General features: G+C 39.5%; 2 protein-coding genes across 2 annotated transcripts; one reads left to right on the forward strand and one right to left on the reverse strand.

Moving 5' to 3' along the window:
• The first annotated feature begins 13473 nt into the window (after window positions 1–13473).
• Snrpf (small nuclear ribonucleoprotein polypeptide F) lies at window positions 13474–20107 on the forward strand. The gene is made up of 4 exons (XM_076853219.1): window positions 13474–13604; window positions 15191–15316; window positions 19336–19400; window positions 19978–20107. The coding sequence occupies exons 1-4, from the start codon at window positions 13602–13604 to the stop codon at window positions 20042–20044; spliced, it is 261 nt and encodes an 86-aa protein (XP_076709334.1). The 5' UTR covers window positions 13474–13601; the 3' UTR covers window positions 20045–20107.
• A 984-nt stretch (window positions 20108–21091) lies between these two features.
• Window positions 21092–59264, reverse strand: Ccdc38 (coiled-coil domain containing 38). The gene is made up of 14 exons (XM_076855416.1): window positions 59225–59264; window positions 52746–52846; window positions 51161–51326; window positions 45753–45817; window positions 42088–42251; window positions 41900–41980; window positions 39162–39307; window positions 37046–37166; window positions 31566–31635; window positions 29778–29929; window positions 28566–28701; window positions 23982–24187; window positions 21851–21944; window positions 21092–21205 (listed from the first exon to the last, which is right to left on the reverse strand). The coding sequence occupies exons 1-14, from the start codon at window positions 59262–59264 to the stop codon at window positions 21092–21094; spliced, it is 1656 nt and encodes a 551-aa protein (XP_076711531.1).
• Between the last annotated feature and the right edge of the window lie 1684 nt (window positions 59265–60948).

A 60948-nucleotide genomic window follows, 5' to 3' on the forward strand; every position in this document is an offset into this window, starting at 1 on the left:
GCCAACATTTACCAGTGAACACGGACTGAACTTTTATGCATCTTACATTTTAGGACCTGAGTGTAGATATCAAATACATGTAGTCATGTATTGCCACAAAGGATAGTATGTAGAAAATACTGCATGAGTGGTGCAAGTATTGCCATTAAAGACATCTTTTATGTCTTCCCTTGTTTGTAGACTCAGATTAAACATCACCTCTTCAGGAATCCTTCTCTGACTTCCGGAAGGGCACCAATTTACTGATCACACATTTGCTGAAGTTTGGATCTCCTTGGAAGTTTTCATTACATGGCAACTTCACCACAGAAATTTTGCTACAGCTGTTTTCCTGCAAGGATTTATCAGTTCAGCTAAGCTGAATAGCAACTTGGAGAGTATTTCATATTAGGATACCTAACACTCTTTGCTGGTAGGCTTTCCATTACAAGGGATTCATTATCCTCTCTGTCTGTGAAAATTAGAGCTGGCCTCTACCTTTGCTGCTGAGTGAAGTTACTGTGGTAAACAGCCCCCAAACCTGCTTTAGATATTGGCAGTTTTGGGTCTATTTGACATTTGGCAAATTGGTGGCAAATTTAGGTAAATTAGATCTCCCTGACATGAGTTAGTTTTGATCTTCACCCCTCCATCTCTCCTTACATTTGCCCAGTTCATTACCTTACAACACATCATAACTGAATATTTATTTGTTTCCTGAGATTTTTTCTACTAAATTATACCTTCCTTTTGGAAATTTTGTGTCCATGGCCCATAAAATCATGACTGACAGAGTAAAGCCAAAATCAAAAGGAAGCAAAGTGTTCATAGGTCTTACTTGAAAGAATAGAATAAACAAAGTATTGAAAATAGAATTATTTGCTTTTATGGGGCAGGGTGGTATAACAAAGTCTATAATTTTATCTATAATAAATTTACTAAGTATCTTGTATTTTATTAATGTGTCTTTTGAAACTTTTTTTTTTTTTAAGTTTTGTCTTGGTACCAGGGATTGAACCCGGGGCGCTTAACCACTGAGCCACAACCCCAAGCCCTTTTTGTTTTTTATTTTGAGACAGAGTCTTGCTAAGTTGCTTAGGTCCTCACTAAGTTGCTGGGTCTGGCTCTGAACTTGCAATCCTCCTGTCTTAGCCTCCCGAGTCTCTGGGATTACAGGCATGTGCCACCTCACCCAGCCTGTGTCTTTTGAAAGTTTTACTAGCTCTAACCATGTATATTCACAGCAATTTGAAATGAAATTGATAATTTCCATTTTATCTCTCATCTAGCTAACCAACCCCCTTGTTATTGAATTGGCCGCTTTATCTCAGTTTATTATTATTTTTTCTTATGGCAAGGGGATTCTGATTGCTTAAGTAGCATTTATTGTCTGCACCATTAATTTAGTTCTTAATATCTACAACTCTGAGGACTGATACCTTCGTTGTGAATATAATACTCCTCTGACTTTACCATAAGAATTCTGAAGGTGGTGAACATTTTCAGATATATCTGTACTTCTGTAGTAATCCAGCTATGGTCTTACACATTTGTTGCTTACTTATTTTGCTCTTTTACATTCTATCAGACTGTGGGGTAATATAAAGTCCCTATAGCTGTATACAAATAGACATTAATTGTTCACTTATAAAAGGTACAGAAAGAGTATTTCCATTCAGTTTGCAGCTCTCCTCCAAATGGTGACCTAAGGACAAAGTTTCCTTCTTCAGCATATAAGTTCTAGGCCGTCTTGCTCATCTGCATCAAGTTAGGAGGGAAAAGGGCACAGAGGGTCATTCATGGAAGCTTTTGATGGTTCAAGTCTAATAGAGAACACATCATTTTTCACATTCTATTATCTGGACTACAGTAGCAGTTGGGAAATATAGTCCAGCTGGGCCCAGCAAGAGAAGCAAGTGTGACCAGGGGTCTCTGCCACACTTGGAAAAAAATACTCTAATAATTAGGTTACTTTTTATTATTTTACTTGCACTCTTATATACTATTTTTACTCATTCTATTTTCGGCTATATGCTGCTACTGTCATTAACTTTTATTAATCATCTCTTTTCTTTATAATTTATAAGCCATACTATACTAATATAACCACTGTTAACATTTTTATCTCTACTTTTTGTGTGCATAAATTTATATGCATTTTACTATTCTTGAAATAGTATATAATATTATTGTATATAATATTGCTTACTTAATATTATAGCATAGACTATTGCTCAATCTTAGGAATGTTTCAGCAGTAATATTTTTAAAGGCTGCATCATCTAGCTATCTATATCATACACTTAGATATTATACCATGATTGTTGGACATTTAAATAGTTTTTTGATTTTTCACTATTTTAAATATCCATCTAGGAATATCATATATATATATATATATTTTTTTTCATGTTGGTGTGTATAAAATGTTCAAACTGCTACAAATTTATGAAGTCCAAGTCTATCAGTTCAATTATTTATTCATTAAAAAATTCACTAATATATTCTAGGAGTTCTGTTATGTGCTAGGGAACGACTAATAGTAGTAACACAGAAGTTAATGAGTTAAAACATGGTAGCTGGTGTAGTGCCTGTTGCCTGTGTGACAGAACAACTAATGACCTACAGAAGTCCCTAAAGCTTCAGACAGAAAATGCCCATTTGAGCTGGACCATGGAAGTAAGATGAGGAGGAATTTTTCAGGGAAAGTAAATAGGGGAAGAGATTTCTCCATAGAGAGAATATCTTTTCTAAGAACATGGAATTGTGAAAAGAGCACGGCCCATTGTTCAGGGCCAGGCTTTGTGTTCTATGGGACAATGTTATGGTTTAGATATGAAGTATCCCCCAAAAGCTCATGTGTGCAACAATGCAAGAAAGCTTAGAGGTGAAATGATTTGCTTATGAGAGCCTTAACTTAATCAGTGCATTAATGCTCTGATAGGGATCAACTCTATGCACACAGGGTGGCTGGAGGGGGCGGGTCACTGGGGGTGTGACCTTGGGTTTATATTTTATCCCTGATAAGCTCTGCTTCCTGATTGCCAGGTCCTGAGGGCTTTCCTCCTCTACACCTTTTGCTATGGTGTTCTGCCTCTTCTCAGACCCAAAGCCAGAGAGTCAGTGGTCTATGAACTGAGACTTCGGAAGCACAAGCCCCCAAATAAACTCTTCCTGCTCTAAAAATGTTCTTGTCAGATCTTTTGGTTACAGTGATAAAAAAGCTGATTAAATAGGACCAAGAGGGTGGTGTGTTACAGGCTGCTGGTAATGGCAACCAACAACTGTTGGTGAGCACCCACTAATACATCCAGATCCTATTTTGTTTTGCAGGAGGAGAAGTGGGAGATACCGCTGGCAACTGTAACATGAAGAAGTAGAATAATGAGTTTTATTTTATTTATTTATTTTTATATCTTTATTTTTATGTGGTGCTGAGGATCGAACTCAGGGCCTCACACGTGCAAGGCAGGCGCTCCACCACTGAGCTACAGCCCCAGCCCCATGAGTTTTATTTTTAAAAATCTGATTAGTTGGATACATTTGAGGGATGAGGGAAGTGGAGGTTATACTGCGTAGGTGACTATGGGAGAAAATCCATGGGGTTTGTTTTGTGTGTTAGATCAGTGCAGTCCTCAGTCATATCAATTAATTTTCAAGTGCTCATGTGTCAATCTGAAATTTTACTCAAAACTCACTACTGCCACCCTGTGGAAACATGGCAAAGTACTGAACCAAGTTTAAATTCAACAATGCTGGTCAGTAATGTTCTGTTGAGTGGTTCCCGACATTTTTACCCCAAAAGGCTTCTTTTATTATCTACCCTGTCACGAGCTGTGTGTGGGCTGTGTGGACTATGTGGTGCATAATAGGAACTCCCTGGGGCACTCCCCACAGGGACTGACTGCAATGAAGGTGAACTTTCCCCTTAAGCCCTGCCTAAGACCCCACAAAGCACCTGAGGTGGGTGTAACTTGCCAAGATATCAATCAACCTGCTGACTGCAAGACATCAGACTCCACCCTTGAAACCCTTGAAAACCCTATTCTTGCCTTTGATGTAAATAAATAAACCACCAGAGCTATTTTCTTTTTGTCTAGTTCAAGAATCCTTGTGGATTAGATCTATCAGGTGCTTTGCTGTTTGTAAATATATTTCTGAGTGTTTGTGTTTTATTATTTGTTAATTATTTGAGATATTAAGATTTTAGGGTGCCTTGGACTCCTCTGGGCAGAAGAACCCTCAATGAGATGCTGGCTGTCTTCGATCCCAAAACTACCCTTTTGAATCTATAATTTTAAAAAGTTAAATACAATTTATTAACAAGTTAATCTCTTAATTTTATAAATCATATACAAATGCTAATCAGAGTTTCAGATCCGATTCATGATAATCAACCAGTATTTGTAGTTTGAACTGATTTCATCTAATAAAAAGAAGCATGAAGTTTCAATTGAAGTTTTAATCAGTCTATACAATCTATATTAAAATAAATGTACAATTTGTTAGTTGTTTGTTTTTTAATAAAGTAACTTGCAAAGCCTCAATACCTGCTAAGTGAACCAGGTCTGCCGCAGTCTGGCTGGGCACAAATCACGAGCCACTGAAGCAGGAACAAACTTTATTTCTGAACTCCACCAGCACACTCCACACATGCTCCCCAGGAATTCTCCCGAAAGCCACAGGGCTCCTCCAGGAACCACACACCAACCGGAAAGTCCCTCCTCTGGCACTTCCCCAACCAATGGGAACTCTCCGGGAATCCTCGCGAGAACTCCAAAGTAGCGAGAACTCCAAAGCAGCAGGCCAAGGCGGACTGCAGAGGTCTAACATACACAGCTCAACATAACCATCATCATCCCAATGACCTGCTGGTGTCACCTCTCAACCACTCCGTACTGGCAAAAATGCCATGCGTCATTCGGACTCGGCTATGGCTCTCAGCATCTCCCCCCTTCTGTTTAATTAAACACCAAGCATGTGGCTTAGGGACCATGCCTGCCTTAGGCTGTCCAATACTATATATGGTTCTTACCCGTCATCAGATGAGCTGACCTCAAGGCGTCAGCCCCCTGTCTTAGGTTGGTACCACTGCAATTGGATCTTACCCGTCACTGACTACAGGTCCAGCATACAGCCATACTTGTGGATAGGCCTTTGCAACAGTGTGTGGGGGGGTGAGGTTCTTTGCCTCACCTCTGTTGGCCCCCAAATTTGGCCTTTGCACCAGTGGGGGGGTGAGGTTCTTTGCCTCACCTCTGTTGGCCCCCAAATTTTAGACCATCACTAGCAGAAGAGAGGAGGATACAAAATGCCATGACACCAAGCCAAATGGTGGCTCTTTTTAGAAAAATTGTACCACCGATGACACCATCTGCAAAGATACGCCAGCACTACCACAATTCGCTGTACCAACAGATAGTTCACAATGCATACAAATGATACATAGTCCAGGTAAGTTCTGCAAGCAGTTCAAAGCAGAGGAATCCATCAATATGTCCATTTCCTCCCAAAGTAAATCGACTCCTTGATTGAGCATCACTTGTTGAGTTATTATTCATTGATGCATCAGTTTATACAGTTTGTTGTGATAACTATCGAAGAAGCTGTAGTTTGGTTTTATCTTTGTCTTCACCGGCACTGGGATGAAGATAGGAATTCTGGCAACGATGGCTATAAAAAAAATTATGTAACATTCCAACAGGTACTAAGAAAACAATTTTCTGAACAATTTACATTATCCTGAACAGAATTATTAAATATAATGAAAAGGAAAGGTGAAAGTAAACAAACAGATCTGTTAACTTCTTTTTTTGTTCACATATTAAAACAATCCTCAACAGCTATTTACCCAATTTAAATTAAACCATTTAAATCACGTGAATTAAAAAAAAATTCGGATCCATTTTTTCATGAGCGCTCCTCATATATGATATATGGACATACGCACATACAGACAAACAACACAAAACACAAGTGTGCACACATAACATACAACACATAAGACAATAGTAAAGGCCTTGTAGCTTTACACAGGTGAAATCTCCATTGCAATGTTTAAAAACTCCACAGTCAAAAAATAAAACTGATCAGAAAAACATTAACCTAGGTCTGTATGAGCTCAAAAAATAAAATAGAACTTTATGATGTGGGAAAAGGCATGATAAAATAGATATTGAAAATATCATCCTGGTTTCATTAGCCTCCAGGTGTGGGAGAACCACTGTCACAGATATAAGGATAGCCAAACTGTAGCTCTGGATATCAGCTGTTATGGATTTGAGTCAAATCATCTTCTCTTTGGTCTGTAGAAATCGCTTTGGTTAGTCTCTCTGGAATCCAAATCGGCTGTTGTTCTCCCTGTGGAAACACACAAACAGAACCCCGACTCCAGACAATCACTGGGTCAGGACCTTTCCATTGTCCTGTTAGAATATCCTTCCAAAGTACCTTAGGCTTATGTACATTTTTTGGATACATATGCCTTTCCGCAGCACTAAGCCCTGATGAATCCAAATTTAAAAAGTTTAGAGTAAAAAGGGTTATTTTAAGTTTATCTTTGGGGGATATATACCCCTTTACAATTCCCTCTTTTTGCTTTAATAAGTACATTTTAATAGTTTGATGAGCTCTTTTAACTATGCCTTGTCCCTGTGGATTGTATGGAATTCCTGTTAAGTGAGTAATGCCAAATGATGAGCAAAATTGTTTAAAAGAGGTAGAAGTATAACCAGGACCATTATCTGTTTTTAACTGTTTTGAAATGCCCACAGTGGCAAAATTTTGTAAGCAATGAGCTATAATATCTTTAGTTTTTTCTCAGGCATGAAGGGAGACCATCAAAAATCCGGAAGAAGTATCAACTGTAATATGCAAATATTTTAATTTTCCAAATTCTGGCAAGTGTGTGATGTCCATCTGCCAAATATGGTTAGGTATCAGTCCTCTAGGATTGACTCCAAGATTAACTTGTGGTAAAAAGGTCACACAATTTTGACATTGTTTTATTATATGTCTGGCTTGTTCCTTAGTTATTTTAAAATGCTTTTGTAAAGTATTAGCATTGACATGGCACCTTTTATGAAAATTTGTAGCTTCTTCTAGTGTAGAGAAAATATGTATGTCATGTGTAGTTTTATCTGCTAAATCATTGCCCAAACTAAGGGCTCCAGGCAATCCTGTATGTGCCCTGGTATGTCCTATAAAGAATGGATCTTTTCTGTCCCAGATTAGACTTTGTATAGTGGTAAACAAAGAGAAAACAGTAGAGGAAGGGGAAATCCTACCAGCATCTTCAAGGGATGCTATAGTATTAACTATATACTGACTATCAGAAAATAAATTAAATACAGAATCTTTAAACATCACAAAAGCTTGCAATACTGCATTAAGCTCTACCTTTTGAGCTGATTGTTTAGGTACTGAAAATGTAAAAGTTTGATCAGGGGTAACTACTGCTGCTGTACCATTATTTGACCCATCAGTGAATATATCTGGAGCATTCATGATAGGTGTTTTTCTTGTCATTTTTGGAAAAACTACAGGATGTGAAGACCAAAAAGACAACAAAGTATTAGATGGTAAGTGATTATCAAATGAAACATTAGATTTACACATGATTATTGCCCAAGTATTTAACTCATTAGCTAACCCATCAATTTGATCCATAGTATATGGAGTAATAATTTTATTGGGAGAAATTCCAAACACTCCCTTTGCTGCTCTTATTCCTTTGAGTACTAATTGTCCTACAGCCTCAGGATACCTAGTAAGAGTAGTGTTAGGAGAATAAGATAAATGTATCCACAATAATGGACCTTCTTGCCAAAATACTCCTGTAGGAATATTATTTTTGTTGGTATTACAATAAATAATAAAGGCAAACTTATATCAATTCTATCCAAATGCATATGTTCCATATATATTTCAATAATTTTTAATGCCTTTCTTGCTTCAGGTGTTAACATGCGGGGTGAATTTGGATCTGATGGACCTTTTAGGATATCAAATAAAGGTCCCAACTCTCCTGTTGGTATGCCTAGATAAGGCCTTATCCAATTTATGTCTCCTAATAACTTTTGAAAGTCGTTAAACTGCCCACAACTGAACCAGTGGGGGCCAGGAGACAGGAGGGGTCTGACAGATAAATTCCCACTGCATGTCCCTCTCTGATGTTTTCCCCAAGCATATTTCTATCAATTCTGTCCAAAGAGTCCCACATGCCAAGCAAATGGCTTTGTCACTTTGAAGAAGCAGTGACCAGGCCAGAAATGTAAAACCTAGTATTTGCTTTATTCCTCCTGGTCTTACCTTTTGGCTTCACTCTCATGGCCCTGGGATTGTGCCTGCCATATAGCATTCACGTTTAAATTTTTCCTTAAGGTCCATTTTATAGAGATCACAGGGGTTCTGACACCAGAGGAATGATTTCTCTCAGATCAGAGGAATAGAAGCAACCATGTTTTCCCTGAATGATTGGAAGTGTAAAAACGTGAAAGAAATTGTGAATCACACAGCCAGTCAGACTTCAGAGACACAAATGTGCAATCTCTATCAAGTGTACAAGACACTCCATTTTTTGTGGGTGGGTTTCTGTACTGTAACTTTATATGTGGCTCTATTAATTTCCCTTCATTCTTCATTATTTCTTTTTTTTTAAAGAGAGAGTGGGAAAGAGAGAGAGAGAGAATATTTTTAATATTTATTTTTTAGTTTTCAGCAAACACAACATCTTTGTTTGTATGTGGTGCTGAGGATCGAACCCGGGCCGCACGCATACCAGGCGAGCGCGCTACCACTTGAGCCACATCCCCAGCCCCATTATTTCTTTTTAATGTTTTTTTTTCAATAAGTCACTTAAGATCTGTTATGGTTTAGATATGAGGTGTCCCCAAAAGCTCCTATTAATGCAGGAATGGTCAGAGATGAAATGATTATAACATAACAGTCCACCTTAATTTGAATGGACCACTTGGGTGCTAACTATAGGCAAGTGTGAATAGAGGAGGTGGTTCACTGGGGGCATGCCCTGGCAGGGTCCATCTTCTCTGTGGTTCCTTCTCTTCCCATCTCTCTCTGCTCACTTCCCCCATGATGTTTGGCCCAGAAGAATGGAGTCAGCCATCTAGGGACTGAGACCTCTGAAACCATGAACCCTCCTTTAAATTGTTCTTGTTGGAGTTTAAGCCACAGCAATGAAAAAGCTGACTAACAGCTTAGGAACTGACTTCCTCAACACTATTCCCAAAGCACAAGAAGTAAAATCAAGAATCAATAAATGGGATGGTATCAAACTAGAAAGTCTCTTCACAGCAAAGGAAACAATCAAGAATACGAAGAGAGAGCCTATAGAAAGGGCGAAAAACTTTGCCACCTGTACCTCAGATAAAGCATTCATCACTAGGAAATTTAAAGAACTCAAAAAATTTAACACCAACCTCCCCCCCCAAAAAACCCAAATAACCCAATCAATAAATGGGCAAAAGAACTGAAGAGGCATTTCACAGAAAATGAAATACTAATGGTCACAAATACATGAAAAAATGTTCCACATCTCTAGCAACCAGAGAAATGCATATTAAAACTACATTGAGATTCCATCTTACTCCAGTCAGAATAGAAATTATGAAGAACATAAGTTTCTAAATGTTGGCGAGGATGTGGGGAAAAAGGTACACTCATACATTGCTGGTGGGACTGCAAATTGGTGCAACCACTTTGAAAAGTAGTGTGGGAGATTCCTCAGAAAACCTGTAATGGAACCACAATTTGACCCAGTTATCCCACTCCTCAGTATATACCCAAAGGACTTAAAATCAGCATACTGCAGTGATGCAGCCACATCAATATTTATAGCGGCTCAATTCACAATAGCTAAGCTAAGGAACCAACCTAGGTGCCCTTCAACAGATGAATGGATAAACAAAATGTGATATGTATACACAATGAAATATTACTCAGCCACAAAAAAGAATGGCTTTATGATTTTGCTGGTAAATGGATGGATCTGGAGACTATTATACTAAATGAAATAAGCCAATCCCCAAAGGACAAATGTTCTCTCTAATATTCAGATGCTAACACAAAATAAGTTGGGCAGGGGTGGGGTAGAATAGAAATTAGAAAAAGGGGAATGAAGGGAATGGGAGATGGGAATAGGAAAGACAGTAGAATGAATTGGGCACAGCTTTCTCATGTTCATATATGAATACATGACCAGTGAAACTCCACATGATGTACGACCACAAGATTGGAATCCTAACTAGAGTAAGTTATATATGGAGTATGTATGCATAAAATATGTCAAAATGCACTCTACTATCATGTATATCTAAAAAGAACAACAACAAAAGAAAAAGCTGACTAAAAGAAACATTCATTGCAGTTTTGCTTAGCTGATTAAATCCTATATGACAATGTTTTATAAAATACATGATGTAATTTAAAAAAAGAAAAAACTGATTAAACAAAATCCTTTGTAGAATAAATTGGATGATAAAAAGGTAACTTGGTGTAATGAGAAACACATGAATTCTAGGACCTAGAAAGGTCCTAGGTCCTAATTCATGCTATTTCATTACCTACAAAACCAGACGTTTAAACTAGGTGTCTCTAGGTTCTAAGTTTAACATTCACTTAATTCAATGCTGACTTAATCACTGGAGCACACTTAAAGGCCAGGACTGACAATGGTTCTGTTTCCACGGAAAATTCTGGACTAAGGAGATTACTTTTTAATACTTTTCCTTTAGGTTCGTTTTATAGAGATCTTAAATAAATAAAGAAAGAAAGAAAGAAAGAAGGTGCTATTTTTATACAGGTTTCACATTACTTACACCAGAGTTTTTTTGGGGGGGGGTTGTGGTTAGATTCTGATTGATTATAAATGTAGAGGGGAACAAAGATTTATTAAACACCAACTCCAATCAGATAGTGTGCTAAATGCTTTGTATATATTATGTTTTTCATTTCATGTCAACCCTAGGAAAAAGAGCCAGGAACTTTAAGTGGCAAGGAATAAACCTCTCTACAGGTGCCAAAAATAGACACTGAGATTCACTGAGTCAGAGCAAGGCAGTTTATAACACATGGCACAAAAAAATGGCAGGGGCACTATCACCCTTGTGTTGGTTCTCCTGCCCCCAAGTACCCTGGGTAAAGTGATGAGCCCAGAAGGATATTACCCAGATAGAGGTTCTACCAGAGCTGGGAACCAGAGCTAAGGACCCAGAACTTTTTGAACAACAAACAGAAAATAAGCAGGTCCCTCTTCCTGTGGGAATGCAGCAGTCCCCCTGGTTAAGTGTGGTGGTCCATGAACCTGCTCGCTTGCCCATGCCTAATTACTGAAACTGCTCAGCATCAGGAGACACAGCACTACAAATACTGCATGCTACCCAGCAGCCCTGTAAGATAGGTGCCACCATTATTATGTCTACTAATGAGGAAACTGGAGCAGAGACAACTCACACATGGCCAGGATTTAATTTCAGACAGTCTTGGCTTCTAACCATAACACCAGGTTTCCTTTAAGGCATGATTTTCTCTGTATAGTGGTGCAGTGGGTTTTAAAACAGCAAAAAGACTTGAATTCTAATCTAGGGCTAGTGGCTATATGATCTGCAGAAGAAGAAAATGTATTTCTAAGTCTTATTTTTTTAAATAAAAAAATACTACCATCGTTCGGATTTGACATAATATGCACAAAACTTCTACCAGACAGAAAACACACAAATCTTGAGTTTCTCTCCCCTTAAACCTACTCTGATTAATTCTGACCATAATCATAGAACAATAGAATAAATAAAAGGAAGATGATGAATTTCAAAAAGAAAACTCTAAATTCTATCCTTACCATTCTATATTAATATTTGTATTTCTCTACATTTGTACTCAAACATCTTTTGGGGTGAGACAACATTGGTGTAAACAAAAGTTGTAGGTATTAGAGCTATTTTACCTTCTACATATCTTTCAGCAAAAATATGTAATCTCTCTAAACCTGTCTCACCTACAAAATGGGGATAATAATATCTACCTTGAAGTACTGTAAGCGTTTTTGTTGTTTTGTTTTCTTTTTAGTGGTGCAGGATTGAACCCAGGGCCTCATACACACTAGGCAAACACTCTACCACTGAACCACGTCACTGGTCCTTTTTGTTTTATTTTGAGACGGGGTCTTGCTAAGTAGTCCAGGTTGGCCTTGAACTCGCCATCCTCCTACCACAGCCCTCAACTTCTCAGATTGCTGGGATTATAGGCATGCATCACTGTGCCAGTCTACCATGAGGATTTAAATACGATAAATTACATGAAACATCCTAACAGAACATGGGAGGTACTCAATATGTTTTGTTTAGAGTAGGCACTAAAATCCATAAAAAGGTTGAAGATTAATGAATGATTGACACTAAGAGAAAAATCCACTGAACCTTAGGGTAAACATTTTCAAAAATTGGTGTAGACTAAAAATTACTGTGTCTTGTCAGTCTTCTCCAAAATTCATACGGACAATATTAAAATAACAACACCTACTGAGCCCTTAGAGGAGCAGTTTTAATCGCCTTTACATTATTTAATTTTCACAACACTTTGAGGATGGCGTTACTTTTTGGAGCCAGGATACAGCTGAGGAACAAAACCTCAGGGGGTTAGGACACTGCCCAAACACGTTGCCTCCAAACTCTTTCTGCTCTGTAATGCCTCCAGAAAAAAACACTGATGGCTCACAGCTAAATCTATCTCCTTAAAGGTGCAAAAAAGCGATAGTCCAACAAGGCAGCGTTCTCCAAGAATGGCACTGCATTTCAGATCAAGTGAGTCAATTGCCGGAAACCCTAAGATTATAGGAAAGACAAGCGTAATTGATACCTTACTCCTGGCAGTGCAATATTCCCCAAGTCCTTAATTACAAACGCAGGTCCACAGACCGCGCCGGCTCTCAGCTGGCGACGCAAAAGAACCGCCAGGAGCCCGTCACACCGCGTTCTAGACTCGTCTGCAACCAAGTCTGTGCCCGACCCTCCTCGGTGCATCTCACCTCCCCTTGTCTAGTCTTGCTCCTCCCACCTCAAAAATGGCCAAATGGGCATTCTAGTGTGGAGAACTTTCGGGGAGACGGAGGGCCGTGGCAGAGGCGCCCCCCAACACACGGATTCAGGGGGAGATGAAGTAGGAACTCGCGAGCCCGGAGCTAGCTCTCGGTGGTAAAAGGACAGAGTAAGCCGTCATTAGCTCAGCTGACGAGAGATCACGTCCGCTCCGCGGGGAGCACAGCACCTCCCAGCCGCCCACTCCAGGCAGGGTCGCCAACGCGAACGCCCAGCGGTCTCCCGGACCCAGCCCCGCAGAATGCCACTCGGCCCTCCGCCCGCCACAGACGCCTCGCCGCAGGTTGCTAGGAGACACGGCCCCGCCGCCTCCTCCAATCAGCACGCATTTCTTTTCGTCCAATCAGAGCAGCCGGGAGGACCGTGGTGAGAGGTGAAAGGTTGCGATGCTAATTGGCGGCCATTTCTCCCGGAGCTCCGCGGTTCGGGCCCTCGGTTAGCTGCTCCAGTCACGAGGGACGGGTTACAGCTGGGTCGGCGGCGAGTAGCCAGCAGCATTCGCCGGTATTCGCGATGGTAAGGAGCAAGAGAACTGCCCGAGAGGGAGGGCGATCAGCCTCGCCGGGCCTGGTGGTGCTTCGCGCGCTTTCCATTCATCCGCGTGAGGCACCGCGCACCGGGTTGCCCGCTTTTTCTCCCTGCTCTGTGGGGTGCAGATGCACGCCCTCCTTCCTACGCCCTTACCCCACGAGATCCCCTGCCTCCTCCTGCCCCTTGGCATCCCGGTGTGAGCTATTCTGGTTGGTTGGGATTACAGGGTCCCGGTAAAACGGAAGCGGGTTTTTACTTTTCACCTGCAGTACCCCGGAATCCGCTTTCATTCCTTGATACTGGGAATCCCAGTCTGTGCAGAAAAATATCGTTGCGATTAAAGTAAGCGCTAAGAAGGAAGCAGACAGAATGCTTTGAGTGGTTACATTGGCTGGTCAGGAGTGGCCTCCTTAGAAGGTGAAATTTAACCTGGAGAGCAGGAGGGAGAGTGTGCCAAGCACAGGGAAAAGGAGCATAGGCACTACGGCCTGAATGCGAGCTTGACCAAGTAGAAGAACTGACAGAAAGCTACCATTGCCTACAAGAATAAGGGTTATAAGGACCTCTTGGATCATATTAAGAGGTTTGATTCCACTCCGAGAGCAATTGGTAGTCGTTGAAGCATTTTAAACAGAGATACATTATTTGATATATACTTTTAAAATACTGGCTTCATGAATATTAAATTGGAGACCCTTTAGTAGGTTACTGCGCAGGTCCTCTGAGATCACGCTGAACATGAGGGTTTAGTAGCTAGTTTTTATGGAGATGATGGATAAAATGATGAGATGCTGTCTGAGTTCACTGGGAGTACTAGTGGTTTGTAGAATAAGTGAACTTTAAAGCGATTGCATTAAGAAACACTACTAAAGATAGAAAGTCAAATTAGCTCTCAGAGTTAAAATGAAAGGCTATCAAGCACAATCTGCCCCCTCGCTTTCTTCTGAAGTCTTGTATTGGGAGCTTTCACTGACAATACCATATTCTTATGTCTTCTTGAGATTAGCTTGTTTGACTTCCCTACTTTTACAAAGGTGGCCTTCCTTGTCTGGAACAGGACTTTTTCCCCCAGGAAGTAACCTCATAACTTATTCTTGGCACCCTTTACATTTCTTTTCATCCCTGGATTGGTTTGGTACCCTTGTGCACAACATTGCAGTATTGCAGTATATATATATATACCTATGATTTGTGTGTATGTAGGGCACATTGCAATATGCAATATAACTGTTTATCTTTACCACCCCCCCACCCCAAGAGGGCAGGGACTCTGTCTTTGTGTGTGTTTAGTGCTGTTACTTTGTTTCTTTAGAGCTTGGAACAGGAATATTGCAGGTATTCATTGTTTCTTAAGCACCTAATGAATATTTTTATTTGATGATTTGAAGGTGAAATTAGCTAACTGGATATTTAAATTTTCCTGATGCTTTTCAATAAATACAAATGAAAATAGGAATTCAAGAGTCTGCTTCATGTGGATATATGAAATATTGATAATTTGTAGAGTAGGTGATGGAAGCTGAGCTAAGGGAAAAGAATCAGTTAAATCTTTTTTTTTGTTCTTTGCACAGAGTTTACCCCTCAATCCCAAACCTTTCCTCAATGGATTAACAGGAAAGCCAGTGATGGTGAAACTCAAGTGGGGAATGGAATACAAGGGCTACCTGGTATCTGTAGATGGCTATATGAACATGCAGGTAAGCTAAAGAGTTATAAAGTTCATAAAATTTTATTTATAATTTTCTTTGCCTTATTTCTCAAGAAGTTTCTAAATTTCTTTGCCTTATTTCTGATGTGACTAATAAGAGTACTTACAATTAAATCGACAAACATAAGCAAAATTTAAGAATAAAGTAAAGGTTAGGGAGAATGTCTGTGATATACTAGGTGAAAGACATGGGATTAAATCCAAATTCAGCCACAGATTTTACTCTTAATAGTTACAAAGTGAGAAGCACTTTGACATTTGAATCAATACTGTTAGGGAAGCACACTAGTTTACTGAAGGAAGCAAAATTTCTCTTAGCTCCGAAATAAAATTTTAAAGTGAAATTCTTCGATCTTTTAATAAGGGCTAAAGGCATAACACCAAAGTAAACCAATAAAAGCACTTCTTCATGGAAAATATGGATCAGCCAGGGAAATTGATAACCTGAATACTTGTCTGTTAAATTATTTTCCATAAATGATTTAGCCAGGGTTATTTTTTATTTTATTTTATTTTTTTTTTTGTAATTTAACTTTTTTAAAATATTTTTTTAGATGTTGATGGACCATTATTTTATTCATTTATTTGTATGCGGTGCTGAGAATCTAACCTAGTGCTTCTCACATGCTAAGCAAGTACTCTACCACTGAGCCACAACCCCAATAATTTTTTAATTGCAGTAAAATGTATATTAAAAATTGGCCACTTTAGGCATTTTCAAATATATAATCAAGTGGCATTAAATACATTCATTGTTATTTAGCTATCACCATCATCTATATCTAGGACTTTTTCATCTATACCCGTTAAAAAATAACCCTTCATTCCTCTGTCCCCCTACCCAGCCCCTGCTAACCACTGTCTTTATACAATTTAGTCAGCCCTCTGTATCTCTGGGTTCCATATCTATGTTTGCAGATTCAGTCAACTGCAGATTGAAAATATTTTGGGGGAAAATTGAGTCGGTACTGATTATGTACAGACATTTTTCCTTGTCATTATTCCACAAACAACAGAGTATAATAACTATTTACATAGCATTTACATTGTGTGAGGTATTATAAGTAATCTAGAGGTGACTTAAGGTATATGTAAGATATGCAGAATATTTGGAGGATATGCATGTTATATGCAAATACTAAGCTTATATATGGGACTTAGGCATCCTCAGATCTGTGGCAGGTGGATTCTGGAACCACCTCTGTAGATTCCAAGGGACAAATGTATTTGTCATTTTCTGTTTGGCTTGTTTCATTTAGCAGGGTCCGTCCATTTTTTGTGACTAATAGTCCACTGTATGGATATATCACATTTTAATTCTCTGACCTATCGATGGATACCTTGGATATTTTCACCTTTGGCTGTTTTGAACTGTGAACTGAATGTATAAATATCTGTTCAAGTCTTGTTTTTTTGCATACACATCCAGAAGTGGAATTTATGTTTAATTTCTAGAGGAATTACCATATTGTTTTCCACAGCAGCTGCATGCATGGTTTTGCATTCTTATCAGCTCTGTATAGGGGTTTGAGTTTATCCATATCCTTGCCACCTGTTAATTTTATGAGGTTTATTTTGTGTGTGTGTGTGTGTGTGTGTGTACACTAATATGCATATCTGTATATGTACATTTATATGTATATATATATGTTCATCTATAGCTATCTTAATGGATATGAAATGATTTCTCATTATGATTTGCATTTCTTTTTGGGCACTTTTTCATGTGTTTATTGGCCATTTGTTTATCTTTGGAGAAATGCCTAATTGTGTCTTTTGCCCATCTTAATTATTTTTTATTTTTTGTCATGTTATTTAGCTGTAGTTTCCACCCAGGTTTTTGAATGTTTCTTAGATGTGGTGAGTCTAAGTACGAAGCCACACCCCCAACCCTAAGTATTCTATTCTTGTAAATAGTCCTAGCATGAGTACTTAGGTAGGCAGAGCTAAGGTTTTTCCTTAAACGTATACCATCTGAATAGGTGATGGTAAGAGCCTCAGAGTTCTTATAGAGCGTGATTTGGTCTGGAAAACTCTTGAAACGGGAGTCATTTACCAAAACTATAGAAAAGTCCAAAAAGCATACCCATTATGATGAAACATTCTGGAATTAGTGATGTTTGTTACACAACTTTGTGAATATACTGAAAACAACTGAGTTGTACAATTTAAAAGAGTGTTTTATGTTACGGAAACTATACTCATTAGAAAAGAAGAATAAATAATATCATCATTTAATATTTGGTCTTGGACTTAATGTAGCTTCCTAGTGAGCCTGCTAGAAAAATGAATCTGAACCATGTTGATATCAGTTTTTGAGTTTATTCACTCACTAAAAATTTTATTGAGTACCCATTATTTTTCTGATATTGTAAATGTACCAATAAATAAAACTAAGTCCCTATTCTCAAAAGTTTGTTTTAGTGGTGAGAGATGATAATGTAATATGATATAATATCAGGTATTATAGACACTGTAAAGAAAAAGCAGAAAAAGGGTGACAGAGCATGCAGTGTTAGATAGGATAGTGTCTCTGAGGAAGAGAATGAAGCCAAGATCAGAATTAGCAACTCAAATAGCTAGGGAAAGAGCATCCCAGTTTGAGCCAAGAGCAAATGTCCTGTAGGCAAGGGTGTGTTTAATTCAAAGTACAGTAATAATGTCAGAGCAGAGAAAGAAAGTTAGGTTGGAATAGTAGCAATGGAGAGCCTTGTAAGCAGCGGTAAGGGCTTTGAATTTACTAAATGATGGAAAGCCTTTGGAGCATTGTTGTGTAATACAGAAACTAAATGTTGGAGAATATGCTAAAAATAATCATCTTTTTTTAAAAATTGGTCTCAATATTTTGGGGGGAGGGTACCAGGGATTGAACTCAGGGACACTCGACCACTGAACCACATCTCCAACCCTATTTTATATTTTATTTAGAGACAGCATCTCACTAAGTTCCTTAGCACTGTGCTTTTGTTGAGGTTGGCTTTGAACTCACGATCCTCCTGCTTCCCCAGCCACTGGGATTACAGGCAGGTGCCACCATACCCAGAGCTCTTAATTATTTCTGATAACTGTTATGTATAAATGAATTGTCTCAACAGCCATATGGTTCAAATGAAACCATATTCTCTGAGTACAGGGGGTTATTTGTTGCTTTTTGTTTTCTACAAGAGAGGCAGTAATATCTAGCAATAGGATTAATTCATTAAAATGTCTTAAATCCCTTGTTACACATTCTCTTAAAACCCTATTTTTCTTTCCCTTGCCCACTTGTAGAGGAAACTTCTCTCTGTTCTTATTCCTTTTGTGAGCTTTAGTTGGCCCTGGTGGTGATTTTTTTTTTTTTTTTAATTACAAGTAAAGTATATAACCTATAAGTAGAAAAAAAAATCTAAAAATTTTGATTTAAAATTAGAAATAAGAGTTCCCTGAAATAACTGCAAAGGTCATTCCTAACTCAACTCTTTAATCTCAACAACTTGTTTTTCCCTGTTTACTAGTAAATAAAAATATTTTCAAAATTCTTACTCAATTCTTTGTTTCTATTAACCACAGCATTTGTATACCCATTTGAACATCTCAGTATGATTTATAATGTTATTATTCTGAGAAAAGTTAATGTCTGCTACTTTAGAACTGAATTTTCTGAAAACTTTTAAATTACAACTTATAAATTGGAGAGTGCCTTCTTTGATTATACTCTTTTGATATTTAATAGAAAGAAATAAATAGAAAGAAATACTACATAACTTGAAAGTTTTAACAACTTCTGTTGAAACAAGCTTTATTACATATTAGTTCCACATTCATGAATGTTAATTTTATTGACTGTTTATAGAGAAACCAAAAAGTACAGTAGTGATAAAAAGGTCATCTGCTAATTATTTAATTATAGGTAAATTTGAGTTGTTGGCATAGAAAGGTCTCAGTTAATAAGTTCTCTCACCAGTATTAGGTGTGTTACAGTGTTTTCCTCCTATGCAATTAAACTAATATATTTCTTTTTATTTAAAGCTTGCAAATACAGAAGAGTACATAGATGGAGCATTGTCTGGACATCTTGGTGAAGTTTTAATAAGGTAATAAACAGCAGTAGTATATGTAAGGAGTTAGTGGTGAGCATTAGAATTAGCACCTCAATTTGAATTACTTTGTTTTAATCACTTAATGTAACATAATATTCTACAACTAGACTTTGATATTGTTAAAATTTGTCAAAGGTAAGATTTAAATACTTCGGAGTTATTCATCCTTAAGTTTTTTTCTAGTGTTAATATTACATTTACTGACTCATAGATGTAATCTTTTTCATTGACTTTAGTTGCAGGAACTTAGTTTTGAATTTTAGTTAAGTCTGGTTGCTAAAAGATTTTTGGTGTACTCATTTTCTAGTACTAGCAAGCCTCCAAATTCTAGTAATTATTTTATGAAAATGTCATTAAGACAAACACATGGTAAAAAATATAAGTACCATAATTAAGCAGGCTTTTTAACAAATCTAAGTGAAGCTTTTTTTTTTTTTTTTTTTAAGAGCAAGAATCATAGTAAGTAAATTTAGCATGCAGTATTTTCATAATGAAAAAATCTAGCAACAGTATTTCAGATCATACAACTTTTGGTTGAAATGACGACTAAATGAACTGTTTCTATTTACAGGTGTAATAATGTCCTTTATATCAGAGGTGTTGAAGAAGAGGAAGAAGATGGGGAGATGAGAGAATAGCAACTTTAATGGGGATTTCTTTATATATATTTCTAGACAATAAAGACTTGTTTTTGTTTTTCACCTTGACTTGTGAACTATTTATATGCAGATATTTACATGCGAAGCTCAAATGTTGAAATAGTTGAAAGTTGATTCACAGAACTAATGCTTTAAAAAGCCACCAAACTTTATATTCCAAGTTGGTTTTCTTCTATAAGCCCAATACTATTTTTTTTCTATAAGGGATAATTATTTATATACTTCAGAATTTTTTATGAAAGTGAATTTCAGCCCTTTTCTTGTTATATATTAACAGACCTTTTAAAGCAAAGTTTTTGAGCCACTTAACATGTAAAGTTAAACATTTTCTTAATATAGACTATTATTTAATAAAACAGTATTAATTCTGTATCAATGTAAGCTAAATAATGCACGTATTATAGCTGAACTTGAAACATCATCTGAAAATTACAATGACTGGAGATAGGGCACAACAGAAATCGTGATCTGACATTTAGGTGGGAGGCATATGCTTTGTTCATTTAAGAGAATAAAGTTTTCTGAACAGAAATTCATATGAAACAAAAATCAGTCTCATGGTTATATTCTGAGACCATAATCTAGTAGATTTCTCTGAAGTTTTAGACCCCTCAAAACTTCTCATTTGTTTTAGTTTTACATTGTTAAATGTATATTCTGTAGTAATAACAGTATGCTATGTGCTTCCCTATAGATATGTTGAGAAAATACATCATTTAAATTCTCATTTTGTCAGAAACGAGCCATTATTATCCTTTAATAGTAATTCAGCTAACTAATTTGGAATATGTATCCTCAACTGAGACAACTCAAAATATAGATATAAATGTTTAGCTATATAAAACAATATGAATAATAAAAAGCTACAAAAACTCTCATTCCTACTACCATATCCTACAGAATATGACCCTACCTTCCTTGAATTGATTAGGACGTTATGTGGGACAAGATTTGCCATTAATGAAAGCCAAAATCTATAAAATTTATGTAAAACATACTGGTAATAAAATGTCTTACTGCTCCTATTCAACCAAAAAAATATTCTTCCTCCAGTGATTTTGTTCTTGTATCTTTGATGAAAATTAGATCATGTTTGCTACCAGATGGAGGTTGTGAACGAAAGGTAAGTCGTCTTCCCATCTGAAACAAAAGAAAAACTACTTACTGTTCTGTAGCATAACCATTTTCTGTTGAAATACGTAAAATGCTAATATTTATATTGGAATACTGTGGTTTAAAATGCTAAATGATCATAGTTAAAAGGCATTCATAACATAGTGGATGTTCAGCATGTTAGGCAAAGTTAGTAGCAGAATGCAGAAGTCAAAGTGATTTTATAGGGAAGTGGGGAGATTTGGGTAAAGCCATCAAACAGCATGTGGTTCCAATATGGCCATCCTAGAAAAAGTACCATGTTGGAGGCCAACATTTCATTTTTAACTAAGTGCCACAGCACTTCATGCTTCCTCCATGGTTAGACAAGATTGCTTTCTTGCCCATCATTTAGAAATCTTTTTGAACAAAAATTTCAGAAAACTGTATACTATTTTTTAAACACCAGTGTTATTGCTGGTTTTTGGAGATGTTACCACCAGGAGAGGTTTAGGGAAAATTTGAGTTCTAAAAAATAACAACCAGAGTGAGATGAATTGAAACTCAGAGCAAGAAAGGTAATTTCACTGGAATTCAGCCTGGATAAATTAGAAGAGTAAGGTATTTTATTTTTGTACCACAGAGGCATTCATGTATTGATACAGCTGGACCTGTTAACAGCAAAACACAAACCTTTTTCTTTGGTTGTGCTACAGCTCTTTCCAGAGCAGCTTTTAGCCTTTCTTCTTGGTACTTTTGTTTTTCTCTCATTTTCTCTTCACGCAACCTGTCACAGGAAGGGAAGAACATTCTTGTATAAAGTACTCTAAAGTCCACAGAAAGTAAAGATATATAATTACTATTTGGCAATGAATTGAATAAATCTGAGATTCCCATAACAATGACTTGGTGGGCTAGGGTTGTGGCTCAGTGGTAGAGCCCTTTCCTTGCACTCGTGAGACACTGGGTTCTGTTCTCAGCACCACATATAAATAAATGAATAAAATAAAGGTCCATCAACAATTACCAATTTAAAAAAAGGTAGCTTTTGAATGTTCAGGTAGATATGAAGAAGAAATCCTATTTACAAGTGGGAAGAAATTCCATTTCCTCATTATGGAACAAGTAAAATCTGCCTAGACCTTGGTCTAAAAGCCAAGCATTCTCAGCATTCCACTATTATTACAGCACTTTCTGAACCATAGCCACTTAAATTAACTTCCAGCTATCCCTTGTCTATCTTAAAACCTTTTTATTTAAGTATAACATCAAGAAGATTATATAGATCACAAGTGTATATAATTCGATGTACACCACAAAAGTGTGATATTCTTGAAATAAGACCAATAAATGTTACTTATCTTACTCTCTTTTAGGGTTTTTGTGAGGAAAAAGATTCAAATAGAAATAGTCTAGTACACAGCTTGGTGCAGAATAGGCACCAAGTGCTAGTTGCTTTATGAATTTGTATGATTGTATCCAAAGTGTAAGACGATATACTGATATATCTGTATATAAACTTGATATACAAAACACTTTTTAATCCAGAATTGGATATTATTCTAGGTACTTTGAAACCATGGAGAAAATCAAGTAAAATCATTATTAATACAAATGAAAATAATTGGAATTTGATTTGTGTATCACGGCTGCAAATAAGTTGTAATTGCACTTTAAAGAGAATACATTTACTACTGTAGAGAACATGCATAGTGAGGTCACCTTACAGAAAGTGATCCTCCATTTAGATTTTCATGTTTGCTTTATATTCAATAAGATCTCATTAGGTTCACCTTAATATATTCTAGACTTCACTTTTATATGGTAGAAACAATATGCCCCATACACCAGTAATGTAGTACATAATAGAAAAAAATCTAATATTAATGACTATATTAGAGAGCTTACTATGTGCCAAGCATGTTTGCTGCTTTTGTATGAATTGATTCTCACATCAACCCTCTAAGTACCATTATTACTGCCATTTGACAGATGAACAATCTAAACAGGATATACTGCCTACCTAATATTGCAACATTGTAAACAGTTGGATCTGAACTCAACCCAACAGCCAGGCTTCATGGCCATGCTTGGAGTGGTAGTACCATCCTGCCTCCTAGTGTGCTTTTTGCTACATGAACATTATCCCATTTATAAACATTCCTACATGCCACCGTACACAGGCAATAATGCTATAATAATCAATGCATCAACAGTATGTACTTAAAATTCTTATTTAACTTGGTGTAGAAATCTGTAAATTTGGATAGGGGGTCGGGGGTTTCAGGGACAGGCCTCATGAGGTTGTTTTGAGGAATAAATGAGTTACTGGGTAAGTGTTGGCAGTTATGCACTGAGGGAAACCCTCCTTGTGTGGCTGGCTCTGACTTTTTCAAGCAATTCTTTATCTTCCTATAGTTTTCCAATGAAAGGCTCCTAATTCTGTGCCTTGTGTCCTTTACCACAAGTACAGTTCTTCCACATGACAGCTCTAAAGAAATGTTTAGAGTACTTCCTGTGCAGATCTTCTGTGAAGATTCGTGTTTCCATGCTGAAAGGACCCACTTGCCCATCCCAAACTGTTCCCCTGGCTTCTTTCCTTCACAGTGCTCATTACCATTGGTAATAAGAACATCTATTTCCTAAGAATATGTGATGTAAGTGTCTCCCACACCAAATAATAGTTCTGTGAGACTGGTAAGGCTGGATTTGACCCCTCCAGTGCATCTCTGTGTGGCATCCTTGCCATCTGAGATTTGCTCAATGTGTGATCCAAGCAAAAGCAGTCTCTCATTAACAATATACTCCTAGACAGTGACTATACTTTTGTCGCCGCTCCTTCTGTTTTATCCTCTCGATTGCATCCACACTTTCTTTGGGGATGGATTCGATGAGGTCGCTCAATTCCACCAGTCGAGACTCTACTTTGACCAGCTTTTGAACTGCATTCAGGCTGCCAACCTCAGCATCTCCAATGCAGACTTTATATACTTGATTAATTTTTTTACTAAGTGAATCTATCAGTTTTTCCTGAGATTGAAAAGAAAAGAAAGCAGGAAACATCACATCACTATTTGGTTGCTCATTTGATAAAATCAAATTCCGTTTTACTATGTTACAATGAAAAATCCTTCATATACCAGTATGTATATACCAGTTTTATCTTTCTATTCTTTATTGGTGTTGGGGACTAAAAGGTATGTTCTACACACCCCAGTCCCTCAATGTTTCCTTTTCATAAAGGAAAATGTTAATATGACCTAGATCAGTGAGAAAAGGCAGCAAGGATATTTATATCACAATATATAGTCAGATCAACGTTGCAACACTTTGGATTTTCTCAAAATACAGTTAGATATAAAAATTGCTAAAACTATAATCATTCTGACAGTTTATTTGTATATACCTTATCTCCCCCTTCTAGACTGCAAGCATCTCAAAGGCAGGAGCAACTTGTATTTAAAACAGCACTGTGCACAGCACTATACACTTAATCTTCGCTGAGTAAATGAATGCATTCTCTCTTGCAAGCAAAACAGATTCCTAGGCTGCTGGCCTACCAGAGCTCTTTTAGGAGATTAATTTCTATGCTTGTCATTGGGAAGCTATTGCCATATTCCAGTCTAAATAAGCTTAGGCCAAACCTTGCTGATCCCTGTACTTCACCACTGTGCCATTTTAACTGTTGGTAGAGATAGATGCTTGAGTTGGTTGGTAACTTGTTTTAGGACCATAAGATAATTGTCCTTCTCCTTCTCCACCATTAACCTGGGATTTGCAGCTAAGAGGACCTCAAGAAACTGCTGGGCAAGGTAGACCACTCTCTAGGTAGCCTCCTGCCCCAAATCTCACTTCTGCTCAAGAAGATGAGAATCACCATAAAGCCAAAAACAAATGACACACTCAAGACAGACGTGGCTCCTAGAGCCCGGGAAAACCCCTCCTGGAAATGCAGGTTCCCTGCACAGCCACCAGCACTGAGGCAAAGACTGAACTAAACTGGACCTTAACAGCTTGTCTCTCCCACCTCCTAGTTCAGTGATCCCTTCCATAGTCCTGTTTATCATAAAGCTCCTTTTTCTCCCCCTCTCTAAATACTTACTTCTTATTTATATTAAAAATGATCTTTACAAAAAACTTGGAGAAATACAAAATGTAAAAGAAGCAAAAAAGTTCTGTTTTCCATAAAGTCCCCTTTTCCCCTCTCCCTAAAATAATGTTTCCTATTTATATAACAGCACATTCCATTTAGAAACTTTGGAGACATACAGAAAAATATAAAAGAAAAAAAACATTGCATATTGGGGCTGAAATACTAACCACTGCACATGAACAAACATTCTTGCTGGGGCTGGGGTTGTAGCTCAGTGGTAGAGCACTTGCCTAGCACGTGTGAGGCACTAGGTTCAATCCTCAGCACCACATAAAATAAAAAAGTATTGTGCCTATCTACAACTAAAAATGATATTTTAAAAAATTCTTTGAATATAAATCATTAAAACAAAAATACAAGGTATTTTAAAATATACATTGAATATTTGTTTTGAGAAAAAGCAACTTTCATAGGAGAATAATGGTTGATGGACATTTCTAAATGAGTCCCCCTACAAATTTAAGAAACAGATGGACAGTGACATTTCAGGGTATCTTTTTCCTCTCACTTTTTTTTTTTTTTTTTTAAGTTCTATTATCAAACAGAAAAAGAAAAGACAAGAAAAAAGTTCTTAAAATAACAAGAACAGCATTAAGAAATAAGAGGGAATGAGATTAAGGAAAATAAATTATATATGAAAAAGAGATTGAGGGCCTGGCCTTACAGATCCAAAGGGCAAAAGAAAGAATACAAGGCAGAAAGGCCAACGAGTGACAAAATGACATGTAAGCAGATTCCTGGAACTGCCACCAGATGGCAGGCCCAGCACAGAGTACCTTGGAGGAAGACATCGGGGATTGGGGGACAGGAGGTTCCTTGGAAAGCACACTAATGATTTGTGCACTTTTAAAATGTTATGTTGTGCTTAAATTTTCATTTTAAAAATAAAATGGAATCAAGGAAAAAATGTTCGTGGCTTGAGCACAGTTAATTTGGCAGTTTTGAAAGAATAAGATATTCATTTTACAGTTATAGCTTCAAAGTAATGTTAACTTATGGATATCAAAATTAGGTGTGTTGCTTATACCTGTTTCAGCTGGAAAGAAACTTTGTTTATGTTTGTGGTACTGGAGATTGAACCCAGGGCTGCACATACTAGGCAAGCACTTTACCACTGAGTACATCCTCAGCCCTTTTTATTTTTTATTTTGAGACATGGTCTCATTAAGTTGCTTAGGGCCTATGTTGCCTAGGCTGGCCTAGAACTTGTGATCAGGAGGCTGCCTCAGGCTCCTGAGTAGCTGGGATTACAGGCATGTTCCAGGACACCTGACTGGAAAAAATATTATGTGCTACTATATTTATTCATTGGTTTTGTACATTTTGAGATCTGACAGAATGGGGTTGGAGAAATAGTAGAATTCTAAGGGGAAGGAATTTCCCTTTCAACTTTCCTGTTCCTCCTCTTCCCCACCCCACACTTCTGTCTCTGGGAGACTAGGATTATTAGCCTCATAATAAAATTTGATATGGATGTCAAATTTATACTTGTGACCAAAATGTTATGGATAATCCTAAAGAGTAATTTTCAGACCAATTCTCCCTGGTCTTTTTAGGAATCTGGTTGCCTCAGTGTTGAGTATTGAAAATGCCTCTTTTTTCATAGTTGCCTTCAACTTTGATGGAAAGGGTTGCCTTGGGGTGGGGGTGGGGTAGATATCACATTTATCAAACTTTTTGTATGCCCCTCAGCTTTAGAATTACTTAACACAGTTGAAGAGTGGAAGGGACCCAAGCGTCCATCAAACGATGAATGGGAAACAAAATATGTAGACACAATGGATTATTTTTCAGGTTTAAAAGGAAATGTACATGCTACATGAATGAGCCTAGAATACATAACACAGTGAGAAATAAGCTCACACCAAAGGACAGACATTGTGCCTTTCCATTTTATGAGGTCCCTAGAAGTGTCAATTTATAGAGACAAAAGAGAATGGTATTGCCAGGGTCTGGGGAGGGGAGGAATGGAAAGTCAGTGGTTAATGAGTAAAGCGTTTCACTTTTGCAAGATGAAAGAGTTCTGGAGATGGGTTGTAAAACAGTGGGGATATACTAAACACTACCGAACTATACATTTAAAAAAATTTTTTTTGTAGTTGTAAATGGACAGAATGCCTTTATTTTATTTATTTATTTTTATATGATGCTGAGGATCAAACCCAGTGCCTCACACATGCTAGGTGAGTGCTCTGCTACCGAGCTACAGCCCCAGCCCGAATTATACATTTTAAAATGGTTAAGATGTTAAATTTTCATCATTGAAATGATGAAAAATTTCTGAAAATAGTGGTGATAGCTACACAATGAGGATATACTTAATGCCATTTGTGTTCACACTTAAAAAGGTTAAATGGTGGAGTTTATGTTTATTTTACCACCATAAAAAATGGCTAATAAAAAACAACATTAAGGAACTGGAAGGTAGCATCACTACAGCTCTTGCTCTAGCCATGATGACCTCATCTCCCCTTAACTCATGACACCGTAACACCCTCGGGAATGTATGTGTGAAGAAGCCATGAACAGTTTTCACTTCTGTAAGCCTGCCCACCTGTAGGTTGGGAAGGATAGTCACCTATTTCTGATGCAGTTTCCCCAAATTTACCTGTCTGAAAAGTTGATTCATAGCCATAGACGTGTCATTAGTCCCACGTGCTAGCTTTGACTTATTTTTTTTTTTAATTTCACTTGAGGTTTTTACAAGGAAACCAATGTGAGATGGAATTTGCTGTGGGTTTAAAAACTAACTGAATTACTCATTCAACAGACATTTATTGAGCATCGACTTTATGGGGACACGGTTCTGAGCTAAGGAGAATAAGAGGATCCTTGCTTGAGGGACTTGCAGCCAGTTAGGAGAGATGAACCTGTCAATAAATAAGTGTACGAGTATGTGTCACGGGTGCTGTGATGATGTGCTGTGATGATGAGCTTTTCTATTCAACACCAGAGAGGCTGAATTCTGTTACAGGCTCAGTGTTGGGCCAATTTTCTATTCCTCTATTAGACACGTTTGCTCCTTGAATTGCCACCAAAATGATCACAGGCAGTGAACTACTTTGTTACGTATATGCTCTGACATAAAGAAATGTTATCTGTAGGGGAAACCTCGATGTCATATTTTGTAATAATTAGAGCAATGTTTTAAGGGAAATTCAATGCCAATTGGAATGATTCCTACCTAGTAAATTGGCTATCATACACTGGCAAGATAATTACAAAATAAAATGACCATAGGGTAAGAACGATTACCTGAGCTTCCGAGTTAAATTCTCCAAAACTAAAGAGCCTGGACCTCAGTTCCAATTCTGCTGCTTTTTCCTCTTCTCTCACACAGTTAGCCTTAAGCATTTCCTTGTGCTCCACCAGGAAGTCGATGTTGCTATTTCTATTGCAAAAGAAGAAAGAGCCTGGTCTGTAACTTGCGGGTTGGTGAGATAACCAACAGGGGCTTTGACACTTATTCTGAATCATGTGTCAATATCCTGTGCCTAGCAAGCCAAACTGAAGACTTTGCTGAAGTACACCCAGCAAGGTACAATGAGGAAAAGAAATGCTCATTTAATTGCTGCTTTCCAGAAAGGCATTTTCTCCCCCTCACCTACATTTGTGGTTTTCCTCTGGTCCTACAAATAGAGGGTGGCAGAGCCCAAGCTGTGGTGTCACCTGCTGTGCAAGGGTCTTCAAACCCGAGAACTTCAGCACAGCTGGGGAGACATGGGAAGAGCAACTCCTGGCTCACCTGTTCTTAGCTTCTTACTTCTGAACAAATGCACTTGTTCTGAAGCTAAATGCAGTGTGACCTGTCATTTAAAAAGATTTTCATCTTCAGGCCCAGAAAACTGTTCCAAGAAGGTTTCACATATTTTTATAATAGGTAGATATCAAAGCCTATTCTCTCTGACCTGAAGCTCTTTTTCAAAACTATAATAATATAAAATACTAGGGTAGGAAAGAATTTTGTGAGTTATTACATCTATCTCCCTCTCCTGACATAAATACCTCTAGAACAGCCCTGATGTATGGATAATATACTACGAAATGATACAATATTAAATATTAAATTATTATTAAATTATGTTGAATCACAGTCAGAGAAAATGCATTGATTAGCATCCAAAACATGATTTGATTAAGGAAATGACGGCTGGCCAGATGATAAGGTGAAAACTATACTGGGCAAAATAAGGCAGCAGGTACCATTTTAATTGTTTTTGGTGCCCTAAACTATTTTTATTATTAGAAGGAAAAGTACTTTGACAGATGAAAGGAAGTAGGGACAAAATTTTGCAAAAGCCAGTCTGCTCTGTGTAAGCACAGCTTCTGCTTTTTATGCCCACAAGGAGAGCTACTATGAATGATCCAGCCTAAATCCCAGGAGCCGTGAGGTGAGGACCAGCCGCATGAAGCCTCTGGTCGGAGAGTCTAACAGGAATCCAGACCTGCTTGTCTTGAGTGACTTACACCTTATCATGTATGACTTTCTCTCTTTTTTTCACATCTTCGAGATTTTCATCTACATCTTGGGAATATTGGACCAAAGTGAGATTCTGCTCTTCCAGTTCTGTGAGGACTTGAAGTAACTCTTCCGGTTCCTTGAAATAAAGCTCTGGCTCCTGACCAAGCAACAACAGATAATAGAATTCACTTACAAAAGTGGCCCCCTCTCCCCTGGCCCCACCACACCCCGCTGCTCCCCAGGCCAGAGACCAGTCCTCAACACAGGGCCTCTAGGGGACGGTCGGGAGCCCGACTGTGGCGACTGTTCTGATTGTGAGGGAGACACGGGTAGAGAATAGTAGGTGCCTCATGTTATCTCCAAGTGAGAGCTGGGTCTCAGGAAGAGGCCATTTGGGTGTTGCGGGAGAGATGAGAGCCATTAGGGAAAGGGCAAGAGGAGGAGGGTCAAGGAAAAAAAGAAGGAGGCCAAGGCCAGGCAAGGGAGAGGGAATAGAGGAGAGCAAATGGAGGCTAAGTGAAGGTCACTTTCTTCCCACATTATAATTGTTTCATATTTTCCAAAATTTTAGGAATAAGTATATATTACTTTAAGTAAATATTAATTTTTTAAAGAATAAGTATATATATTACTTTTTTTACACAAATGACTTGGGTATCTGCACATCCATGTTCAACATTATTTACAACAGCTAAGAGGCGGAAATGCCCATGGATGAATGAATGGACAAGGGAAATGTATATATATATATATATACAAAGGAAAATTATTCAGCCTTTAAAAAGAGGGAAAGCCTGTCCTATGCTACAACATGGATGGATGTTGGGGACATTTTGCTAAGTGAAATGGGCCAGTCACAGAACAACAAACACCATATGATTCCACTTTTATGAGGTATCTAAAGCAGCCAATCTCTCAGGAAGAATGATGGTTGCCAGGGGTTGGGGGAGAGTGGAAAGGGAGGTGGTTCAATGGGTTTGGAGTTTCAGTTCTGCAAGATGAAAGAGTTCTAGAGGTTTGTTGTACAATGCACATGTAGCTAGCACAACACCACTGTGCACTTTAAAGGGGTCCAGATGCTAAATTCCACGTCATGTGTTTTTAAACACAGTTTTTAAAACTGATGGAGGATTGCAGGTTCAAAGTCAGCCTCAGTAACTTAGTGAGGCCCTGAGCAACTTAAGGAGAGCCTGTCTCAAAACAAAAAAAAATGAAAAGGGCTGAGGATGTGGTTCACTGGTTAAGTGCACCCTTGGATTCAATCCCTGGTACCCACCTCCAACATAGAAAGGAGGACAGGTGTGTTAGGTATAACAAAGAATGGTGATTTTTATTTCAATTCCTTTTGAGTTTCTGTGGTTCTATTTTAGGTGAAGTAAGCTCAAAATCAATTTTGCAGAAGTATTTTGTTGAAAGCCTATTTATTTTGTGGTTTAGCTACCCAATATAGCTGAAGCCCGAATAAAATGATAAATGATCAGAAAGAATCTGTTTACAGAAAGGTTGTAAATTATATATCTCCCCCTAAATTATTACCTTCTTCTTTTTTTTTTTTTTTTTTTTTTTGTGGTGCTGGGGATTGAACCCAGGGCCTGGTGCATACCTTCTGATGCACATTTTATTTCTCTTAGATGGTCTGATGTCAAGGATAGACCATATATTCAATTGAAGAATGGTTTCAATATTCTATTTCCTTCTGGAAAATGTTATGGAATAGTAATTCCAAAAGAAGAAATGGGCGTCTATATGTTTTACAAGACATGACCCATAAATCAAGAAATGTCATCTGTTACCAGATCCAAGTCAATGTCTTCATCTAGAAAGAACTCCAGACTGTCTTCGGAGCTGATACTGTCAGGCCGGCTGCCAAAGATAAAAAGAAGAAAATGTCTGATTTCTGAGCCTTTTTTTTTTTTTTATCAACGGCTTTGCTTTCATTTCTCAATTGTCTTTGAAACCTAACTGTAACATAGTTCTTTTCAATAGCCTGTTTAGCCTTTTTTTTTTAATTGTACATAACACAATACCTTTATTTTTTTGTATTTATGTGGTGCTTCACACATGCAAGGCAAGCGCCCCGCAGAGCCACAACCCCAGCCCCCTCTTTAGCCTTGGAGGGAACTGATTATTGCAGGAATCAGTGGATTCTAGGAGTATGCAAAGAACGTTGGACTCAGTCCCAGACAGGCTCACAAATGCAGGGAGGCCACGTACTATAGGGTACCAATCATTTGAGTTGCAGCTATGACGTAACTTCTAAAAAAGAAACACATGACCACCTACACTGCCAGATCTCTTCTGTTATATCCAATAGGACCAACATAGGATTTTGAAATATAGTTTTGAAACATGTGCTCTGGTACTCAAAACAAAACTTGTATCACATTTTGTTGAGTAGCCCAAAGACAACTATCTTTTTAAGAGTAGATTTTTTAAAAAATAGAGCTTTATAGTGATATGTAGTAGTTGGGTTCATCCCAATAAACTCCTACATGCATGGAATTCCATTTCATTTCATGATTTCCCCTTAACTCTTCCCCCGTCCTCCCTTCACTCCTCTGTTCTTCTTTCTCCACTAGATTTCTTTTTGCTCATCTATTTATTTATATTTGCTTTTTTTATTTATGCATAAAGGTGAAATCCCCTGGGGTATATTTAGATGCACATAACATGACTTTTAAAGAATTCATTCTGCATTGTCTTCTCTTACCCATTCCTTCACTCTGCTTGAAGAGCAGATTTTACTTTTTAAAATATTTTCTGATCACCAGGTATGGTGGCACATGCCTGTAATCCCAAGGACTTGGAAGGCTGAGCAATAGGATTGCAAGTTGTAGACCAGCCTCAACAACTTAGCAAAGCCCTAAGCAAATTAGTGAGACACTGTCTCAAAATAAACAATAAGTGGTACATATACACAATGGAATATTACTCAGCCATAAAGAAGATTGAAATTATGGCATTTGCTGGCTAATGAATGGAATTGAAGACTATTATGCTAAGTGAAATAAGCCAATCCCAAAAAACCAAAGGCCGAATGTTCTCTTCGATATGCGAATGCTGACTCAAAATAAGCAGGTTGGGGTGTGGGGTGGAGAGGTGGATGTTCACCAGATTGGAGGGGGAGGGAATGAGAGAAAGAGAGAGAAGATGGGAATTAAAAAGACAGTAGGATGAATCAGACCTAACTTTCCTATATTCATATATGAATACACGACCAGTGTAACTCCACATCCTGTACAACCATAAGAATGGGAAGTTATATGCCATGTATGTATGATAAGTCAAAATACATTCTGCTGTCATGTATAACAGAAAAGAATAAATAAAAACTTTTTAAAATGAAAAATAGAAAGGCCTGGGGATGTGGCTCAGTGGTTAAGCACCCCTGGGTTCAATCCCTAATAACCCCCGCACCAAAATATATATTTCTTCTGATCAGGGTGAGAAATACTGGTTAGGGGGATGGGCAGTGAGATACATCCTTAGAGAATAATTATGTGATTTAGAAAAGGGGAAAAAATCCTCCAAGAAAAATGAATTGAAAATGACAGGAATATTAACGTGACAGGATTGGGGAGGGGTCAGGTGGCTGCGATCTAGGTAGTTCACATTGGTGGAAGCTGTGGTGGTGGAAAAGATAAATGAGTGCACAGCAGCAGCTTAGGGAACGTGTAAGAATGAAATGACTGGAAGCAAGGGCAGGAAGAGCCGTGGGAGCCAACAGACACGAGAAGAGACCCCTGACATCTGTAGCCTGGGAACCCAGAATCATGGAGGCAGCCCACAGAAAGAAAATGATTGAAGGATGAGACAAGAAAAAAATTAATAATGTACTTTGCTCATGCTGCGTCTGAGGGGACAGCAAACCCACCTGGAACTGCCTCTCCCTGCCCCCCCATTTTTTTTGTAGTTGTGTATGGACAGTTTTTTTTTTACACCTCTATTTTGTTTGTTTATTTTCACGTGGTGCTAAGGATCGAACCCAGCGCCTCACACATGTTAGGCAAGTGCTCTGCCACTGAGCCGCAGCCCCAGCCCTGGAGCCGTCCTTTGAGAGGTGTGAGGAAACAGAGGAAGGTCCCTGGTAGTGAGGTGACTATTTAGGAAATGTCCTTGGCAAAACCATTCCATAGACTGTCCCCTTCTCCTTTTTTTTTTTTTATTTTCCCCCTGGGTTCAGAAACACCACTTTCTAATCAATCTCTTCTCACTTCTCAGAAGCGTGTGACCTTTTGGGGTTCCTCTCCTACATAAATAAATATCTGTTGCTCCTCGGCTTTCTTCCCCTCTTAGTGAACCCAGGAGGGGTGACCTCATTCTCTGCCATGGATCCAACTATTGCTAATGCTCTAACGACTCCCTCATCTCAAGGTCTTTTTCTTGAGCTCTCGGCTTCAATGTCTGTCCTCCAATTGGACATCAATATCCACCTGACTGTCCCCAAAGGAGCTAGAACCAACACATTCAAAAATCCCACCCTCCTCTTCCTCTCCAGGCCTGTGGCTCCTCCTGTGCTCCCAGTATCACTGAATGGCAGGCCGTGTGCCCGGTGACCATGCTGGAAACCTGAGAGTTATCGTTAGTCGTTCTCTTCCACACACTTCTTCAATCTTTATGCACCTCTCAAGAGTCCTGCCAATGTCTGTCCCAGCCTGTCCTTCATTCCCACTGCCATGTCTGGCTTAGACAGCTCCTCTTCTCTTATCTGAATTGTGACAACAGGCTTCCCACGGCCCCTGCTACCTCTATCTCTGCCCCCACCATTTCTTGCTCCATGATACCACCACATCCATCTCTCTAAAACGCAAATCTGGTTGAATCTGTGCCACACTCTTGCTTCAAACTCTCAGTGGCTCCCCAGGGCCCGTGGGACAAAGGCCGACTCCTGAGGATGGCATCCCCACTGCTCACGGTGCGGTGCCCATCTATCCCTCCACTCTCTCTGCCTTTCACCCTGGGGCTCAGCCATTCTGTCACCTGGGCTGGAAAGGCCTGCCCTCCGGGAGCTTGACTTCATCAACTCCTCTTCCTCCTCTCAGGGACTCAGCTGCCGCCATTCTGGAGGGCACTCACTGGCCCCGCCCCTGCCCCAGCCTCTCACCTGTCCCCTGCTCCAGTGCTCCCTTGGCACGCCTGTGGCACTCTGCCTCCCTGTCCAGTGGCACTGTCACATGCCCCGAAAGTGACAGTCAAGCTCTGGTCTGTCTTCCTCCCTAGATGGGAACTCTTCCTCGAGGGAAGAGGTTGTCTTTTATTTATTGTTGGGGCCCCAGGTCGCTCAATAACTGTGTCATACATGGTCTCTGTGTTGGGGGAAGGCTAAATGGTTATTTTCAAAAACAATGCACCGTTTCCAAGAAAGTTAATCAAGTAGGTACTGTACTTTGTCCAGGGTGATTTCTTAGGTTCTGAGTTGAGGGTGGACTTCTTGCGTGGCTTTCCTGTCCGGAATGGTTAGGTGAAGTCCGTGCCATTGGAGGTAGAGAGAAAAGAAATAACATGGAATTAGAAATGAGTTTTTTCACGTGGTGGAAGGTCTCCATTTTCTGCACAGATATGCCCATTACTTCTTTTTTTAAAAAACATGATTTTATTATCAGAATGATCATCATATAGAACATGGAGCTCTTTTATTCTACTGAAATGGGCCTCCAAGCCTAAGTATTAGATCAAAGGCCCAGTGGCTGGGATGGAGGGGAAGTGGGTTGTCAGAAGTACAGTTCAACTACAGAAAGCCACAGCTCGGGGCAGAAATTATGAAATGTTCATCATGCTTCTATTTTTATATAAAAGTGATGTGTGCTTCATAATATCCTGTGGAGGGACACCCCCTCCCCACAGTCACAGACAAGGCACCTGTGTACACTTGTTCCCCCATATCAAGGTTTGGGCCCAACCCTGGTTTCAAATTAAGAAGTGGCCAAAATGGGTCTTGAGTCTCTTCATTCACTAGCACCAAATCTCTCTGCCCCTTAATCAGTCTTTCTGCTGTTCTCCCTTGAAGTCATGAAAGGCCTCTCTTTTCCCACCTGGCAAGCTCCTATTCATTCTTCAAAACCCAGTTCAAATGTGACCTTCCCTATAAAGACTCTCCCAAATGTCTTTAAAGTATGTTACACGTTGGACTTTTGCCCCATTTGTCACACTCATCTTCTTGTCAGGTCTTAAAAAGTTTTTGCCTCCATGGTGAGTAAAGGAAAGAATAAAAAAAGGTGGGTTGGGGGAGTGGCAGAAGGATCCCACCACCATTATAAATTAATGCCTTAGCTTTTAAGGTAATACCTGAACATATATTACTAAAAATATTAAAACTGTTAAGTGGTGTTATTTAAACTTGGTGACATCTATAGTCAGGATTTCGAAGGGCGGAGAACATTGATACCATCACCTACTTCTCCCCGACCCCAAGGCCCTTCTCCACATTCCCCAACAGGCCAAGTAACATGTCTTAAATAATGTAGGTCCAAACTGGCCTCCTGAGCCAAAAGAATTGCCTTTTCCAATCAGCAGACTGAATGCACAAGGCATCCGGCTCAAACCAGGGTCATTTCTAGGCAGGCAAATCGACTTGACCCTGACCACTAAACATACCTGCTGGTTGGGACCAGTATAAAGGAGAAAAGGAGTGAGCAAGAGTCAGTCAGTACTGAAGGATCACACACCGCAGGGGCAGGTACCGGAGGGAAGAGGGTCTGGTGGGGACTAAGGCCTCCCGAGACGGAGAACCCCTGTCATGGGGAATTTCCCAACTTGACTCTGGACTTGTGGGTTTTCTAGAGAATCTAGAAATCCAGATGTTTTCATTGTATCTGCTGATTTTCAAATGTTGGCCACCACGTCGTTAAACAATCTTAAAACCCTGGAGCCAAATTTCTGGCCTGCAGCTATGGTGGAGTAAAGAGAGAGGAAATCCCTTCCCCAGAAGGGGACTGCAAGAGTTCTTGGAGATAACTATGACATGGTAGCATCGAGTGACTTCCCCCAAGTCACTGGCCAAAGGAAGTCACTTGGTTGAAACCAGCTTGGTTTTCTGTGCCCCGGGAAGGGGCCTATTATTATCAAAAGGCAGACCTGCACCAGAGGAATGAGGGGCCCACCTAGGAAGATCTCGTGTGGGGGTCAGGCAGCGGGTGAATGGTTCACTTGGGCACCTTTCTGAGTTTTGTGATAACCTCAGACAGAACAGAACTCCTGGCCCCCAGGATAAGAGGTGATGGAGACAACACCCTCCACTTTCCATTTCGAGGGGGACACATTCTCTGGTTTTTACTTTTGGGAGTGAAGCTGCACATCTTGACTTTTACCTAGGCTCCCTCTTCCCATGGAATAGTCATCTGAAGTCATCGTCTCCATATCAAAGCTGTCTCTTTTACTGGAACTGATGGAGGATTCTAGATATGGAAAGTAAAGAGGAGGAAGAAGGGGAGAGACATTTCTGTGAATGAGAGCTTTGTCTCAGTGTGAAGTTACAGTTATTGTCAACATTTCCAGGGACAGACATATTATATGGTGACATTATAACTGGTAAACATATTCTGCAAATGGTAAGTAGACAAAGGGGTGAGGACAGACCTTTGGGACACTAGAAGATCGCCATTTCCAATGTCAGTCTATAAACCCTGAAATCCCAGGGTTAGCTAACAGACACCTCTGGACAGAGAGACCCACAGGGCTCTGAGCACCCTCTATTGAGATAAGTCTAAAGGGTTACACCCCAAGCTGTTGAATGCAAATAATTCTCATTTTCTTTTCTGTCTGTCGTCTGTCTTGGTCAAAGCCTTACCTCCGCATCATCACCTGGCTCAGCACTACACAAACCATCTCACTTACTCACACTTGGCCCAGTGAGGGACTTGGGAACTGAGCAGAGCGAGCTCCAGTGCTGGGAAGTGTTTAACAATCGGCTCTCAGCACAAGGAATTCTCCCTGGAGTGTAGCTTTGCTCCAGCTGATCTCCACCCCTTTCCTTGTGTGGCCACCTGGATGGCCACACAGGGAGCCCTCTGCTTTGCTGCTTGATAGCCAGTGTCTGAAAACGCTGATTTCTGATGTTTATCCAGTTTCTGAAACCTTTTTTCAGGTGGGAGGGTAAGTCTGGTCCTGATTACTACAAGGTTGCAAGTCTTCCATTGGGATCAGTGGTTCCACTTTGGTCACCTATTAAATTCCTCTATATTATGGGGTCTATTTCTGGCCCGTTGAAGCTGACCTCCTAATACTAACCGCATGCTATTCAATTATTGACTCTGTGGCTATCATGGTCCCCCCACCCCCACCCCACTGTGTACTGGGGGGACCCAGGGGCACTTTACCACTGAAATACGTCCCTTTTTACTTGAAACAGGGTCTCGCTAAGTTGCCCAGGTTAAATGTGAAATTGCCATCCTCCTGCCTCAGGCTCCCGAGTCACTGGGATTACAGGCATGCACCACTTCTCCTGGCTTCGTTATCTTCTTAACTCAAAACTTTTTTTTTTTCTAGATGAACCTCAGAATTATTGTGCAAAGCTCTCCCTGCCCCCAAACCCAAGTCTCTGGGTTAAATCTGTGGTAACATTTTAATTATAATTCCATGAAATGTATACATTTGTTTCAGAAAAATCTATGACTCTAGAATATTAGTCTTCCTGTCCAAAAATATGACATAGTTTTCTATTTATCAAATCTCCAGGTCACACACATTGAATTTATAGTTGTTTTCTTGGATTTAATTTTCTTGTATAGTTTCTAATCATTCAAGTTAGTCTATTTAAAATAATATGTATAATTGACTTTATATTCACCTACTTTATAGAATTCTTTTAGTCATAAACAGTTTTTGAAAAATTTGGGGAGGTTTTCTATGTTATCATATCATCTGCAAATAATATATTTTCTCTTTTTTCCATGTATCTATTTTTTATTGCTTTATATCTGAAATTAACCTGTCTCCTCTACAACTAAAAAAAAATATTTTTTTAAAAAAGGGAAAAAACAAGTTTTAGTGTTACTTGATTCTCAAACCATAGTGTCTCCTGGATAATAAATTAACAATATATAGTAGCAAAGATAATGGGAATCCTTGTCCAGATTTTGTTTCTAAAATCCCAACTATTTAAACAAACACAAACATTGAAGCAGAATATTTTAGAATAAAAAATACTGACTTAATTAAAATAAGAATATGTGACAGGTGCGGTGGCACACACCTGTAATCCCAGTGGCTTGGGAGGCTGAAGCAAGAGGATTTGAAGTTCAGAACCAGTCTCAACAACTTAGCAAGGCCTTAAGCAACTCAGCAAGACCTTGTCTCAAAATAAAATACAAAAAGGGCTGGGGATATGGCTCGTGGTTAGGTGCCTCTGGGTTCAATCCCTGGTACCAAAAAAAAAAAAAAAAGTAACTTACTTTTTATTGATTTTGGAATGATGTTATTATTTTTTGATGAACTTTTTAGGGCTTGCTGAATTTGCCACTGTTTTGGAGACAATTTCAGTAGAAAGAATCCGTATTTCATGTACTCTCTAAGGAGGAATTCTGTTTTTGCTATTTCACTAACTCAAAAGAAAACAAAGATATGGTTATGTGTATCTGTGTCAAAGCATATACATTAAAAATATTTCATAAAATTCATTATCTTGATTATGTAGCTGACTAATAATGTACTTGTCAAAAACTGTACATTTGGCCATAAAAATATAAGCTTCAATAAGATATGAGAAGAAAGAAACTGGTGGGAATGTCACCTGAATGGAATGTGCCCAGAGATTCTCTCTAAGCTGATGACAATTTTTCTCTGTTGTGGGAAACACTCTATTATATTAAGTTTTAGACAGAAGTTAACAACAACAACAACAACAACAACAAAAGGCACTTACATAAGGGAAAGAAAGTGTATTTACACTTTAAGAGGCAACTCATGGGATGCACTACAGACAAAATTTCACCCTCCAGTAAGTTCTTAGGGGTAGATATTATTATCACCAACTTTCTAAAGGAGAAATGGATGACTTGCAACGTCATCTAGTGCTCAAACCTGGGTCTATCTGACTCCAATGCCCAACAATACCTAGACACCTGGACTGCAAGCTCCAGCTTCACACTGCTTTACACCAACATGGGACAAGCAGAAAATACTTAAAATAAGGAAGGACAGCCTGCGTGAAGAGAGAGAATCTTTCTGCACCTTCCTTATTCAGACCCCCATGGGCACCCTTATTGATATTGCATCTTATCAATATCCTTAGCTTCCATTTTTTATCTGTCAGAGAGAGACATCCTTCAGCTCTGGTGTGAGAGTGGTATTCAAGGATGAGTAAATGGCTAGCTTATGTTTCAGCAGTTGGAAGATGATGGGATCCCTTTACTTGACCACTCTTTGGATAGAAATCCTCCCAGATGTGCCCAAAAGAACACAGTGTGGAAACTGGCTGACACGTAAACAATTGTAAACATGTCCCAGCCCAGCTTGGTGGAAGACCTCCTCAGGCCATCTTGCCCACAAAAGAGAAGATGGCCTGCATCCCTGGCTCTGTTCTTGTGCACCTTTCTAGAATGAAGAGACACAGAAGCAATAAGGAAGTGCTTTGGCAGAGTGTTTGGAGAGTGTCACTGGGTGGCCACTTGCATAAATGCAAACATAGCGGCTGGCTGCTGCTCTGCTTCTACAAACATCCTTGAAATGTGCAGAAATTTCTAATTACCCTGCAGGGTAAAGGAGGGAAGGGAATTCTCCATCCTGGAGCACCTTCAACTTTCTAAAATGGAAGAGGCTGTTGTAACAAGAATGTGTTTGAAACACATATTTTGTTGTGCACTTGGTCTCAAAGAAGCTACCATCCAGTTCATTTGAGGCACTTTAAATAGTTATTGCCCTCCTCCCAAGAACTTCTAGGATGTTACAAGTCTAGGATGAGGTCTCAGAGGAGATAGAAACATCCAGTTATCAAAAAGAAAAAAAAGCAGGGACCAGGGTTGTAGCTCAGTGGTAGAGCACTTGCCTGGCATGCATGAGGCACTGGGTTCGATCCTCAGCACCACGTAGAAATAACAAATAAAATAAAGGTATTGTGTCCATCTACAACTAAAAAATATATTTTTTAAAAAAGGAAAAAAACAAGTTTTAGTGTTACTTGATTCTCAAACCATAGTGTCTCCTGGATCACGAAATTAGTGTCCCAGGATGGTGTCAGAAATATTTTTGATGTTTAAAATTAGTTTAAGCAAGTTTCTTCACTATACAAGGAAACATACAGATTCAAAGAAAGAGTGGTAGATGGGTAATCCCAGCAGTTTAGGAAGCTTAGGCAGGAGGATTACAAATTCAAAGCCAGCCTCAGTAATTTAGTGAGCCCCTGAGCAGCTTAGCAAGACCCTGGCTCAAAATAAAAAATAAAATAGGCTGGGGATGCGGTTCAATAGTAAAGCACTGGTGGGTTCAACCCCTGATACGAAAAAAAAAAAAAGTATGTATAATATGTCAAAATACATTCTACAGTCATGTATAACTAAAAAGAAAAAAAGTAAAAAGTGGACTGTGCAATAATATTAATTAATCCCAACTCCTGCTTTTGTATTTTTTTTCTTTATTACAGATATTGACTTTTAACAGCAATACTAGATTCTATAGGAGGATTGCAAGTTCAAAGCCAGCCTCAGCAACAGCAAGGTGCTAAGCAACTCAGTGAGACCCTGTCTCTAAATAAAACACAAAATAAGGCTGGGGATGTGGCTCAGTGGCCAAGTGCCCTGAGTTTAATCCTCAGTACTCAAAAAAAAAAAAAAAATACAAATATAAAAAAATACTACCAATTATAATTATAGGGCAATTGTAAAACGAATCCTAATTTTGGAGGTATTAAAATGTCGGAAAAGGGCACTTAGAAGATGATTTATTGTTTACTTCTAACATCGGTTTGCTTCTTTTCAACTAATTTCTTTATTTCTATGTCTACAAGTTAGAGAACCTTTTCAGAGAGTGGCCAAGTACTGATGCCCAGGCAGAGACAGGTTACTGATTTTAAACCTGTTCACACTTATAACATCATCAGCAGACAAGGGTTGCTTCCACTCAGGTCCAGCCAGACATGAGCAGGTTCCAGTGGGAGGAGGGAATTGGATAATGAGAAGCTGGAGCCTGCCCTCACCTCTTCACGGCCTGCACCTCCATGCTGGCTTTCTTTAGCTCTGCTGTCATTTGAAGTTTGTTTATAGTTTCTTGTGCTGCTCTGAAAAGTAACAGAGAGTTGTTGGTTTGTTTGGGGTCGTGCTGTATTCTGAGAAACTAAGACCAACAAAGTGGGGAGAGGCATTTGGCCAGAGTGAAGACACTAACATTTTAAGAGCATCTACAGATCTCTGATCATTTTCTCGAAGGAACTCTTCAAAGGCCATCGCGTCATGTTCGAGCTTTATCTCTGCCGTTCTAAGTTGTCTTTCCCTCGTTGCTATGTGTTTTTCAAACTTATTAATTGTGCTTCTTTTGGCTGACAGAGAATACTAGGAATATGGAAAACACAAAGTTCGTCAAGAACATTAGCACACATTTCAAATACATTTCGACAGTCTCACGATAAAGGGGGGGATAAGTTATACAGTAAGTGGGCATTTGTATTAGAAATAATATTGTGCCCAAATCTTGGGACAAGAGCTTTTATCTCATGAAGGGTAATCCCAGCAGGTCAGGAAGCTTAGGCCAGAGGATTACAAATTCAAAGCCATGAACTTTGAGGAAACAAGGGAGAAAAATTCTTTTCACTTTTATGAAGGGACTGCAATGTGCCAAAATAGCTATGCACCGCAAATCAAAAATAGCTGCCTCTCTCTCCAAAGAGCAGTGCCATCTATTATTCTTAGCATATTATCCTCCAATTCTTACTGGACATCAGGAAAGTGGTCTGTCTGAATCCACAAGGCTACCAGCTTCTCCACCAATAGGAAGGACCTGTGGGGAAGCACTGTCAACCCTACCATGCCAGACATGCCTTTCTCCATGCTGTTTAACCAGACCCAAGGGGCCTGCTTGGATCCCCAAGTACGATTTGACATCTACTTTTTTTTTTTTTTTTTTTTGGTACAGAGTATAATAATACACTTGGGTTTCTAATCCATACATGAAAAATAGATTATAAAACAAAGCCACCTATGTGATAATATACATGAACTTCAAATACAGAAATGAATTAATTTGTCGGGTACGGTGGTGCACGCTTATAATCCCAGTGGCTTGGGAGGCTGAGTCAGGAGGATCTAGAGTTCAAAGCCAGACTCAGCAATCTAGCGAGGCACTTAGCAACTGAGTGAGACCCTATCTCTAATAAAATATATTAAAAAAAGGGATGGGAATGTGGCTCAGTGTTAAGCACCCCTGGGTTCAATCCCCAGTACCAAAAAAAAAAAAAAAAAAAAACTTAAAAGAAAAGAAAAAAAGAAAGAAATGAGTTAATTTTGAGAAGTCACAACCAAAATAAGACCCTCCAGGTTTATAACAAAAAGATTTCATCCATTAATTTACTCTTCAAAGATTTATAGAGTGCCTGCCTATTGTGTGCCAGAACTGTTTCAAGTGGTGCACATTGAGTGGTGAACAAAATAGACACAATGGCTTTAGTGGAACGTCTATTCTAAGAGGGAAGAGTTGATATAGGAGAATGGAGTGCCAGAGGGCAAGGGCATAGAAAGGGTATCTGAGGGAGAAATGGTCCCCCTAGAAGGAAGAGCCCCCAATGGAAAGGCCTTGAGGCAAGGTGCATCTCAGGAGCAGCAAGTAGACCACTGTGGCTGGAGTGAGCCAGCAAGAGGTCAGTGGTGGGAGCAAGCTCAGAGAGAGGCAGGAACCCGTCAGGGCATTCCAGGTCTTGAGCCACGAGGGACATGATCCTCCTACCAGGGAGAAGAGACTGTAGGAAGCAAAAGTAGGAGTGGGCCAGTGTTCAGAAGCTTTAACAACAATCCATGCAGACTTAGTGGTGGCTGGGACTACAGTGGTGGTGGAAGAGTCTAATTGTGGTTAGATCTTGAACAAAGATGTAGTTTGTGAGAAGAGTCAAGGAGAACAACAGCGTTTGGATCTGAGCAACTGGAAAAATGGAATGGACGTCTACTGAGTAGAGAACATGAGATGAGGTTGCCAGGGTGGGAAGATGATCGCAGGAGCAAAGCTTTGAAAATGTTGGGCTTGAAAAGCTTATGGCAAATATCTTTACCTAAGCTTTGGTAGTGTGCGTCTTTTAAGGAATCTGTCTATTTCATCCATGTTCTCAAATTTATTGCCATAAAGTTGCCCATCAGATTACATTCATGATACGTTAACATTCACATGTCTTTTAGATGGGTATTTCAGCTCCCAATTCTGCCACAAACAGAAAAAGGAATGAAGAAAAGATGGAAGAAAGAAAGGAAGGAAGGAAGGAAGGAAGGAAGGAAGGAAGGAAGGAAGGAAGGAAGGAAGGAAGGAAGAAAGGAAGAAAGGAAGGAATAAAGAAACCATGAAACCAATCTGGTTTTTGAAAATTATTATAAGTGACCCAGAGGTAGTTGGACTTCCAAACTCAAGGGCATAACCCGAGATTGCCCCCACTGCTGACACCAACTGCAAGTTCAAGGAGTTCCTCAAAACACCCTCCGTCCTGGCAATTTTCCAGAGGAATTCACTAAACTCATGGGTTCCGTTTGTAACAAGGAAATAACACAGATAAGAGTCAGCTACAGGCAGAGGCCCCTCGGGTAGGGTCTGGGAGGTTCTAACTGCAAAGCTTCCCGGGTTCCCTCTCCATGGACAGGATGTGTTACCCTCTCGGCAGCTGCACAGAGACACAGTGTTGCTTGTGAGGGAAGCTCGACTGAGCTTCACTGTCCAGAGTTTTCACTGGGGCTTCATGAGGTAGACGTGACTCATTGATAGACCACAGGGTTGATCAGTCTTTGGTCCCTAATCCTGAGTAGGAGCCAGAGTTCTGGCTCTAAGTCACATTGTTGGTTTTCCTGTCATAGTCATCTTAAGACGGTCAGATGTGGCCTGCGCATCACCCTTATAACCACTGGAAGTCAAGAGCAAAGCCAGACTTTCTTTGGGCAAAGCCATTTTTTTTTTTTTTTAACTATATACAAGTCTTTTTGATAAGGGGACTCTACAAGTCACTTTGGGACACTTCACCAAACTGGTTGGGAGGAAGGAAGGAGATGATAGAGAAACAGAATGAGGCACATTTAATACAAATGACCTGTGATTCTAGCAAATCTATCAACCTTAAACTGCTTTGGATGTCAGTTATGTCACTAGGATTTTGTGATAAAGGTCCAAATCGCACCCAGAAAATAATATTTAACAAACAAAGGCATCAGGTTATATTTATAACTTCAAGGGAGACCTTCCATGTGGACTGCAGCTGGCAGCCAAGTGACTTCAGTTCCAGAATGTGTGATGTGACACTATGAAAAGTCAAACATTTTTTTCATTCACTCATTCACATCAAAGACTTTGAAAGAGGCAGATGATCTTCTCTAGATGATTAGACACTTGACAGCTGCAGAGTAAACAACATTCAATGAATTTCTTTTGTAATTATTCTCCCTTTGTCAAGAGCTTGGTGTCTCTGCTTTATTGATGGTAAATGAATATTCATAGGAAGATATTAAGTAATCATGTTTTCAGGTATCTACCTGCTAGCTAAGGGTTTTTGATGGTAGGATAAAAGCCTCTGTCATTGTTATAGGAAATTCTTCAATGGGGACCTGGCACTTTCTTCTGGCCAAAGTGGGTATAGTCAAAGCTGGAAGGGTTCTGACAGCAGGGTCTTTTTTTTTCTTCACTGCTTGGCACACAGAAGGCACTCAACAAACATTTTTCAAATGAATGAATATAGAAATGAACTGATCTGTTCAGCCAACAGATTTGTAACATGTAATGGAAAAATACAAGGTATATAAGGTAAATATTTAGCGATGTTATGCAAGAAGCCTTCTATTTGGCTACTGGGAGAAAGAAATTATTTTTACTACCTCAAGTAGAAACCTGTCTCTCTGGTCGTTAATAAATTCATGAACAGTCCTTTTCGCATCTGCACCTGTAAAGAAAATTGAAGTAGACTTGAATTTAGTACTTTATCTGTCAGAGATGTTGTATGGAATGAAAGTGTTAAGTTGTGATATATAGTCTGCAGTTACTTTTTTTCCTTAAACTATAACTTCCAAAAAAACTTTTCCTAACCAAAAAAGAAAATTAATAATAGTAATTACCATTTATTTTATGCCCAATCATGGTCTGGGAACTTTATTAAACACTTTAAATATATCATTGAATCCTGACTATCCAAATGAGGTATTTATTTCTATCTCATCCTGTCTGTGTCCTAAGTCTGAAAATTGTCAAAAGCCTTGTCCCAGATCACACAGCTAACAAGCAGCAGAGTCGGGGATGTGCCTCCCAGGATATGTCTCCCAAGCCTGGGTTGTACTGAATAAGACTAAATTGGTTTAAATCTTAATGCATGGACAATTCAGAGATACAGAGTCCTCAAGCAAAATGTTTTTGGGGACCACAAACCAAATTTATATCAGGAAAGAACAGGATAACAACTAGTTTTACCATTCAGCAAACTAAAATAGAAAATACCCTTTATATACAAAATTAGAAAAAATTGTGCTCTATAGGTGTAATAAGAATTGTAATGCATCCCACCGTTGTGTATTTAAAAAATAAAATCAATTAAATAAAAAATATAATAAAATTTTCCTTCATATTTTCTTCATTTTGCAAATTTATTCATGTACTGCATTTCAATAATGTTTGTTTCATAAAAAAATCACAACTAAACATGACACAGAATAAAGTCTCTCAATATAACATAAGTAGAAGTGGAAATAAAATATTTCCTGAATGACCACTGAGCCTGTGCAGCGTCAGAAGGCCTAATCTCTTCCTGGGGTCCCATTCACCCATTTCTAACTAGCTGGGGGGAACATGTATAAAGTCCTCACCCTGTCTATGCCTCAGTTTCCTCATCTGTCCAATGAGGATGCTAATTGTGGTGGATTCTATTACCCAAATATCAGCTGCTTCTCTATGAGGGGATTATCCCCTGCCCTTTCGATGGCAGTTTCGTCCTTGACTTGATTTGGCCATGGAATGGGCATGGACATGTTCTATGTTGCTTCCAAGCAGAAGGTTCAGGAACCACCACCCATTTCTCTTTCCCCCTTTGCTGCAACCCCAGTAACATCCTAGACAGGATGTTTGTTCCTACAGCAGAAGGACAACTGATCCATTGTTTCTATAGTGGAAGATCCAGGGGAAAAAAAATACCAAACTTGAAAAGTGAATGAGAACTAAACTGCTGGGACTGGAAGTCACTGAAGTTTAGAAGTGGCTTATTACCGGAGCATAACTTAAGTACAACTGTGACTATTTCATAATGGTGCTGGGAGAAGGAAATGAAGCAATGGATCATGAAACATACAGTAACATCCCAACAATTATTAGCTGCTGTTAAAAACAATACAATTGGAATGAGGAATGCTGATTATTTCAGTCATCAGTTAGCATTAGTTGGGTGGTAACAAACAACAAACTTTGGAGCCACCCCTAAACTATTTAGTGTCTTCACTCGGCCTTGAGCCAAGGAGATTTTGGTTTGGAATTGCAAGTTATTTTGTGGCTCCTCCCACTTAATGGATTATGCAATGTGTGTGACCTCAGTCTTCGCTTGGCTAGGGAAACTGCTCTCCTAGCTCTGGAATTGGGTGTAACCCACTGGGCTTGGACAGCCCACCTCCGACCTTATTTGGCAGAAGAACATTCTATGGAAAACCTTTGAAGTTTCCCCCATATATAATAAAGCAAATGTGGGGCTCTTGAGCTCTCTTCCCAGTGTGGAAGCTTGACCCCTAAGGTCAAAGAGCCATCCCATCCCCACTTTCTGAAATTGCTTTCTGTGTAGTGTGTTTTTTTTCCCCACCACCTTCTTTTCTTAGCTTTATGTTGCAGACAGCTCACTCCACGCAGAGTAGGACGTGGGCACCGGGCCTTGATTTGAATTCTGATTCACCAGAAATTCTGGGTGACTCAACCTCACTAAGCCACTTTCATCCTATGCAAAGAGGAGAGGAGGCCAAACTATCTAACAGCATTTTGTTGAGGAATAAATAAAATGCATATCAAAGTCATCCGTGCTTAGTGCACAATTATCTTTTTCAATGTATTTTTTTAAACTTTACACAAGGGAAATCACCAACATTCATAATGAGCCCCCTTGGACCTGTCAGCTACCTTAACCTTATCAATGATTTGCCAATCTCTTCTGTCGCCCCCTCCTCAGTTCTTCCCCTCACTGGAATATTTTAAAGAAAATCAACACTCTTGGATCATTTCATCCCTTGAATACCCAGTATGTACTCCTCCTGACCAGGTAGTTTTAAAACATGACCATCATACCACTTTCACACTTCACAAAGCCAATTCCTTAATGTGATCCCCACCTCAGGTATACACATATCCCCCTTCCCACCATTTTTTCCATACAATTCACTTGTTCAAGAAACCAGGTGGATTATCCTGTGGAATTTTCCACATAATGAATCTGGCATATTTCATCCTTGTAATATTATGTAACATGGTGCTCAGACCCTCATATTTATTCAATTAGACTCAGGTTCAATATATTCAGCATGACCCCTAAGGTCAAAGAGCCATCCCATATCCACTTTCTGAAATTACTTTCTGTGTAGTGTGGTTTTTTAAATTATTTTTTTTAAGAGTCTTATTCACTCTTTTTTTTCCTTTCTTTTTTTTTTTTTTTTTTTAGTTGTAGTTGAACACAGTACCTTTATTTTTACATAGTGCTGAGGATTGAAACCAGGACCTCACACATGCTAGGCAAGTACTCTACCACGGAGCCACAACCCTAGCCCATACTTGGACATTTTTAATGGAAAAAAAAAAAAAAAAAGAATGAAAGTCCTCACTATCGCTTTCATTTGGTCACTTACGATGATGGGTCAGCCCGATTGAAAATAAATTTGAATATCCTATCAACTTATTAGAAATAAACTCAGTCTACCTGAACGTGGTGACTGGCTGGCTGGGCCGATGGAATTTTATCCTGCTAATCTAATAAGACTCATAATTGTAGGTTTCCCATTTTGGCTATTCTAGCTATCAGACAGATCTTCCAAGCAAGAGAATTTAGGTGATAAAGCCTTCCTCAAAGTGCGAGTGTCTCTCAACCCCAGAGCACCTCCATCACTCACTGGGGATGTGAAGGGCAGTCTGAAAGCCCCTGAGACAAGCCATTCAGTATTGCTGTTTAATGGCAAAACCAAACTCAGGCTGCCGTCGCACAGAGAGGAAATGGCACTTCTGCCATGTAGGCAGATGAGCCGTCCATGACACCGAGTTGCCTGTGGATTTCCTTTGCTGGTGACTTAGCACTTTGCCATTACTGAGTCCGTGGAAATAAAATGAATGGGGCCGCTGGCTAATTTTACTATCACGTAGGTTTGTTTTCAGTCTGAATTCAGGCAGGGAATTGAGGTTGAAGAATACATAGCAGTTTCATTCAAATCGACTCCTGAATGGAGATAGAGTCAGAGGGAGATTTAAGGGAAAATGTCCCAATGTTTTATCTGTATAACCAGCACACATGGATAACCCTGCTTCCATTGCTGAGAGAGCCCAGATTGCCCTGGACGACACTAATTTCACTGTTTCCTTTTTTTGAAGTGTCTACCCTGTGGCATTTGCTTCCAAGAGACCAGCGACGTCTTTGTTAAACAATAATGGTGGGCACCCAGGTTGTCTCCTCAGCTATGCTTCCCTAGTTATCCCGAAACTTCCACAGCGGCAACAAGGATTCTTGAAATCCCTCACTCCATGCAGAATTCTTTCTATGCCACCTGTCATTTTAAATGGCCTTGATGACCTGGGTTCACAGAGGCCAATTCTGAAATACCAGGGGAGATCCAGACATGCCCTAGAACTTGTGGTGAAGTCTCTGGTATCACGTGCTACCATGTCACACAATTACATGTGCACCTATCAAATGTTCTAAACCATTTCGCTTGGTTTTATGGTTTGGATATTGAGGTGTCCCCAGAAGCTCCGGTGTTAATACAGGAATTTTCAGAGGTAAATGATTTGATGGTGACAGCTGTCACCTAACCAGTCCATCCTGGTTTGAATGGACTGACTGGTGATAACTGTAGGCAGGTGGGTGCTGCTGGAGGAGGTGGGTCACTGGGGTGTGTTCCTGAAGGTTGCATCTTCCCTGTAGGCCCTTCCCCTTGCTCTCTCTGCTCCCTGGCCACAGTGACCTGAGAAGCTTCCCTTTGCCACTCCCATCTTCCATGACGCTCTGCCTCACCTTGGGCCCAGGGTAATGGAGTCAGCTCACCATGGCCTGGGTCTCTGACACTCTGAGCCAAAATGACCTTTCCCTCCTCAGAAAGCTGTTCTTGTCTGGTATTTCAGCCACAGCCCTAGGAAGCTGACTAAGGCACATGACTTCTGCTTTGATTACTGAATTCAGAGTCCTTTTCTAACTATTTTTCTTATTCTCGCAAGATTTTCTTCTCAGGGGCTGGGGTTGTAGCTCACGTGTGAGGCGCTGGGTTCGATCCTCAGCACCACATAAAAAAGTAAATGGATAAAATAAAGTTCTAAAAAATCTTTTTTAAAAATGATTTTTCTTTTCATAATTTTGGAAACTGAAAAGACTTTGGGAGCCAGAGGAAAAACATTTTAAGTTACCACAGCAAATCCTGGGCACTTGATATATGTCTGTCTGTCCATTCTTCCTTCCTTATTTTTTTTTTTAAATTTAAATAATTGGAAAAAAGATTCATTTATGGGAAAAGATTTTATGACTCAATCATAAATCATTAGGCACTTCTTGATCTGTTAAGTAGGGAATATTTATGTCATTTTTGATACCCAGATTGCCTTCTTTCATAAAACAATTATTACCATTTTGGAGTATTTTAATATGTTACCTTCAAAGACCATTAAACCTAGTTATGTTTTTGAAACAACAGGCATACTTATTAAATTTTATTAGCTTCCTAATTCTGAATATATGAATTCTATAGCTACTCCATTCTTAGAAAGTTTCTGTATTTCCACAAATAAAACTCAGTATGAATGGCTAGCACCTTTGCCAACTTTAATACTGTATTATTTTGGCAGTGACTATCTTCCTGAGAGCCATGAAAATGAGAATCAGTCTTCTTGGAAAAATATGCTTTCCCGTTTAAAATAGATTCTCTCCCAATTCTCAACCCCCTTTTACAGAGACTTTCCCATAATTGTAAGCTTAGCATACTTTCTGTTTTTTCTCACCTCCAGAAAAGCAGCCAACTCTGAAATCAACAATATTCAAAACAATATTCAGAATCAAAGAGTAACTTGGACTTACCTTCTGTTAATCTGAGAATAAGAATTGGATCTAAACCAAATTTTTCAAATGAGCCATCACCTCTGTCAGAAAGAAGAGCTATTTGGCTCAGGTGTGAACGACTCTTCATTCGGGATGAAAAAGTAGATTTTTGGTAGACTTTCATGCTACGGTTCAAAATTTTTTCCTGCCCAAGTGCAAAGTTTAGAAGAATTTTTAATGTATCCAAGTAATCTTGTTTTCAAATAGAGATCATATATAAAAATGCCATTTGTAATAAATGATATTAACATTAAACCAGTAACCCTCAATTCTTATCTTTGAAGGAATGCATAATTTCCTTCCTGTAGAAAACTGAGTACAAATATATTTAAAAATTAATTTTTATTAAATTGTGTTTCCCAAATATGGAGGACTGGAAAATGTCCTTCTGCATTTATTTATATATTTTCACAGTTTTATCTTGCCCAAAGTGTTGAGTCCATGAAATTGAAAACATGAGAGAAAAATAGAAGTCCCAAGTGGACATTTAAAAAAATTTGTTTTAGGCTTCAAATTTCACCCATATTTTCTCAATTTAATTTTGGGAGAAGTTCAACACAACTATATAACACCTGTAGGAAACCATCACACACAGATGAACCAGTTGTCAAGCATTTCTAGATATTTTCTTCATTCTAACAAAGGTGAAGAAAGTCCTGTTGTCAACCTTTGCTCCAGGAGGAAGGAAAGTAAATCTGAAATGTTAGCTGTGACCACACACACAGTGAGAGCAATGCTGCAAGGCACACACTGGCATAGCTCTACACCAGAACATTCTGAAAATGGTACCCCCTCCTCCACTTTTATCCCTTCTTCCTCCTCCCCATTCCCCAACACATATATTGTCTGTCCACATATATTGTCAGCTCAGCCAATTTTGACTTCTTCTTGGAGACTCTGCTCCTGTTATTTCAGTGAAGTCTTTGCCTACACATCACCACCACCCTGTTCTCTCTTCTCACTGGTAAAGGTGGGCAGACCTTTGTCTGTGTTTCCTTTGCCGCCTCTGTTACAGTAGCCCGTCAACTCTAAGATGCCACTTATTTTAAGAAAGCTTTAGCTGGGTGCAGTGGCACACATCTATAATCCCAGAGGCTTGGAAGACTTCAAAGCCAGCCTCAGCAATTTAGCAAGGCCCTAAGCAACTCATTGAGGCCCTGTCTCTAAATAAGATACAAAAAGGGCTAGGGGTGTGGCCCAGTGGTTAAGTGCCCCTGGGTTCAATGCCTGGTGCCAAAAAAGAAGCACTATTATCTTATGCATGGCCAATGACATCCCATCTATGGAAGCTGCATTCCAATTTTAGAAATGCAAAAATGTGAAAAACGTGGGTGTTGTTGGAGTAGGGTACATTGTAGTTGCCATACTGGATTGTAACACCTGTCTTCTGCCATTGGGTGGTGATCTTTGCAGATCCCTGCGGTGTGCTGGGTGTCTCCCCAGGACATGGGGGCACACACCATGTGAGTTCTCATATCTGACACCATAAAAATTCATAAGAATGATGAATAAGAGGATATGATTATAACATTAATTGGGATTGTGATTTTTAATAAAAGCTTACCTTTTTCTTTGCTGCCATTTCATTTTCTTTGAAAAGAAAGAGATCTTTGAAAAAGACCTTATATGGTCTGTCCTTTTTGACCGATTCATCTTTTGCTTTTTCTGAATGAAAGAAAGAAAGAGAAATAAAGATTTATTATTGTTCCTCTGTTTACCAGAACTATAAGGCTTCTACCAAATAGGGTAGAGTGAGTGGGATGCAGGAGTCTCTAAGAAAGTGGAATGCAGAAAGAAATTGCCTCCCTGAGCTGGAACTGGACACGAAGGGCCCAGATCTCTTGGGCAAGACCCCCGGGATCCTCTGTTTCCCATGGCACCAAGCACATGGGCTTGGGGAATGAGATGATAAAACAGAGAGACCTTGCTGGGTATGGTGATTGCGCAACTATGATCCCAAAGACTCTAGAGGCTGAGGCAGGAGGATTGCAAGTTCAAGGCCAGCTTCAGCAACTTAGAGAGGTCCTAGTAAGACCCTTTCTCAAAAGAAACATAAAAAAAAAGGTTAGGGACCTGGCTCAGTGGTTAAGCACCCCTGGGTTTAATCCCCAGTTCCAAAAAATAAAAACAGGCATTTAGCAGAATCATGGGATTATATTTTGAGATATGAATATACTATTTCTTCCCATGCTACAGGCACAACTACTGTTACCCTTGCTCCCCCACTCCCATTAGGAAGAGCCTCAGTCCGAACCAGAGTGCTTTAGAAAAAAAGTCAGATGTTAACAAGTGCTGGTGAGGATATGGAGAAACTGGACCCTCAAATGTAACATGGTGCAGCCACTCTGGTTTTTTTTTTTTTGTGTGTGTGTGTGTGTGTGTGTGTGTAGAGGGTACTAGGGATTGAATTCGGGGGCACTTGACCACTGAGCCACATCCCCAGCCCTATTTTGTATTTTATTTATAGACATGGTCTCACTGAGTTACTTAGCACCTCACTGTTGCTGAGGCTGACTTTGAACTCATGATCCTCCTGTCTCAGCCTCCAGAGGAGCTGAGATTACAGGCATGCATCAATGTACCCAGCCAGTGCAGTCATTCTGGAACATACTCTGGCAGTTTCTAATACACCTCACCAATTCTAACATTAGGTATACAAAAAGAAAGGAAAACATGTTGACACAAAAACTTGTATATGAAGCTGGGCACAGTGCTGCATGTCTCTGATTCAATCCCAGAGACTCCAGAGGCTGAGGCAGGAGTACTGCAAGTTCAAGGCCAACCTCAGCAACTTATCAAGGCCCTAAGCAACTTAGCAAGATCCTGTCTCAAAATCAGAAATTTTAAAAAGGGCTAGAGATGTAGCTGAGTGGTAAAATACCTCTGGGTTTAGTCCTCAGAACCAAAAACAGAACAAACAACAAAAAAACTTGTACATAAATGTTTCAAGTAGTATTATGCGTAAGAGCCAAAAGATGGAAACAACCCAAGCATCCAACACTGAAAAATGATAAACAAAATGTGGTATATCCATACAATGGGAATATTATTTAGGCTTGAAAAGGGACGAAGTACAACATACACTACAACAGGGATAAACCTTGGAAACATATGTTAAACAAAAGAAGCAGGTACCAAAGAACCACATAGGGTATCTTTCCACTTATATGAAATGAACAGAAGAGGCACATCCATGGAGAAGAGATCAGTGTTGCTAGGGATGGCGGAGGGACAGGGGGTAGAATCTGGAGGTCAAAGGATGCAGGGTTTATTTTTAAGGTGATGAAACATTCTAAAATTGGCCATGGTGATGGCTGCACATACCTATGAAAACACTAAAAACCATGAACTTATATACTTAATGAAAAAGAAGGCTGATCATTAAAAATAGAAAAATCTCTATATCTCTGAATGGAATTTTAGATTTTATTTATTGAATCTGAAAGGGCAAAAACCCTTCCATCTGTCCTTATTTCTATTGCTTGGAGGTGTGATGCAGGGGACAGAAATCTTGGAATTTTTAAAATATCTATTTATGTATTAATTTATTTATTGTGGTGCTGGGGATGGAACCCAGGGGTGTTCTACAACCACTGACTACATCCCCAGCCCTTTTAAAAATTTTATTTCGAGACCAAGTCTTGCTAAGTTGCCCAGGCTGTCCTCCAACTTGTAATCCCCCTGCCTCAGCCTCCCTAGTAGCTGGAATGACAGGCTTGCATAATCACACCCGGCTGAAATTCTGATCTTTAAAAACCAAAAATCAAGACCAGAAATGCTGGCAGTTTGGAGTTGATATCTTAAATCAGAGAGAAAAAGAAAGGGTGACCCACCCCTTACTCCATACCTCTTACCCTTACCCTTCTATCTCTACCTCACCAAAACAAAACAAAACAAAACAAAAAAACCTCCAAAATTTCCCAGCAGGCTAAGGAACTATGAAGAACCTCTGACTCTGGCTCTGAATCACTCTGGTTCCCCAGGAATTCTGGCTTAATTGGTCCAGAACATCAGCTTTGGGATACACGGAGAGCCCCCAGGTGGCGGTAATGTGCTGTGAACTGGAGCGTCAAAGCTACCTGAGAAATGGCCATTGTCCAAGGGACGCGGTGGAGGCGAGGGGAGTGCCTGGGACTGCAGAAGCCCCAACACGTTGGTTTTGTTTTGTTCTCTGTATCAGGGAGAGGGAAGATCACAGAGTGGAGGTCCTGGGTTCAACACAGAGTGTGGCCGGTCCTGGCCACCTGCTGTCCACCCCTCCAGGGAAGAGGGATCTCGGAGCCTAGAAAACAGGACGCCCTGCACTTGACAGGCAAAGACTGAAGGCAGCTGATAAGTCATCAGCACAGCCCTGGTCTGCAGTCCAAGGTCCCGAAGGGACGCATTCAGGAGTAAGTGAAACAGCAGGGCTTTGTAGTCACAAGAGTGGGGAGTGTCCCCCAGTTCCAAGCTGGATGTGGCCAACTTGTTGAGTCATTCTGAGGGTTGGCAGAGAAGTGAAATTAGGTTGAAGACTCAGAGGAGTGTGGCTGGTCCAGCTGGCAGAGGAACTAGCTGGGTGGAGAGTCCTTCCCTCTGGGTGGGGTTCATACCTGGCAAGAGCAGAGGGGCTTATGGTTTGGCCTTTGGAGGCTCAGTGAGGCTCAGAGAGGTCACGGAAGCATGTGACATTCTAGGCCTTTGTCATCTGTGGAGTAGAGACAACTGGGGGAGGTCCAGCATCTGGGATTGAGGACAGCAGGAGGAGGAAGGAGAATGGCTAACAGGCTAGAGCCTAGCGGAGGGTGACAGAGATCGAGGACCCCAGGGAACCCGGGGCTGGGTGGTTTGGATACCTAATTTTATGCATTGACAGGACTCAGGAGTGCCTAGATCAAACTGTACTTCTGAGTGTCTGTGAGAGTGTTTCCAGATGAGATCAGCATTGGAACCAGCAGGGTATCATCCCATCCACTGAGGGCCTGAGCAGAACCAGAGGCCAAGGAAGGCCCTTTCTCTCATGGTTTGAGTTGGCATCTCCTCTTGAACCCAGAATGGGACTGACACCCTCAGTTCCCCTGGTTCTCAGGGCTTCAGGCTTGGATTGAATTACACCACCAACTCTCCTGGGTTTCCACCTTGCAGATGGCAGATCATGGGACTGAGCCTCCATAAGTACTGAGCCAATTTCACCCTAAGTCCATCCAAGATGATTTCATCTCAGGATCCCGGCCTCAATTACTTCTGCAAAGACTCATTTTCTAAATAAGTTCATATTGTCATCGACATATCTTTTGGGGACCACATTCAACCTTCTGCATCACCCTATACTCCCAGTGGGCATCAGACTCCAACCTAAGCCACAGCCTCTTACCTTATGGAAAACTGAAAACGACTCAAATGCCCTCAGGGGAGTCAATAAAGGAACTATGGAATATTCACACAATGTGATTCACAGCCGTTGAAATGCATGAGCTACAATGCACAATGTAATTTCCAAAAGACGACAGTCTGTAGGCTGTCCTTTACAAGATAATAAGAAAACCCCAGTAATAACCTACACAGGAGTCAACATGGTGGTTACCTCAAATGACAGACAACAAGAGATCTGGTGTGCAGTTTTTGTCATGGTGTAATTTACCATTAAGATTCTCGTTTTCAAGGGTTCAGAGGTCCATATTATATTATTAATATATAACTTACTTGATTTAAAAAGAGGGCCATGGGTAACAGGGAACTGGTACCAAATGTGTTAATGCTCATGCTTCCTATTGTGTTATGAGTAATAAAGACCTTTGTGTCTGATCCAAGAGTTTTGTAACTCTTCTTGGCATCCATGAAACTAGATAGCTTAACAACTTGGAAATAGGAGAAACTCTTACACCCTTCACAGTTCTTGACACAGTAATCTAAATTCTTTTTAATAAAAAGGCATTATCCAGGGGCTGGGACTATGACTCAGAGGTAGAGCACTCACCTAGCACATGCAAGGTGCTGGGTTTGATCCTCAGCACCACATAAAAATAAATAAAGATTGTGTCCAACTACAACTAAAAAAAAATTTTTTTTAAAAAGGCATCATCCAATATATATACTACTCTAGTATTCTGCATCTTATTTTTTCAGTTACCAATACTTAGAAATTCTTTTTATATTAGCACATATATGATCATCTTATCCAAAAGACAGCTGACTAGCATCTCATTCCCTCATATTATGAACTAATCCCACGTCAATGGACATGATAAAACAAAGTCAAAATGTTACAGAGTGGTGAGATAAAACTTTGGGACTTTGCTAACATTCTGCACTGATGCTGTCAAGAACTGAAGATGAAACAACTTTCCAATCCTTGTGTTGTGGTTTCGATACGTGATGTCTCCCCAAAGCTCACATGTAAGAAAATGCAAGAATTATTCAGAGGGTGGAAAGGTTGGATTGTGGGAGTTGTAGGTAATCAATGAATTAATCCATTAATATGGATTAAGTGCGTGGTAACTGTGATAAGGTGGGGAGTGGCTGCAGGAAGTAGGTCACTGGGGGCACGCCTTTGGGGGAGCTCTCTCTGCTTCCTGATGACCGTGTCCTGAGCTGCTTTCCTCCACGGCACCCTTCCGCCATGATGCTCAGCCTCACTTGGAGTCCCAAGAAATGGAACCTGCTGTCTGGACTGAGACCTCTGAAATTGTGAGGCCCCAAATAAACTTTCCCTCTTCTATATTGTTCTTGTGAGGTCTTTTGGGCACAGCAATGGAAAAAAAGCTGGCTAAAAGAGCATGGATATGTGAATGCAAACTTCATTGACTCCCTTCAGTTTCCACACCTTGCCTTGTCCCCAGCAGTGCTGAGCTACGGGCCCCACCCCGTGACTTTATGCAATGAAACTTCATTCTGTCTAGTCTCGTTGGATAACACTTGCTTGGTTTCTAACCTGAACTGGTGTCTGCTGATTTGCAGATCTATTCTGCACCTGAGTAAAACTGCCTCTTCCTTCATTTTAACCTTATCTGTGATTTTTGTTTCATAGACTATGACTGATCCTAGTCATTTGCTCTTACAAAAAAAAAATACTGCATTGACTATTTTTGTACATACACCTTTAATTACGTGTGCAAATCTATCTGTAGAATTAATTCCAAAAATGGCCCTTCCTAAATTTTTTTTTAATTTGATAATGGAGCAGGGGCTACTAGTAGTGTCTCAATATCCATAATCTCTCCTTCTATACAAATATGGTCCTCAATTCTATCATCCCATATGGGCACCCAGAGTAGAGAGTACTTTTCTCAACCTCCTTTGGACCTAGGAATACCCATATGGCTAAGTTCTAGCCAAGGGGATATCAGTGAAAGTGGTGAATGTATCTTCTAGGCATGCTCTTTCCTTCCTTATAGGTAGGAATATGGATGTAATGATTGGTGCAGAAGCAGCCAAACTGGGCCAAGAATAAAGCCCAGTCATGAGCTAGAAGGTGAGCTCCTGATGTGAACTTCCACATGGACCCAGACTCTGTTTACCTGAGAGAGTGTGAAAAACCCCTATCATACATTTAAACCATTGGTTTATGTACATGTTTTGTCATTCACAGTCACACCTATTAATTCTAAATACAGAGTGGCAAATGGTCCTCTGAATAGGATGTGTATAGAGTGACAGTTCTCTATAGACATTCTTGGTGTTATCCCATCATTAAACTTGGCCAGAATTATAAGTAAAACAAAATTATTCCTTTTATACTGCTAAATTCTACTCTCTTGTATATTTATAAAGAAGTAGGAGGATCAAGAGAGAAGGGTGGTAAAGGAGAGAAGAGGGCAGATTTGGTAAAGTTATTGGTGTCCTTTCGTATGACACACAATTGAGTTAATGGTGACAATTTGAGGAACCCCTGATTTGAAGAAATTTTAAAAATTGAAAAGTCAAACAGAATGTCCTCAGCAGACAGTTTATAAACTCTTTCCACCTTAGGCTCTCGTGCAGCACCCTCCTTTACTCTCCTAGTACCTTGTGGAGCCTAACGGGACCAGGCACAAAGGAGGAGTTCACTGACTGATTTCTTTTTACCTCCAGAATTCGGTGATGTTGGCAAAACATGTGATGACATTTCGTCTCCTGGACCTGTTCAAAGGAAACGAAATACATTTTTAAAAATTCTGTGAACATTGTATAAAGGGACTTAATCCAACTGCCAATGACTCTCCAATGACCTTTCTGGCTTTTTAAAAGCAGTGCACACATAGACTCTTTCACCCAGTGATTCCAACCACAGGCACTTACCCCAAGGAAATAATAAAACGACCAGGCAAAAATTATATCCAGTGTCATTCAGTAAATAAGAAGTTGAGTTAAGCTATGTCATGCCCCTTACATGTATATTATATACACACACAGAAACCCCTGAGAGTTGTTTGAAAAACTGTGTGCCAGACATGAACAGGAGCCACCTCTGGTTTGGTACAATCTCTGGTTTCATCCTGACTATGTTGAAGTTAGAATTTGGTTTTGAAGAACTCACCTTAGCTGTAAAATTTAAGGTCTGTCAAAATGACAGCAACTTAGTTATCAAGATAAATGTCAACACAGTATTCTTAAAATCCCAATTTACTGCAGGAAAAATCTATGATGGATGCCATAGTCTTGGCCTCCATAGTAGCATGGTTGGGAGCTTTAATATAGGTGGAGCCTAGTGGGTGGGCTTTAGGGCATTGAGAGCATGCCCCAGAAAGGAACGGTGGGGCCCTGGTCTCCTCCTCTTACTTCCTGTTCCTGAGTTGAATTGTTGGGCTCTGCCACACACTTCGACCACAATGTGCTGCCTTGCTACAGGCTCAAAGCAATGGGTCCAATATATCAAAGAATGGAACCTCCAAAACTTGAGCCAAAATAAGACTTTAACTTTATAAGTTGATTACCTCAGGTATTTTGTTGTAGTGATGGTAAGGTAACATATTGAATGAAATATCAAAATTGTAAAGCAGACATGATCTGACTGTGCACTTGTATGCGTTGATCCCAACCTCTAAGTCTTATCTTTATTTAAATTTTTGTGAGATTTTGTTCATCATATATTTTTGTGCTAATTTTTGTGAGTTTTTTTTGAAATAGTAAATTAAAATATTGCTTATTTTGACTGAGTTTTTGTTTCTCTCTTAAAATTTGTGGCTAAGGCAGAGTGTTCCTTGCTTCGCCTTAATTCTTATTCTAATTTCTATACTTTTAAGATATTATTCAAATTTCTCCCTGAGTTTATGTATCTTTCGATCATGAGAAAAGTTATAAAGATATGTTTATTTTTTGGGGAAAACGATACTCAGGATACTGGGGTTGGGGGTGCGGCTGAGGCAGAAGGTTCACAAGTCCAAGGCCAGTGTAGGCAACTTAGTGAGATCCTGACTCAAAACAAAGCTTAAAAAGTCCTGGCTATGTAGCTCAGTAACACAGCACCTGCCTAGCTGTGTGAGACCCTAGGTTCAATACCCAGGACTGAAAAAAATAAGTGTTCCCATGGCAGAACCGATGACAATACCATTTAAATTTATGCTTCAGTAATCACAGAGAGCCATATTTAAAAGCCAGCAGTTCCAGAAACACAGCAGCAAGTGATTAAAAACACAGTCTTTCATGTGGAAAAGCCTGATTTCAAATCTCAGTTTGCATTTACAGATATGTGAGCAAGTACAGTTAACATTCAGAATATATATATATATATATATTCTGAATATATATATATATATATATATATATATATATATATATATTTTTTTTTTTTTTTTTTTTTTTTTGAGTAA

Source organism: Callospermophilus lateralis, chromosome 4 (genome assembly GCF_048772815.1).
Source record: "Callospermophilus lateralis isolate mCalLat2 chromosome 4, mCalLat2.hap1, whole genome shotgun sequence".
In the NCBI taxonomy this organism is placed as follows: domain Eukaryota; kingdom Metazoa; phylum Chordata; class Mammalia; order Rodentia; family Sciuridae; genus Callospermophilus; species Callospermophilus lateralis.

Excerpts from the sequence above, each read along its gene's own strand:
- Snrpf (XM_076853219.1), top strand. Across the intron at positions 15,317-19,335 it reads ATGGCTATATGAACATGCAG|CTTGCAAATACAGAAGAGTA; the intron begins GTAAGCTAAAGA and ends TTTTATTTAAAG. Across the intron at positions 19,401-19,977 it reads CTTGGTGAAGTTTTAATAAG|GTGTAATAATGTCCTTTATA; the intron begins GTAATAAACAGC and ends TTCTATTTACAG.
- Ccdc38 (XM_076855416.1), bottom strand. The coding sequence starts at position 59,264 with ATGTCATCACATGTTTTGCCAACATCACCGAATTCTGGAG. Across the intron at positions 52,847-59,224 it reads AACATCACCGAATTCTGGAG|AAAAAGCAAAAGATGAATCG; the intron begins GTAAAAAGAAAT and ends TCTTTCATTCAG. Across the intron at positions 21,945-23,981 it reads CAGAAGGAGCGGCGACAAAA|GTTGCGTGAAGAGAAAATGA; the intron begins GTATAGTCACTG and ends TTCCTGTGACAG.